The sequence below is a fragment of the Macaca nemestrina genome, chromosome 6, assembly GCF_043159975.1.
Source record: "Macaca nemestrina isolate mMacNem1 chromosome 6, mMacNem.hap1, whole genome shotgun sequence".
Taxonomy (NCBI): Eukaryota; Metazoa; Chordata; class Mammalia; order Primates; family Cercopithecidae; genus Macaca; species Macaca nemestrina.
In genome coordinates, this window is record NC_092130.1 from 62486362 (window position 1) to 62558450 (window position 72089).

Consider the following 72089-nt stretch of genomic DNA (forward strand, 5'->3'; position numbering starts at 1 on the left):
TTTCCAACTATGGCTCAAAACAGAGAGGGATGTTGGACAACGAAAGGAGGATCAGACAGATGTAATGTTGCTGGTTTTGAAGACGCAAGAGCTGCCACAAGCCAAGGAATGTGTGCAACACCTAGAAGCTTAAAACAGCAAGGAGCCGGATTCTCCCCTGGAGTCTCCAGAAATGATCACAGCCCTACTGACTCCTAAATTTAGCTCATGAAGACCTTTATTAGATGTCTGCTGTTCACAATTATATGAAAACAAATTTGGGTTTTGCTAAACCACCAAGAGTGTAGTAATTTGTTATATCACCAATGAAACCCAAGTATACACTGCACCCTATTTGTAGTTGTGTGTGTGTGTGTGTTTTTGTTTTGTTTTGTTGTTTTGTTTTTTCCTGAGATGGGGTCTCACTTCGTCACCCAGGCTTGAGTGCAATGGCACATCTCTGCTCACTGCAACCTCCACCTCCTGGGTTCAAGCAATTCTCCCACCTCAGCCTCCAGAGTAGCTGGGATTACAGGCACCCACCACCACACTTGTCTAATTTTTGTATTTTTAGTAGAGATGGGGTTTCACCATGTTGGCCAGGCTGGTTTTAAACTCCTGACCTCAAATGATCTGTCCACCTTGGCCTCCCAAAGTTCTGGGATTACAGGCGTGAGCCACCGCTTCCGGCCCTATTTGTAGTCTTTTATCCTCCACCTCCTTCCTACCTCTTCTGCCTGAGTCCCCAAAGTCCATTGTGTTATTCTAATGCCTTTGCATCCTCATAATTTAGCTCCCACTTACGAGTGAGAGCATATGATGTTTGCTCTTCAATTCCTGAGTTATTTCACTTAGGATAGTCTCCAATCTCATCCAGGTTGTGGCAAATTCCATTAATTCATTGCTTTTTTTGTGTGACTGAGTAGCATTCCATCAGTATATATACCACAGTGTATCCATTTATTGATTGATGGGCATTTGGGTTGGTTCCACATTATTGCAATTGTGAATTGTGCTGCTATAAACGTGCCTGTGCAAGTATCTTTTTTGTATAATGACTTATTTTCCTCTGGGTAGATACCCAGTAGTGGGATTGCTGAATCAAATGGTAGTTTTACTTTTAGTTAAGAATTTCCACACTGTTTTCCATAGTGCTTGTACTAGTTTGCATTCCCACCAGCAGTGTAGAAGTGTTCCCTGTTCACTGTGTCCATGCCAACATCTACTAATTTGTGATTTTTTGATTATGGCCATTCTTTCAGGAGTAAAGTGGTACACATTGTGGTTTTGATTTGCATTTCCCTGATCATTAGCGATACTGAGCATTTTTTTCATATGTTTGTTGGCCACTGGTATATATTCTTCTGAGAAATGTCTATTAATGTCCTTAGCCCACTTTTTGATGGAATTTTGTTTGTTCCTTGCTAGTTTGAGTTCATTGTAGATTCTAGATAATAATCCTTTGTCAGATGTATAGATTGTGAAGATTTTTTTCCCCACTCTGTAGTTGTCTGTTTACTCTGCTGACTGTTCCTTTTGCTGTGCAAAAGCTCTTTAGTTTAATTAAGTCCCAGCTATTTATCTTTGTTTTTATTGCATTTGCTTTTGGGTTCTTGGTCATGAAATTTTTGTCTAAGCCAATGTCCAGAAGGCTCTTTTCCAAAGCTATCTTCTAGAATTTTTATAGTTTCAGATTTTAGATTTAAGTCCTTAATCCAACTTGAGTTGATTTTTGTAAGGCGAGACGATGCAATTTCATTCTCCTACATGTAGTTAGCCAATTATCCCAGAACTATTTGTTGAAAAGGGTGTCCTTTTACCATCTTGTGTTTTCATTTGCTTTGTTGAAGATCAGTTGGGTGTAAGTATTTGGGTTTATTTCCTGGTTCTCTATTCTGTTCCATTGGTCTATGTGCCTATTTTTATACCAGTACCATGCTGTTTTGGTGACTATGACCTTATAATATAGTTTGAAATCAGGTAATGTGATTTTACTTAGTCTTGCTTTGGCTATGCGGGCTCATTTTTTGGTTCCATATGAATGTTAGAATTGCTTTTTTTCTAATTCTGTGAAGAATGATGGTGTATTTTAATGGGAATTGCATTGAATTTGTAGATTGCTTTTGGCAGTATGGTCATTTTCACAATATTAATTCTATCTATGAACACAGATGTGTTTCCATTTGTTTGTGTTGTCTATGATTTCTTTCAGCAGTATTTTGTAGTTTTCATTGTAGAGGTCTTTCACTTCCTTAGGTATATTCCTAAATATTTTATTTTCTTGTAGCTATTGTAAAAGGGGTTGAGTTCTTGATTTGATTCTCAGCTTTGTCTCTGTTGGTGTGTAGAAGAGCTACTGATTTATGTATATTAATCTTGTACCCAGACACTTTGCTGAATTCTTTTATCAGTTCTAGGAACTTTCTGGAGGAGTCTTTAGGGTTTTCTATGCAAACAATTATATCAACAAACAGTGACAGTTTGACTTCCTCTTTACTATTTGGATGCCCTTTATTTCTTTCTCTTTTCTGATTACTCTGGCTAGGACTTCTATGTTGAAGGAGAAGACATCCTTGTCTTGTTCCAGTCCTCAGAGTGAAAGATTCTAACTTTTCCCCATTCAGTATTATGTTGACTATGGGTCTGTCATAGATGACTTTTATTATATTGAGGTACATCTCTTATATGCTGATTGTGCTGAGAGTTTTAACCATAAAGGGATGCTGGATTTTGTAGAATGCTTTTTCTGCACCTATTGAGATAATCATGTGATACTTGTTTTTAATACTACTTATATGGTGTATCACATTTCTTGACTTGTATATATTACACCATCCCTGCATCCCGGGTATAAAACCCACTTGATCATTGTGGATTATCTTTTTGACATGTTGTTGGATTTGGTTTGCTAGTATTTTGTTAAGGATTTTATCAACTATATTCATCAGGGATATTGGTCTGCAGTTTTCATTTTTGGTTATCTCCTTTCCTGGTTTTGGTATTAGGGTGATCCTGGCTTCATATAATTAATTAGGGAGGGATCCCTCTTTTTCCTGGTACCAAGTCTTCTTTGAATATCTGATAGAATTGTCTGGTCCTGGACTTGTTTTTGTTGGTAATTTTTTAAATTACCTCTTCAATCTTACTGTTTGTTATTTGTCTGTTCAGGGTATCTACTTCTTCCTGATTTAAACTAGAAGGGTTGTATCTTTCCGGGAGTTTATCCATCTCTTCTAGGTTTTCTGGTTTATGCATGTAAAGGTATTCATAGTAGCCTTGAATGATCTTTTGCATTTCTGTGATATCAGTTACAACATCTCCCATTTCTTATTGAGCTTATTTGGATTTTCTCTCTTTTCTTGGTTAATCTTCCTGATGGTCTATCAATTTTATTTATCTTCTCAAAGAACCAGCTTTTTATTAATCTTTCATATTTTTTATTTGTTTCATTTAGTTCTACTCTGATCTTGGTTATTTCCTTTCTTCTGCTATGTTTGGGTTTGGTTTGTTCTTGTTTCTCCAGTTTCTTGAGGTGTAGCCTTAGATTGTCTGTCCACAGTCTTTCAGACTGTTTGATGCAGGTGTTTAGGGCTATGAACTTCCCTCTTATCATCACCTTTGCTTTCTCCCACAGGTTTTGATAGGTTGTGTCACTATTGTTCAGTTTGAAGAATTTGATTTTCATCTTGATTTCATTATTGACCCAATGATTATTCATGAGCAGGTTATTTAATTTCCATGTATTTGCAGGGTTTTGAAGGTTGCTTTTGGAGTTGATTCCCAGTTTTATTCCACTGTGGTCTGAGAGAGTGCTACATATAATTTCAATTTTCTTAAATTCACTGAGGTTCGTTTTGTGGCTTAATATATGGTCTATCTTGGAGAAAATTCCATGTGCTGTTTTTTGGTAATTTTTTGGTAATTTTGGTGTTTTTTTGGTAATTTTTGTAATTTTGGTGTTTTTTGTTGGAGAAAGTTCCATGTGCTGTTAAATAGAATGTATACTCTGCCGCTGTTGGATGTAATGTTTTGTATATAACTGTTAAGTCCATTTGTTCCACAGCATAGTGCAAATCCATCGTTTCTTTTTTGACTTTCTGTCTTGATGACCTGTCTAGTGCTGTCAGTGGAGTACTGAAGTCCCCCACTATTGTGTTGCTATCTCATTTCTTAGGTCTATTAGTAATTGTTTTATAAATTTGGGAGCTCCAGTGTTAGGTGCATATATGTTTAGGATTGTGATATTTTCCTAGTTGGACAAGGCCTTTTATCATTATATAATGTCCCTCTTTGTCTTATTTAACTGCTGTTGCTTTAAAATTTGTTTTGTCTGATATAAGAATAGCTACTTCTGCTCACTTTTGGTGTCCATTTGCATGAAATGTCTTTTTCTACCACTTTACCTTAAGTTTGTGTGAGTCCTTATATATTAGGTGCGTCTCTTGAAGACAGCAGAGAGTTGGTTGGTGAGTTCTTTTCCATTCTGCAGTTCGGCATCTTTTAAATGTAGCATTTAGGCCATTCACATGTAATGTTAGTATTGAGATGTGAGGTACCATTCCATTCATGCTATTTGTTGCCTGTATACCTTTGTTTTTGTTTTTGTTTTTTAAATTGTATTTTCGTTTTATAGGTCCTATGAGATTTATGCTTTAAAGCGGTTCTGTTTTGATGTGTTCCCAGGATTTGTTTCAAGATTTAGAGTTCCTTTTCACAGTTCTTGTTGTGGTGGCTTGGTAACGGCAAATTCTCTCAGTATTTGTCTGAAAAAGACTGTATCTTTCCTTCATACATGAGGTTTAGTTTTGCTGAATACAGAATTCTTGGCTGATATTTGTTTTGTTTGAGGAGGCTGAAGATAGGGCCCCAATCCCTTCTAGCTTGTAGGGTTTCTGCTGAGAAATCTGCTGTTAATCTGATAGGTTTTCCTTTAGAGTTTTCCTGGTGCTTTTGTCTCATAGTTCTTAAGATTCTTTCCTTTAACTTTAGATAACCTGATGACAATCTGCCTAGGTGATGATTTTACAATGAATTTCCCAGGTGTTCTTTATGCTTCTTGTATTTCAATGCCTAGGTCTCTAGCAAGGCCAGGGAAGTTTTCTTAGATTATTCCTCCAAATATGTTTTCCAAACTTTTAGATGTTTCTTCTTCCTCAGGATCACCGATTATTTTTAGGTTTGTCATTTAAGATAATACTTCTTTGAGGCTTGGTTCATATTTCTTGTTCTTTTTTTCTTTGTCTTTGTTGGATTGGGCTAATTCAAAGGCCTTGTGTTTGAGCATTGAATTTCTGTCTTCTACTTGTTCACTTCTATTGCTGAGACTTTCTAGAGTATTTTGCATTTTTGTAAGTGTGTCCATTGTTTCCTGAAGTTTTGATTTTTTTAATGCTATTTCCTTGAATATTTCTCCCTTCACTTCTATCATTTTTGTGATTTCCTTACTTCAGGCTTCACCTTTCTCTGGTGCCTCGCTAATTAGCTTAATAACTGACCTCCTGAATATTTTTTCAGGTAAATCAGGGATTTTTGGTTTGGCTCCATTGCTGGTGAGATAGTGTGATTTTTTTTTTTTTTTTTTTTTTTGGTAGGGTGGGCGCGTGTTAAAGAACCTTGTTTAGTTATATTACCAGAGTAGATTTTCCAGTTCCTTCTCATTTGGGTAGGCTCTGTCAGAGGGAAGGTCTAGGGATGAAGGCTGTTGTTCAGATTCTTTTGCCCCATAGGGTGTTCCCTTGATATAGTACTCTCACCCTTTTCCTTTGCATGTGGCTTTCTGAGAGCCGAGCTGAAGTGACTGTTATCTCTCTTCCGGATCTAGCCACCCAGCAAGTCTATCAGGCTCCAGGCTGGTACTGGGGGGTTTTCTGCCCAGAGTCTTGTGATATGAACCGTCTGTGGGTCTCTCCGCTGTGGATACCAGCACTTGTTCTGGTGGAGGTGGCAGGGAAGTGAAATGGACTCTGTTAGGGATCTTACCTTTGGCAGTTTAATGAACGATTTTTGTGCTGGATAGCCTCCTGATAGGAAGTGGTGCTTTCCAGAGAGCATCCTCTGTGGTCGTATGAGGAGGAACAGGTGGTGGGCAGGGTCCTACAACTTGCAAGAGTATATGCCCTTTGTCTTCAATTAACAGGGTGGGTAGGGAAGGACCATTGGGTAGAGGTAGGGCTAGGCGTGTCTGAGCTCAGAATCTCCTTGGACAGGTCTTGCTGTGGCTACTGTGGGGGATGGGGGTGAGGTTCCCTGGTCAACCGAGTTATATTCCTAGGAGGGTTGACTGCCTCCGTTGTGTCATGCAGGTTGTCAGGGAACTGGGGGAAGCTGGCCTCGCTCAGTTCCCTTGCAATCCGAAGGGCTGGTCTCACTTCCACCATGCTCCCCACAACAGCCCTGAGTCTGTTTCCAGGCAGTGGGTGAGCAGGACTGAGAACTTGCCCCAGGCTACCCACCTCCCAGCAGCAAAATCAAGTATGGCTTTCCTTCTTTCCCCAACTCTGGTGTCTGCACCCGAATTCACATCCTCCCCTGAGTTCTGGCCAAGAGGCTTCTGGATCAGTTCAAATTGTTACAAAGTTTAGTTGGAGGTTTCCTTGTCTGTGTGGCCTTTTCTCAGCACCTCTAGCTGACTTCCCGGAGGGCCCCTGTGAGGCCAGGCAAAAATGAGGTGCTAGGGGACCCAGTGAGCTCCCAAGGCTTTTCCTGCTGCTTCCTCTACCCCTGTATTTCACTCGGCTTTCTAAGTTGACTCAGCTCCAGGTAAGGTCAGAATCTTCTCAGTTTCCCCAGTGTGAGTGTGTGTTCATGGGAGGATGATCTCCCTTTCCCACTTCCACAGTTTGGGCACTCACAGTATTTGGGGTGTCTCCCAGGTCCTGCAGGAGCAATCCGCTTCCCTCAGGGGGTCTGTGGGTCCTCTCAGGCATCATGATACATTCCTGCAGTCATTCTGGAGCAAAAATTCATGATGCGAGCCTCCACATGTTGTTCTGTCCATCCGAGTCAGAGCTGCAATCTAATCCTGCCTCCCGTCTACTATGATCTTCTGCCTCTTCAATCTCCTCTAATATTTTTGATGTCCTATTCTGGTTTTCCTCCTTTGTTTAGAAAAGACCCTCCCCTCAGTACATGTATTAGTCTATTCTCACATCGTTATAACAGAATATCTGAAACTGGGTAATTTATAAGGAGAAAAGAGGTTTAATTGACTCATGGTTCCACAGGCTATACAGGAGTCATGGCTGTTGAGGTCTCAGGAAACTTACAATCATGTTGGAAGAGGAAGGGAAAGTAGACACATCCTACATAGCTGGAGGAGGAGGAAGAGAGAGAAGCGGGAGGTGCTTTTAAACAGCCAGATCTCCTGAGAACTCACTCAGTATCATGAGAACATCAAGGGGGAAATCGACCCCATGATCCAATCACCTCCCAGCAGACCCCCTCCTCCAACACTGGGAGTTACAATTTGACATGAGATTTTGGCAAGGCAATTACAATTTGACATGAGATTTGAGCAAATCTTATCAGTACCCTTTTGGGATGACCCCTTTTCTGACTATCAATAAATATGGGCATAACACGAGTGATTCCTCTTCACCCCCCAAATTTCAATCAAACTTTTTGCCTTGGTTCTGTCATCTATGCCAGTGGTTCTCAATCAGGGGCAATTTTACCATCCAGGAGGCGTTTGAAAATGTCTGAAGATATTTTCCTTACAACTGGAGGGTGCTATAGACTTCTGGAGGAAAAAGACCACTAAACGATGCACAGGACAGCTCACCACATAAAGAATTATCCTGTACAAAATGTCAATAGTGCCAAAGCGAAGAACCCTGATCTATGCTCCCCGCTTTAAATATCATACAGATGAATGACTCCAAATCTCCTTTTTCAAATTAGATATTTACCCACAACTGTAGACTCATATGTATATCGACAGCAATACTAAATGTAATTAAAATAAAAATCTCTTTCCAAGTTTACATTAAACCCTTTAAAGTTCTAATAAATAACGACTATTTGTCCATATTCCAAACTGATATCTTGAGTATAATTTGTGTCTCCTTTAAATCCCGTCATTCCCCAAATCACATTTTTTTTTTTTTTTTTTTTCAGACGGAGTCTCACTCTGTCGCCCAGGCTGGAGTGCAGTGGCCAGGTCTCAGCTCACCGCAAGCTCCGCCTCCCGGGTTCACGCCATTCTCCTGCCTCAGCCTCCGGTGTGAATAGCTGGGACTACAGGCGCCCGCCACCTCGCCCGGCTAGTTTTTTGTATTTTTTAGTAGAGACGGGGTTTCACCGTATTAGCTAGGATGGTCTCGATCCCCTGACCTGGTGATCCGCCCATCTCGGCCTCCCAAAGTGCGGGGATTACAGGCTTGAGGCACCCCACCTGACCAAATAACATTTTTTTTTTTTTTCTAAGATTCCATGTAAACATTGACTTTTTTCCATTCTCCTCAGGAGATATGTTGTTTTAAGAGATCAAGTTTGTAGTAATTTGTTACAGAAGAACTAGAAAACTAATATATTCATCTAATTTTATTTTTGCAGCTTTGGATATAATTTTCTACATTTTCCTTTAAATGCTCTCTTGAGATAATGATGGAGCCATATTATATAACTAACTTTAACACAACTAGCTTTACTCATTCTCTAAAACTAAAGAGGAAAAGTATATTTGAATAGCATAGGCAATTCCATCCACTATTTCACTTCAGAATCAGCAAGAGGTCTTGGTTCCTGCATGTCTTTCATGCCTGAGCTATTTGCTTCCCTAAGTGAGTCTGGACTTTGCATAGAAGTACAACGTAACACTAAGTGTGAACTCACCAACCACTTAAGCACACAGCAGACATATTCCAATTGGAAAGAAAATTGCCTGTGTTGTGACTATTTAGAGATGGTTTGTTGATCTCAAACTGGCATTTTCCCAGTTAATTTTTAAGGAGTTTCTGACCACCTTCAATGTTTTTGGCTTTACTTATTGAATTTAGAAACAAACTCATTTAGGTGTGAGTCTGCTGCTTCAAAACAGCCAACTTTTCCTCAAACATTCTACAGCAGCCAGGGTAAATTCAAATGAAAAATCTAGTTATTCTGACCCAGGGTTATTTTCAGAGGCTTCTCATTACTGAGAGGGAAAAATCCAAGCTCATTTTTATGGAATACAATGCTATATAGAATCTTATTTTGGTTTATGTCTTCAGCATTACGTCTTATCATTTCTCCTTTTCTAGGCATATATTATTAGCACTATTAAATTAGTAATGTTCTCAAGAAAGCTTAACTCTAACAAGAAATTTAGGATATGTTAAAAGAATTCTAGCACCAAAGACTTACTTAAGTTTCCAAAGATAACCAGCTGTTGGGGTATATTTAGTATATTTAGGAAGAATTTAGTGGAAGATAAAATTGAGTAGTAATCTTCCTGTTGTCTTGGAATTAGACCCAATACGAGCCTCTACATCATATCAGAGGCTGGCTGAGTGGCTCTACTCACAATCCAAGTCCCCTGTGTACATCAACATAAATGTGCAACAGTAAAAGAGGAATCAGAGTGAGAATTAGTCAGTAGAATCCAGTGATTTGCCTAACTGAGGCTTTCCATCCCATAGGGAAAGGGAATGGGTTAAAAAAGGGTGATGGGGTTAGAATTAGGTCTCATACACTAGGCAACTGGGCAGTGAGCACGCTTCCAAAGGGCCTTCCAAAGAAGTGACACATGTGTTAAAGGGGACTTCTGGAAACAGCCACCCCAAAGAAATGCTGTGCTTCTGTCATGCCCAACGCAGTGAAAAGATTTTCTCTTTCCTTGAATGCTTCCTTCCTGCCCCAACGTTGAAGTGGGATGAAAAGGATTAAAAGAGCTATTCCTACCGAGGTCCCTCCAGCCAAGGTCAAGGCTGAAGAAGAAATGAGATCAGAGGTTTAAAGTGGACTTGATTGTGATTTTAATTAACTGAAAGGGACTAGAAAACTGTGCAATGATTTAGGAACTGGGAAGGATGATTCGATACATATAAATATATGTTATTTGAAAGAGTGATAGGAGAAAATTCTACTTCAAGTTTAATATCACTTCAAGCTATGATTATTCAATACATGGCTTAACTCCAACTCTGGCATTAAAATATCTAGAAAAAAAAAAAACACCCAGGAGTACAGTTTGGAGGAAAATGCTTGTAAAAATATATATTCACAGGCTGAGCATGCCGTGGCCTACACCTGTAATACCAGAACTTTGGGAGGCTATTGCAGGAGGATCACTTGAGGCCAGAAATTTGAAACCAGCATGGGAAACATAGCAAGATCCCATCTCTACAAAAATAAAAATTTGCCAGGTGTGCGTGTAGTCCCAGGTATTTGGGAGGCTGAGGTGGGAGGATTGCTTGAGCCCACTGCACTTCAGCCTAGGTGACAGAGTGAGACCTTGTCTCAAAAAATAAAACAAATTAAAAATAATCTAATCATGAAAAATATTTGAGATAGCAGACTTTCACTTTAATCTTAATTATTTCGTTCTGCTTATTAAAAATTATAGAGAAGAATTTTTTTAAAAAAAAACTTAATTTTATTACTCATGGAACCCTGCTGACATGAAAATGTATATTGCATGTAAATGGTAAAAAAAAAAAAAAAAATATATATATATATATATATGAAAGTCTCTGATGTGAAATAGAAATGTCCTTCTCTCTCCTTCCTACATTTAATCACATCCATACATTTCCTCAAAATTAACTACATTTTTAAAAATTTATCTTCCTAGTAAAGCACTTATACTCACATATATACATTTCTTTATCTTCACCAATGTGATTCCATATTTATCATACCCAAACACATAGATTTACCTCATTCTGGGTTAATAGCTACAGTATATAGTTATACATTTTAACTATCTCCTGACTAATGGATATTTAACATGGCTTTATTACTATTATGAATAGTTATGGTAATAGTAATGGTAATATCCTGTACAGCTATCTTGACATCTTTTGTGAAGTATTAAAGATATCTTGTTTCCTCACATATTTGCCAACATTGAATTGCATCAAAACCTTTAAACAGTTGCCAATCTGATAGGTTACAATATTATCTATTTATTACTTTTATTCATATTTATTCAAGTGAGATTGAATTTTAATACACTCTTTAACATTTATATTTTTAGTCTGTGAAATAGTTATGTATATAACTTTCTCAATTTTTTTGATATACATTTTTTTGCTAACTTCCAGGAGATCTTTGCAAATCAAACTTGCCTTTTGCCTGAAATTAGCCATGTACTTATTTTTCACAATGTATCATCTGTCACTTAACTTTGTCTAGGTTATTTTTTATCATATAAAAGTAGTGCATTATTAAGCAGTAAAACTACCTAAAACTTTTCTTTGTAGATTCTTGGTTCCTATCTCATTCAGAATGGCCTATTCTACTCCAATAAACAAGTTTATCCTACTTTTGCATAATATCTTTACAAATAAATTCTTACAATTAAGGCTTTTTGGCATCTGGGATTTATTTTGTTATATGTACATACACATATAAACACACAGACACATATATACACTCATATTATGTCTTGTTAGCTTAATCATCTTTGTGGAATAATCCTTGTATTCCTCATATATATGAAATGAAGCTTTATCATATAAAAAAAGACCTGTATTTCTGAAGTCAGGGACAAGACATCGATTCCCAATGTTACAACTGTTGTTTTGTCCTTTTGTAGAAGTAGCTAATGTAATTTGATAAGCTTCAGAAGATATATAAAAATTGAAAAAATAAGAATTCAGTAACTGGACTGGTGATGAAATTAGCAGTTTTTTCAATGGGCTTATTCTCTATAGTATTATATTTATTAAGACTGAGTCATTTTTTAATTCATGGCATGAACCTCAACTGGCTATTGTATAATGCTGCATTATACTTGTGTATCGTTTAATTCAATTTGCTAATACAGGCATTCCTTGTTATCTGACTCTAGCCCAATCCTGAAAATGAGTTGAATACCAAGTTTTTGAATAACAGAAGCCTTTGTTCTATTATTTTAAGTGTAAAAAATAATTCATTCCCAAGCAATTTCAAAATCCCAGCCAATTTTTCCTCAGACACTAAGAAAACATCCTTAAAGACCTATATAATAATTGACTAAGAATTCCTTTATTGTATGATATATTCAAGACACTGATTATCTATTCAATAAACACATGAAAGGGCATATTTGTAAGTAATATACATAAAAGTCCTGTATATGAATGCGTGAAAGAACACTAACTATAAATTATATTTTGAGTTGACAAGGGAAAAATAAAGACTTGGAGACATCATGAAAATTCACCTGAGTTGGTTGCTAGTTAAGGCAGAGAAACCCTCACCCAACAAAAAGGGTTTAGTCCCTGTGAGATGGGGTTTTCAGGAAAAGGAGCTACTATGGGATTTTTTAAAAGCCAAAAACCTATACAACTATACGTCAAATTAGTAGTGGACTTCAATGAAGTTGTATGATTGATAAGTCATACACTTCAGTCACAATGTAACCATCAGACTGTTTCTCTGAACAACCTAGTTTTCTAAGAAGAACACCTGTATTCTTCCTGCTGACATCCTGACTGCTTTCCATCTTGCAGTACAATATAGTTCCAGGCTACGGGCTCTGAACAGTCCTAATTACAGACTTTCTCACCTTATGTACTCTAATGAATATATTCCATATTATAAGTGAAAGTTATAATATCATGTTAAGAATACTTAATACAAACAACACTTAGCAAAATAAACTCACAAGGCAAATAAAATGACTACTTGCCAATGAAAAATTATGTGAGTGAAATTTGCAGATGAAAAAATGAAGATAAAAACTTGTAGCTGTTGCTCTTAGTGGGGTTGGCGTGAGTAAGAATTATTTGGTGAAAGAATGAAACATTTCATGTCCAAGGCTTGGCCTGGTCTAAGTCCAAAGAACTAGAAGATGGCCTTCAGTTCTGGGCATTTAAAATTCCAAAAGTGGATGGAGATGTTATCTGAGGCTAAACATAAAGTAATGGGATCAAAAAAGCAAAGCAAAACAAAATCCAAATAAACATGTTTAAGTACCACTTGCTTGTGGTTATACAGTGTCTAGTAACATGAGATAATATTTGTAACTGTATGTGTATTTTGCTACCTTTTGTTGAAGTATAATACACAGAAAAGCATACATAATATCATTTTATTGCTTAATACATTTCACAAACTAAGCACCTTCAAAAACCAATGTCTACATCCAGGAAGCAAACCTTACTCATACTCCCATTAAGAAACAGAAACATACCTGCACATCTCCAAGCTGGAAGTACTTCTAGTTAGTGCCTAACCCATCACCAACTCTAAAGAGGGCAAGCCCTATCTGATTTTGTAGTTTAAATGAATGCTGCTATTGATTCCTATCATGAATGTTTGCCATAGCAATCACTTTTAGAGTGATCTAAACAAAAATAAAACAAGCTAATTATGTGAAGACTGGATAAGAATGTTTCAGTCACATGACCAAGCTTCAGAAGAGACTCTAGGGTTTGCATATGTTTGGAAAATTAAGGACAAAGAAAACAGACCTGGGTGAATTAAGGGATGAGATAGGAGAGAAAGAGAGACCTGTCTAGAGGTCAGGTCACCTAGCACTTTATGGGCCAAAGACTTCCTGAGATTCATGTTAAGAACTCGGCCTCTGCGCTCATTCTATTATTTCAAGGGGGGTGGCAATGGAGGAGACTTTTTTATGATATTGTCTCTTAAACTTATTTCTTAACATTATCAATATATTTGGCATAGAGGAAATTGAAAGCTGATGAAATCACTATGTTATTTTAAAGCTTCCTTTTTTGTCTTCCTTTACCTATGACTTTTTAAAAGATAGAACTTACTGCATTCCCTCTTGTTTTATCTATTCTCATTTTTTTTTATTTATTTGGGTTTCTTTTGTAGATTTAGAGACGCAGAGGTACTGTTCTCAAGCATCATGCCCTCCTCTTACTATGAAGGTCCCAGTTATTTTTTGAATAAGAAATATATGAATCAAAACCATTTAAATTATTGCCTCCGTGTGACTTTTTCAATGGTTAATTTCAAAATAAGTTATATAATTGAACATATTTTTTCTAAATACAGACACTTCCCTTACTGCTGAAAAAGCCACAAAAATAATTTTCCAGCTAACAAATGTCAAAGTATGCTGAAACAGAAGTTGAGGTTGACTAGGTTATTTCTTGGGCAAATTTCTACACAAAAACTAAATTAAGGAGAGGAAAAGTGTTGCCGTAAGAAAAATGGATGTTGAGAATTGGAATGAAAACACACAAAGCCACTGCAGGGGAGAAGCAGAAGCTGTGTCAAATTTCTTTTTATGTTTGTATTTGTTTACATAAATCCAAGGAAAGAGATAGCGCGTGTTTCACTAGAACTCTAACCTTTGTGGTCTGCACACTAATCAACTAGTGTGAAAAGTGGGAAAAATATGTGTGTGTGTAATCAATAAAAACTATATTACTGTGGCAGGTGTTTATAGGAGACAAAAAGATGTGAACCTCAATCGATCCATTACTTTCTAAAGTTAACAAATCTAGTAAGCAACAGGAGAAAGGTAGAGAGTTGGGCAGTTTGATTTGCTTATGTTGTAACAATAAAATATAACAGCATTGAGTTTTTACTCTATAAAATATTACAAATATATGCCTGACTACATTACTGCATCAGGTTTCCCTTAACCAATACCCGAGCTCTTCCCAGTCTCTGATCGTCTTTCTATACCTCACACTAGCCTAGGTTTAGAGAGAAAGTCAGGAGCTGAGTGAGATGTCAAGGAGGCCAAGGCAGCTAGCAATGTCAGGGCAGAGTACAGGACAGGAGAGGGTCTTACAGAGAGAACTCTGGAGAGCAACAGAATACTCCCTCACAGCTTCCATTGAGAACTGGTCAGGAGTATTGCTCAGCAGACTGGCTGGTTCTAAAGCACTCTCTTAACCAATATGAGGTTAATCCACAGAAACACAGAGCACAGCTAAGGTCTTTCATCTGCATTTACCCTAGTCCCTCTTTTTATTTCCCTATTAAGTAAGCATTATTATGAATTACTTTATTTTGTTACTAGTTCCGATTTTAAATTTGCTATATTTTAGAAGAAACCTCCAGCACCTGGTGTTCATCAGAGGGTCACTGGAACCAGGAAAATTAGACCTTCTCTTTTTCATCAGTGCTGCACAATGAATAAAATAAAAATAGAGTATATGGGCAGACCCATCCACACTAGGCTAGCCATTTTTGTCATCTAATAAAACTCTGTGTCCCACATGAAAAAATCCTCATCATCACTGGCCATCAGAGAAATGCAAATCAAAACCACAATGAGATACCATCTCACACCAGTTAGAATGGCGATCATTAAAAAGTCAGGAAACAACAGGTGCTGGAGAGGATGTGGAGAAATAGGAACACTTTTACACTGTTGGTGGGATTGTAAACTAGTTCAACCATTATGGAAAACAGTATGGCGATTCCTCAAGGATCTAGAACTAGATGTACCATATGACCCAGCCATCCCATTTCTGGGTATATACCCAAAGGATTATAAATCATGCTGCTCTAAAGACACATGCACACGTATGTTTATTGCGGCACTATTCACAATAGCAAAGACTTGGAATCAACCCAAATGTCCATCAGTGACAGACTGGATTAAGAAAATGTGGCACATATACACCATGGAATACTATGCAGCCATAAAAAAGGATGAGTTTGTGTCCTTTGTAGGGACATGGATGCAGCTGGAAACCATCATTCTTAGCAAACTATCACAAGAACAGAAAACCAAACACCGCATGTTCTCACTCATAGGTGGGAACTGAACAATGAGATCACTTGGACTCGGGAAGGGGAACATCACACACCGGGGCCTATCATGGGGAGGGGGGAGGGGGGAGGGATTGCATTGGGAGTTATACCTGATGTAAATGACGAGTTGATGGGTGCAGCACACCAACATGGCACAAGTATGCATATGTAACAAACCTGCACGTTATGCACATGTACCCTAGAACTTAAAGTATAATAATAATAATAAATAAAAATAAAAAAACTGTGTCCTCAAATAAATAAAAAACTAGCAAGAATTGCATAGCTACATCACTTTATTAATAAATTCAAAAACAAATCATTTAAATTTTCACTATTGATACCTCTTGTAAATGAAGAGTAAAACCAGAAGGTTTTTGTTGTTGTTGTTGGTTTTCTTTTTGTTTTGTTTTTTATCTTAAGGACAATTATATTGCATAATCATAGAGTCAAAAAAGATTCTGTACAAAGAACAATAAACAGATTTGAAAAGATTAGTTTATAGTAACAGTTTTGCCAAATTATATTATCAGAGTCATAATTTCCCTTGTTTGAAATTCCTCATCTGTAAAAATACGTGTGCAAGAATAATCTAAAAGATTCAGCATTATAATCTCCTGAATTTTAAGCTATCCTGGACAATTTTCTAGAGACAAATCTGACATGTAGTCTCAGAGTTTTCAGCGTTTACTTTCACCAAATGCCTTATTTAAAAATGTTCTTATTTTTTGACCTTTTCCTTCAGATACATTGTATTAGATTAACACAAATCATTTTATTGAAAAATGTCTACAACGACTCCAAACTTAGACATTGATCTAAAGGAAAAATGAAGTTGGAATCATTTAAGACATTTTACAAACGTACCATTTAGTTTTGTCTTTTTCTCGACTTCTAAATTATCTGACTTTCTGGAAACCACATCAGTCTATTTTATAAACATAGGAAGGAAGACTTTTATTATGATTAGGCAGTGATGCCTTCCCCAGGAGGTAATCTCAGAAAACATCTACTCTTGTGAAAGCAAAAGTTCAAAGAGATCTGGATAATTTTCTGATAAACATCCTCTGTATTTCATCTTTTAATCATGATGCAGCTTTTATGCTTGGTAATTATTCAGACAATTCTAATGACAGAATCATGGGTTTGTATAATACAGAGATAAATAAAAGTTTCCGCAGATTAGCCCATGAACCCCCCGCCACCAGGAAAATATTCAGATTTGTTCCACCATATTAAAATGCTTGCAGGCATCATAAATTCTTCCAGCCTATGCAAGCCATGAGTATTCCAGCACAGAGGTTTAAAGACCTCCTGTCCCTCAGTAGCCCATTTACTACACTATCACATATGTGTGAATAATATAATCTCTTAAGCTCTATCCCATCATATCTTTAAACACTTTGAATCTAAGATTAGAAAAGTCCTGAGATTTTCACTTACAGTGAAAATGTCTTCTTACTAAATAACACAAACCCATCTACTTTTAGAGGATTAAAAAAAAAGTTTGCTGTTTTTTAAGAGATTTCTACTACATTCTTTTAAAATTTCTTTTTTCTTCTTTCATTATTTAGCTGTTTCTTCCCTACAATTCCTTGCCATTGACAATTTCTTTCTTAAAATATCAACGTAATAATGTACACATAGAGTATGAGGGTGAACCAATCCATGTCTGGGGGCCCAAACTCTGTTCATTCATTTATATCTGGAGGGCAAACTTCCCTCAGGCCAAAGGCATTAACCTTGGGTGGGACCTTAACACCTTTCTACTCCCTTCACCTGGCATGCCTACTCTTGCCACCACTACCAGTAGTGAAGCCAACAGGGCTCAATTTTGGACCTGAAGTTGGAAGGAGCCCCTGCTTTTTGAAATGTGAGGCAGATATATTATCAACAATCTGTGGGACACTACTGAAGAATGCAATATTGTAAATGGCAGTTAAAGGCTCAACTTAGCCTGCAAACATCCATCTAGCTAATAGTGGTACTTAAAGGTGAGAACATGTGACATTGAAATAGACTTTACCTCTACTAAGTAATAACATGAACTTTGAGTTCTGGCAGGCCTGGTTTCAAATAAGGATTCTTTCTGGTTTTCTGGTTTCAGGCAAGACACTAAATATCTCTAAGTCTTGGCTCCTAATTTATGAAATGGGTGTAACAACTGTATCCTCTTCATTGGGAGAGATAAATGAGATAATGTATATTGAACATACAATACTTAGCCTAAGTTCTCAGAAAATGCTAGTTATTAGTATCACTATTTATAGGTACATGAAGTTCATGAAGTCTGATACTGTGTCTCCAGTAGTAAATAGGACACAGAGCATTACACATAGTGTGCTTCATAGGTAGATGCTGAATTTAATTGCCTGTATTCTAATCACTATTTCTTAAATTATTGTCATGAAAATTCTATTTCATGTTCAAAATAAGCTTACAAATGAAACTCTGATTTCCAATTTATGAATACACTGTAGACTATGGTATTTTCATGTTTCCTTACTATTCTGATAGGACATCAACATTACAAAATAATATCTATATATGCATAAGTCCCTTCAACCACACACTTGTTTTGTTACAGGATCAATCAGTGGTATGGAGAATATAAGTTTGGTGTTTCACATGAAGAAGATATAATAACATTAAAAAGCAAGAAATAAAGAATGGGTAGAAAGAACTACTTCTCTGGGTAAAGCTGAATTAGTGCCTATGACTAGTTACCAAAAGAAATTATTGAAGCAAATAGTTCAGTGTGATTCCAAAAAAACATTAGGCTTAATGAGGCAAAAGTTTGAAAGCGGCTTGCAAATTTACACCTATGGATTTTCAAAGGAAAGTAAGATTTGCCTATGAAAGTTTGTATTTTGTCAGGCAGAGAAAACAGTGGTGAAAAATTACTGGTTTGTCTCAAAAGCTAAGTTGATTTTGCCTTTTTCAGTTGGCTTCAATTAGTTCCATATTTTAAATTTGGTACTGGAAACAAACTGAGACATTGGGGGACAGAAATAGAAATGGCCACTGCTCTGTAAGCAAAGAACCAGAAATTTCAAACAACCAGAATAAATTCTCATCTATTTTGAAAAGAATTTAAAAACTTCAGGAAAATAAACCAATAGTTGTATATTCTATGTACATGTTGAAAGGAACATTCAAATGAGGTCAGATTCAGCCCAGTGCCTTCTGGAGGACAAAGACCTCCACAGTGACAGCTGGCAACTTGCCACTGGCAAGAATCATTACATTTTGGGGTGCTTAACACAAAGTATTGGGCATCATATTATGTATTTTATATACATGATTATATTAATTTTCACAACCTTAAGAGTCAACTGTTTGCCCTTTTTTATTTCTTACCAGATGAAGAAGCTAGAATTTACAGTCAAATTATCTAATGCCATACAGCTAGCAGAGAAAAGCAAAAATTAAGTAGTCTGGACCTCAAAGACTATTCATTTTATGACTCTAAGACCCTACAGAGCAATCATCAAAGAAAGATATATTTTGGTATACTTTTATTGTTAACGATTTCCTTTTACATTATTTTTAGCGGGTGAATCCTATTGTGGATGACAAATCAACTAATACAAAAACTTTCTAAATATATATGAGTTTAATATATAATGATCACAAAAAATCTTATCTGTGTACCTAAATATAAGTTGTTTTGTAATATGGACCTTAATCACAGGAGCCCACTGCCAATTTCCTTGCCAGTATATAATTTCATGTTCCTCAGCCCTGATATAATATTAAAGGCCAAATAAATGACCTGAGAGTGTCAACCTTCTGATATTTAGCCCTGGTGACCAATTTGTTTGTTGTTATTATTAAACTTTCAGAAGAAAAATGAAATGAAGTTTCTTTTTTGCCAATGTTGTCTTCTTCATCATGATACTGTGAAGTTTTTATCTACACAAGGGAATTAATGGAAAATTAGCTTTAATAGCTACAATAGACTCTGCCTTTCAACTAGGCACTCACTGTGTATCAGGGAATTTATGTATATTATCTCAGATACTCATAATAACTTTACAGATTTTAATCTCTCATTTGGTAAATATGGAAATATTTCAAGTTAAGTAATTTGCCTAAATACAAACATCTAGGGTGTCTGATTTAAAAAATAAAACCAGATCTGTGGGACTTCAAAATCGAATGTCCACCATTATCCCAAATTACTTCTTACATACCAATTAGAGTCGATTTTCTGCTTCTAAACTGACATTATGTGTATTTAGACAAATGGAAATAACAAGGTTTATTTAAACACAAGAACCAACAGAACATATTAAAATCAAATGTATGAGCTTCACGAAGCCCAAATATTATTACCATCATTTTAGCGCTAAATAAAATGTTAAACTTTGGTATTAATAAAATATTCATCATGATTTATATCAAGCCCGTGAGTTCACATTGAGCTTTTCTATTACTCCAGAAAACAACCATAAAGCAGGTAACAACCACCATTTTACAATAAAGTCTAAAAATAACTAACAATTCTTGTATGATTATGCCAAGTTGGTTAAGGAGCAGAGCCCAAACATAAACTTAGGTATTATCACTTCAGACTCACTGGTTGAAATAGTCATGCTTTGTGATTCTTCCGTAAAATACATTAGTAGACTTAAAGCAACGCTAGTGAACAATTTCAGCACGAGCTTTAGCTCCAATAGATCTTGGTTCTAACTTTGGTTGTGGTATTTTACAGAAAAAATAAAGTGGGAAAATCATTTAATCTTTCCGGAACTGTTTCCTCATCTGTAAATGGAAAGTTAATAACAACTATGAAATAGGGCTGTTTTGAGGGGTAATCACAAAAGAACCTTAGAATGCTTTTTGACAATACATAAATTTTTCATCACTAATTTATTCCAAAATTTATAACAGACATTTTCTGATAGAAAACAAAAGTGTTTTCTATAATTTAGATTACTATTAGATACAAGATACAAAGTAAAAGTAACATTGTAATGCACTAGTTGTTCCTTAACTCTTATAATCTTTTCACTTTTCATTTATTTTCAATTTTCCTTCTGACTGTCATCAATTTGGATTAATTGTAATAATTTCTGTTCTCATTATTACCATTAGAAACACAATATGTTGTGTCAAAGTCAGTAATTTGTATTCTTTAGATTTGGCCAAGAGTCACGATCCTGGATTTAGAAAGCAGCATAACTGTTTTCAGATGGTACTCATGCCACAGTTTCCATGGCTTCCATATTTACTCCTTTGTCTTGATAAGAGTGGAAAATTGATTTTTATTATAGAGCTTAATAGATATAACATTGAGGTTACATGGAAAGTCAATTTATATAGAAACTAAGAGTTATTTAATCTCAGCCCTTTGACACATCATCGAGTAGGAAGAGGCCACAGATTATCCTGACTTGACTTCTTGGTATTTTCACTAGTCTTTGTTCCGTATCCTCCAGCTGATTATGGCATGCTCAGAAAGCACAATTTAAACATGACACTTTTCTATGTAAAAACCTTCAAGTCTCCCCATTTCCATTAGAAGAAAAATGGTCCATATTCTTTAGCACAAGTAAAGTCTCTTATGATCTGACCCTAAAGTACTCTTATTCCATTACTGTCAAATACACAACTTATTTGGAGGCCAGATTTTAATGTTGCTGTTACAAGAGCTTGCCTAGGATTTATTTATAAATCTATCTGACAAGCCCCTTCCTCCTTTCATGTTAAAATTCTCTTTAATTTTCCTAGCAAAGAACTGTTACTTCCTTCAAGGAAAGTCCAGTGATAATTTTTCCCTTCTCCTAATATCAGCAATATTTCATTTATAATGTTTATGTCATGCATTTATCTCACACATTGGATGGTATCTGTGAGAAACATTATACTCTGTTCTAAGTTATAAGTTCCTTGGAAACTTAACTTTGCTTTATCTGTTTCTATGGCTACTTCAATGCCAAATATAGTAATTATTTAATAACTGTTAAAGCATTATCCAGTTATCTAGGCTATAAAAAAGAAAAAACCCTGGGAGAGAAAGATAGCTACAATTACATCCCCAGAAAAGCAAATACCAATATCCATTATACAGGGGTAAGAAAAAAAAAAACAAGATTTTGTTCATTATGGTCTGTAGATTCATTCGGGCATGTGAACACAAATGCTTTTTCCAGCAGTGCATGATTAACCCAGAAGCCGGAGTGGCATCCTGGCAGCAAAGGCGTTTTGTTTTTTATGACCCACTTTTCAATCTTCTCATGCATGTTTCATTTTGTTCAACATTCTTATTAGCAAAGATCATCAATGCACGGGCTGCAGTTGGTTGAAGTTGAAGCCCATTCTATATTTTTTCCACCACTCTATCTTATTCAAAAATAATTAAGTGGAAGGGGCATCACTTATACCTTTGAGGTTACAGATGTTTCACTACTGTAACAAATGCTAAGGACAAAGATACAGAGGCTAGCACAGCAAGTCAATACTATTGCATCATATTGAAGGAAAATCTGGGGTTTCTTGGTAACAATGTGTATTATTTGCCTTTCACAATTTTTTTTTCATTTTTTTACCTCCACATGGTAAATTATTGATTTCTCAAAAGCATTTGAGACATTTGTAGTTAAAAAAATCATTTACAGTGGACCTTGGTGAGGGTGGCAAAAGGAAGCAGAACGTGTACCAGGAGATGAACAAACCCCATTTCTCTGTATTTAGCTAATCTGAACCCTTAGACTGTAAAATATAGGATTTTCCTTAGATTATTTCTAAAGTCTAGATTTAAACAAATTAAATTCTCTAATGATAATTTCTATATCTTTATCACAACACATTATTGCTCAACTGGGAAGAAATAAAAAAAATGATAGCTTCAGAAATGTCTACTAATTATAAGGGACTATTAAAAGAACTTTTTGTATATTAACTCGTGTAAACCTCACAACAACCCTATTAGGTAAGTTCATTATTAGTACATTTCACAGATTCAAAAACTGAAGTACAGTGTAATTTATCCAGGTTCACATTTGGGCAACGGCTAGGATACATCATGTGACTCCACAGTAAAAAGTGTCCTAAAGCTTTGCCACTGAAAGCGTGGCTGACAGTCTGGAAGCATCAGCATCAAAGGGGAGCTTGTTAGAAATGAAGCTTCTCTGGTTTACATATACCACAGTTTCTTTATCCACTCATTGGCTGATAGGCACCTACGTTGGTTCTATATCTTTGCAATTATGAATCGCACTGCTATAAACATGCATGTGCATGTCTTTTTCATATAAGGACTTCCTTTCCTTTGGGTAGATACTAGTAATTAGATTGCTGGATTCAATGGTAGTTCTACTTTTAGTTCTTTAAGGATTCTACATACTGTTTTCCATAGTGGTTGTACTAGTTTACATTCCCACTAGCAGTGTAGAAGTGTTCCCTTTTCACCACATCCCTGCCAACATCTATTGGTTTTTGACTATTTAATTATACTACTCAGCCATAAAAAGGAAAGAAATAGTGTCTTTTGCAGCAACTTGGATGGAGCCAGAGTCCATTGTTCCAAGTGAACTGAGAACTAAGTGGATTAAATTCCTAACTCAGGAATGGAAAACTAGACAGTGTATGTTCTCACTTATAAGTGGGAGTTAAGCTATGAGGACACAAAACCTTAAGAATGATATAGTGGACTTTGGGATTTTGAGGGGTGAGAATGATAGGGAGTGAGGGATAAAATAGTACATATTAGGTACAATGTACACTGCTTGGGTGATGGGTGCACCAAAATCTCAAAAATCACCACTAAAAAGTTTATACATTTAACGAAAAACCACTTGTACCTCAAAACTCATTGACATAGAAGTTAAAAAAATAATAATAAAGAAATAAAGATTCTAAGTCCCTGTCCCTTCAGACCTACTTTCCAAGTAATTCACAGATATATTAAAGTTTGAGAAGCCCTGGTCTAAAGCACCAAACTTCATTGCCTTGACCTTCCATATTTTACTGCCTTCTAACAAACGTTCAAAGAACATGCACCAGAAAAAAAGGCTTCGTGTTTTATAGTCACCTTGAAATTATGTGTTCCTGCAAATTCAAGATAACTCTCAATATTGCATTAAATAATGAAGACAAATAATGATGGAAGTAATTTCCTGACCCTACTCAGTGATAGTTGGAGAAAGTGATATTTTTCAGATTTGTTTTGATTAGAGCTATCTTCAGTAATTCAAATTAAAAATCAATATTGGAACAAATTCCCTCCATTTATTGATATGAGCTGGGATCAATGTTTTCTGCATGAATCAGCAAATAACATTTTTTTTATAAGATAGAATGCATTTTACACATAAGGTTTAATAAGGAAAAAAATCGGTTTTCTTCCTCATTCTTCTGAATTTGAATTAAAATATCACTTAAGTCTCTACTCAATGAAATATTGGGAATAAAATGCACATACCTAATCTACTACTATTAAACATCTACCAAAAACTTCATTTAGTATATTATCTAACTTCTTCAAAAACAGTGGTAAGTCTTGCAAAAATATAATAGTGTATTAAAGGGAATCATATTTTGATTATATGAGTTCATTTCTTGAAACATATTATTTTCAGTTACCAGTTAAGATAAACTTACCAATAGACCAGAAATATCTCCATATATATAAGGAGAACCATAAAATAGGTTTTTATTAAATTTCTTCTGAGAACTTAAAATCTGTATTCAGCATCTTTAAAAAGAGGATCATGGCCGGGCGCGGTGGCTCAAGCCTGTAATCCCAGCACTTTGGGAGGCCGAGACGGGCGGATCACGAGGTCAGGAGATCGAAACCATCCTGGCTAACACGGTGAAACCCCGTCTCTATTAAGAAATACAAAAAACTAGCCGGGCGAGGTGGCGGGCGCCTGTAGTCCCAGCTACTCGGGAGGCTGAGCCAGGAGAATGGCGTGAACCCGGGAGGCGGAGCTTGCAGTGAGCTGAGATCCGGCCACTGCACTCCAGCCTGGGCGACACAGCGAGACTCCGTCTCAAAAAAAAAAAAAAAAAAAAAAAAAAAAAAAAAAAAAAAAAAAAAAAAAAAAAAAAAAAAAAAAGAGGATCATATCAAGCAATAGAGACTCATCTCTAAAATAGCTGCTGTACAAAGCATTTAAATCAGGCTAATTCCCTCATAAGACAACATTTTAACATCTAAATATGTTTTGTAAAGATTGCTTTCTTTTTCTTTTTCTTTTTTTTTTTTTTTGAGACGGAATCTCGCTCTGCCACCCAGGCTGGAGTGCAGTGGCCGGATCTCAGCTCACTGCAAGCTCCGCCTCCCGGGTTCACGCCATTCTCCGGCCTCAGCCTCCCGAGTAGCTGGGACTACAGGCGCCCGCCACCTCGCCCGGCTAGTTTTTTGTATTTCTTAATAGAGACGGGGTTTCACCGTGTTAGCCAGGATGGTCTCGATCTCCTGACCTCGTGATCCGCCCGTCTCGGCCTCCCAAAGTGCTGGGATTACAGGCTTGAGCCACCGCGCCCGGCCAAGATTGCTTTCTAATTAAGGTAAATTTTATTGAAATTTTCCATTTAGTCTTTGCCATATATCCTAAAATAAACTTATTCATACTTTTAATGAATATATTTGTATCTGCTTGTATGTGATTGTCACTATGGATAATATTTATACTTACTGAGGCTGAAGCAGTAGGATCACTTGAGCCCAGGGGCTTGATGCTGCAGCGAGCTATGATCATGCCACTACACTCTAGGCTGGGTGAAAGAGTGAGACGTCATCTCTAAAAAACAAACAAACATGGCCAGGCACGGTGGCTCACACCTGTAATCCCAGCACTTTGGGAGGGCAAGGAAGGTGGATCGCCCTGAGGTCAGGAGTTCGAGACCAGCCTGACCAACATGGTGAAACCCCATCTCTACTAAATACAAAAAAATTAGCTGGGCGTAGTGGCGTATGCCTGTAATTCCAGCTACTTGGGAGGCTGAGGCAGGAGAATCACTTGAACCCAGGAGGCAGAGGTTACAGTAAGCCATGATTGTGCCACCGCACTCCAGCCTGGGCAACAAGAGTGAAACTCTGTCTCAAAATAATAATAATAATAATAAAATAAATATATAAAAACAAAATATATATATATTTATTATTAATCATGAAAAGTTTATACTGTTAATATTTTCCAAGGAAAATATGTCTAATGAACAACTTAGAGCTAGTATATTACTAAAAGTTGCTAATAGCCTTGTGTTAACTACTTTAACAAACCTGAATGATGTGGAAACTTATTTTGGAAGAAAGTTATTCAGAACACATAAAAGCAATATATTCAAGTATACAGAGGTCACAAGCCCAAGCATTATCTTTAAATATGTTTGATGTGTTTTACTCTTCTTGAATATTTCAGCATGGAAGCTGCACAAATGTATTGGGGGGAAAAAAGTCTAAGAACCTAAAACTAAAGTGCTCATAAGGTGAAAAAGAGAATTATATTATGCTTTAAAAGAAGAATGAACTTCAACTTCATGTTATTTTTCAAAGATATTCTTGACTGAACGAGCAGGGTGCTAATTGCCTGGTGCAGGTGAAAGAATATTGAGTGGTAAATCTTTAACCATTAACTTCTGTGGCTTTCCCCAGTATTTCTTACCAAAGTTCTCTCTTGAAAACTCCTTATCTGAAAACAATATTGGCAAAACTAAACCCCATCCTCTAAAGCATCTATGGATTTTTGAATAACTCCAGGTTTTAACATGGATAATTAATATAAATACATTTGAGATTAAGGAAAAACAGCTCAATTTCTAAAATCAGTTAAGGACATGAACAGGCAATTCACACACTCACACACACACACACACACACACACACACACACACACACACACACACATCCCCTTAGATATACCTTAAAATAACCAATACGATTTTGTAAGCATACCCTAAATTACTTATAACTAAGAAACTGCACCTTAAAAAATTGTAGTAACTTTTATTCAGTTTAGAAAATATTAGAAAGCCTACTATAGCTAGTGTTGGCAAGTATTGGTATAAATAAAAATATCAATTTTTTTGATGAGAGTGTAAATTGGTACTGTCTTTGTGAAAAAATATTTTAGTGTTATCAACTAAAATTAAATGCACATGTCCATTAATTCAGCAATTTTATTTCCATTAACGCACTCTACAAAAGATTGAAAACATATTTAACATTATATGTATAAATCAACAATGGCTGTTACTAATATTAAAAAGCTAGAATGAATGAGATAAATCTAAGGAAAATGATATATAAAAAAGTATTCAAGACATCACATTAAACAGAAAAGTCAATGTATATCAAATAGAATGATTTCACTGCTATTAAAATTATTATTAAGCTTTATATATGTATATCTATATATAGGTAGATAAAGATAGAAATAGATGCTCTTGACCCTGAACAACACAAGTTTGAACTGTGTGTGCCCATTTATCCTGGAATTTACTTCTGCCTCTGCCACCCTGAGACAGCAAGACCAATCCCTTGTCAGCGTACTCAATGTGAAGACGGTGAGGATGAAGACCTTCATGGTGATCCACCTCCACTTAATAAATAGTAAATATATTCTTTCTTATAATTTTCTCAGTAACATTTTCTTTCCTCTAGCTTAGTTTATTGTAAGAATACAACTTCTGATAAATATAACACATGAAATGTGTGTTAACAGACTGTTGATATAGGCTTGTGGGCAACAGTAGGGTATTCACAGTTATGTTTCTGGGGAGTCAAAAGTTATACACAGATTTTCAACTGCACGGGGAGGGGTATGTGTGTTTAGGTAACTCTAAATCCCATGTTTTTCAAAGGTGTCAACTGTACATACTTGATTGTTTATAAAGTTTATTGAAACAAACACAAAATGAATTTAAAAGTGCTTACATTAGAGAGTAGGACTGCTGGAGTCAGACAACAGAGGACTTTGTTTCTTGCTCTATACCACTCTATTGCTTGATTTTTTGAAATATCCATATGGGGTATAAGAAAAACATGATAGAATAGTGATAAATTTTACAAAATTTATGTGCACTCATAAACCCTTTCCCTACTTCCCTTATTAAAATCCTTTAATGATGCTGCAGTGCCATCAAGATAAAGACCTTGGAAATTAGTTTAAAAGAAGATGAATAATTCAATAGAAACTAAAGGGAATAAAGCACATGAACAGGCAGTTACTGAAATAAATACACAAATAGATAATAAATGCAAAAATAGTTTAAGTCACTCTATTACCCCCAAAACAAAGTTAAATTGAAGAACACAAGCATGCCTTGGCATGATCTTCAAGGCACGTTTTCACAGCCAGATGTGTCACCTCCATCATCATCACATCAAGGTTCATGCAGCCGGTTATTTGTCTTCCTTCACTACACATGGTGCATCTTTGAAGTCACAGACCACAGACCCTGGCACCTCTTTTAGATTCCTTGCACATAGCAGGACAGTTAATAAATTATTTTTGAATTAATGATTTTTTAAATAGATTGCATAAAATGAATGGCAAAAGGAAAGATGCTCTTTATTTTGGAGAATGTTATTGAGAGGAAAACAATTCATGATTATGTCAAATTCTGATGTATTTCATGTTTTAGGAAGCCAAAACTTATTGCTCCTTGTTCAGTATCCACAAATTCTCATGTTATATCTCTAATTAAATAATGGCATATAAAGAGTACCTTTCTTCCTCCATTATATTGTGAGGTACTTAATAGCTAGGTCTTACTTGTTTCTATATCCCCAATGTCTGGTAAGACAACCATCAAATAAGAGATATTTATTTATATTTGCTGATAATACAGAAGTTATTAGGAAATAGTTTTTAGGCAGCTAGAAAGGGTAAAAGTTCTTCATGGAATTTTCCTTTAGCAAAAAGCAGCCTCTAAACCATTTCTTCTCTAATAGAAAGCAGCCTGATAAGTTAGGCATAGATATGCAAACTAGAAGCTCTTATATGCAAATGCTGGCAGCTGTATATGGAAGCCAGGTACATTCAATACGTAACTGGTGTCTCCTGCCCTCTTTTTCTAGTCGCTACTTGTGCCAGGTGTCATGGCAGCCTCCAGATAAACCCACGTGTACAGGCCTCATGGCGACCAGCCAGGTGGAGGCTACATTCTTATAATAAAAGACCAGGGTGGGAGGGCCAGTCTTTTCGCTGGCTATGTAAATGACACACCTGGTGGATCCAATCCCCGAGCCCTATGTAAATCAATCACCTCCTCAAGCCCCTGTACAAAATTGATTGCCTTCCACCACAAAGAGGAGACCCTCCTTTGGGTGACCCACTTTCTCAATATGAGGAAGCCTTTTTTATCTCTCTTCTTTTTCTATTAAACTTTCTGCTTCTAAAACCCACTCCCGTGTGCATCAATGTCCAGAATTCTTTCTCGACTGAGACCAAGAACCAGGATATATACCCCAGACAACAGAGTCATTTCACTAAGTTGAACAGAATTATACAAAAGCCTCTCCTAAATTCAAAAAGGCCAACAAAAGTATTAATTGAACATTCATTCACCTCAGTGTTTCAATAGCATAGTAATTACTTTGGTTACTTTAAGGTATTATTCTTAAGATATGGCACTTAAGGTGTATTAATCATATATACAATCTGTGATATTTCATATAATAAAATTATTTTATGTAACTTAGAGAATAATTTTACTTTTTAATAACTAGAAGTTTATAGCTACTGAGTCCTTAATAACATGATATAGGTGAGAATCATTTGATTAAATTTTTAAGGTCATAAACTTCATATTTCATGTTGCTCTATGGAAGAGCAAGTATTTTTGACAATTCATTTCATAATTTGATTTTAACTAATGCATCAATCCAAAAAGTCTGTTAGTGAACCCAGCAATAATAGCAAGGATTCATGTAGCTATCATCAGTGGATTGGTATTTCTAAGCACTTGACACCTATTGATTTTTTGGGGTGTGGGGAGTCTCACTCTTGTCACCCAGGTTGGAATACAGTGGCACAATCTCAGCTCACTGCAACCCCTGCCTCCCCGTTCAAACGACTGTCCTCCGTCAGCCTCTTGTGTAGCTGGGACTACAGGCACATGCCAGCATACTGGCTGATTTTTTTTTTTTTTTTGTAGAGATGAGGTTTCACCACCTTGGCCAGGATGGTCTCGAACTCCTGACCTGAAGTGATAAAACTGCCTCAGCTTCTCAAAGTGCTGGGATTACAGGTGTGAGTCCTCATATCTAGCCCCTATTGACTTTTATCATCTCAATTTTATAAATGGGGAACTGAATCAAAAAGAGGTTCAATAAGTAGCTAAAGTTTACAGAGCTAGTAAATGGCAAAATCCAAATGTGAATCTAGGAACTTGGACTCTGGAGTCCATACTCTTAATCACTGCACAAGATTTTCTCCTTAAAAGCCTAGGTAGCAAAGAGTTCTTATAATGCCAGGAATATGTAGTATGTGGCATTATGCAGTGTTCCAAGTTGGCCACATTTAGACAGGTTGTCAGTGCATGCCACACACACACACACACACACACACACACACACACAGACAAACAGTATGTCAGGAGATGCATCAGTTTTGTTCCCCTTCCCCCACCATAGCATTGTCATCATATACCCACATAGGATTCTGCCGAATATTAAAATCAAGACAGAATGCTAGGTTAGAGAGTGTAATAAACATGCCCACTACTGCTTGCTGTTTGGTCATTGGCATCAATCACCCAGAAACTTGTTAGCAATGAAGAATATCAGGTCCAACCCCAAACCACCTGAATCAGAATTTATATGTAGACAAAATTCTCAGTGTTGGGACACAGTTCTCCATGGGTATCTCATACTTCTTCATGTCCTCTGAAAGAAGGCATTGACAGCTTTTGTTTTCAAGGATGTTTGTATAGCAAATGGTCTCAAAAGAAAGACGTGGAATCTCACTGAAAAGCAGACGACAGATTCGTTTGCTGACCAAGGTAATAAAAATAATGTTTCCCATTGGAGGAAAGGTAGAGAAGAGCTGTATGCAACTTTTTTTAAAGATTGGACTTTCCCATATTTGAAGTTCCTCAACAGTGATACAAACCCACTGCATATTCAGCATGTACTTGAGGAGTAAGGGGAAACAATGGTAACGTAAGCCTTATTCTGTCTTCTGTGTCATGAGTAATAGGTTCTCTCTGGACCACAAACTTCATGTGTTCTGCCAAAATACATGAAACTGTGGGAGGCTAACTTAGTTTGCAGGTAAGGGAAAATCTCAATCTCCATTCTTGTTGACAACTGGTGATTTGTATTCACATTAAAGTTTGAGAAGCCCTCAGGCTGCTTCATTTCAAATGAGCAAATAAATAAGCATGAGAGAGACGTATTTAAATGCAAACCTGTATAGGCACTGTTTTCAAAAAGAGCTCCACATGTTCGGACTTGCTGACACAAGGAGGAGGTAGTGATACAGTTGGATAGTCAGTTCTTCCAAAAGAAAAGTGTTTTTATGGGGAAAAAAAAAAAAAAAAAAGAAACCTACTACTTCAAGTTGTCCACCACAAGCATAAATCCACAACTTAAAAAAATATATATAAGTTCTTGGATTTGGGGTACTAGGTACATGGTCTGAAGTAAGAATTGTGCGTTAAGAACCATTCATGTCCAATATCCACTCCCTATTCACTGGAAGAAACATGATAGCCACATACACTTACCTGTGTACAACTTTTCATTAAGGAAAGATTTTGGATTGAAGAAAAGATGCGAAAGAAAAACATTTATTTTCAAAGCAAATTATTTAATTTTGCTTCAAAACACTACTGCCATGTTGTGGCTTGTCTGAAAGAATTCAGGTGTCAAAATGCAATGTGATAATGTACCCCAAGAATAATCATTTGATTAAGATGTTTTTATAAGTCTTATTCTCTTCTTCTACCATCATGTTTCAGCTTTATAATTACAAGTCCATTTGGAGTTTCATATCTGGTCTCTTAATTACAATAACTCTCATAAAAAATAGTTCTTAACTTGTTTCATTTTCTAGAGTTTATATGCTATATATATAGCACTGATATTGAGTATGACACAGAATTCAATATAAAATATTTGCTTTAAATTAAAAATATTACCTATTTTACACTTGTACTGTGGTTCGCAATTTTGGCTACATGTTCAAAATGCTTGGGAAGATTTAAAAAGCCTGATGATGCCCAGACCACACCCCAGATTAATTACCTCAGAATTTCCTGTGGTCCAAGCATCAGAACATTTTTTACTTTTCTCATTGATTCCAACATGCAGCTCAATGAAAACCACCACAGTAGAATGAAAACTACCACAGTTACAGAAACATAGTAGGATAGAAGGAACAAGTTCTAGTATCCAATAGTACAGTAGAAAATTTTAACAAAAACTTATTCTATCTCCAAAATAGCTAGAACAGAAGAATTGTGATATCTCCAACATAAAGAAAAGGTAAATGTCTGAAGCGATGGATACTGCAATTACCCTGATGTGATCATTACACATTGCATACATGCATCAAAATATCACAAATATGCCAACAATATGTACAACTAGGATTCATCTATAAGAATACTACATAAAACGTGATTGGGAATGAAAAATGCTTTTTCAAGAAGAGGCTGAAACTTAACACTACTAAAACTCATATGGACAGTCTGAAACACTGTATTTTAATGTTCAAGGCCGGCAGTGAGAGTTGTTTTAACAGAAATACAAACCAGGTGCATTTCAGTTATAAGAAACGAAGCCACCTGCTGCTACGCTCGCCAGTTCCCTTATCTGGGCCAAATAGTCCCTACCTGCTGAGTTAATTCTAAATTAGACCTCAAGATAGATTTTGTTGTTGTTGTTGTTCTGAGCAAGAAGAACCCAGACCAGGAGGTCGGGATGCTGTGTAACAACAGTGGTTGTGACCTCATGTTAGCTTTGAGCCTAAGTTCTGTGTCTAAGTTCTTCCCTCAAAAATAAGACTATGTAACTCCTCCTAGCAGTCTGTCTTATTCCTGTGGTTCTCCTAAACCTAAAATACTATCCATGGGCAGAAGCCTTCCTTCCCAAGGTCAACCCCATTGGCCTCGTGCTTGCCAGTTTCACCTCATAATGTTTACAAATGTATCACTTGTAACATTGCAATATAAGAATTTGTAACAAATTCACAAATTTTAAATCCAAGCACTCAAATATATTTAAATTGCAACTTCCTTTATTTATCTTTTCCTGTTCTGCTCCATTAGAAAATATTGAGATCTTAGTAAGTTTCAGGTGAATTCAGTTATTATTGATCGATTCAGTTTTTTTCTTCCTTACTTTTCACTAGGATGATATTTAGATTCCAGAGGCTTATACAATGACTGAATTGGGAAGAATATGGGGAGAGAGGTGAATTGTTCTGTCATACCATTTTAAAGGGTTATTGATAGGATCGAGATAAAGTATGTAAAACAATAGCATCTTTTCTAATGCATGATGGATGCTCTGTAAAGAGAAACATCGTTTTCTAAACTTAGTTAATTCTTATTTAGACAGAAATAAGAAAATTCTTTAAAGTTTTTCTTCCCATATTCCTGATTCCACACATAAATGGGTGGCTTCACCATCACTTTCCACCTTTCTAGATGTATTCAAAATAAATCTTTCCACACTCCTCCTTTCTCCTGAAAGGAGGGACTTCCCTGATAAAGAAGACTGGATGGAGCCTCACTTCCATTAGTGCACAATTTTGGACTAGACAGGGTGATTGAGTTGGAGGAGATTGCTGGGAGGAGGCTGGTCCCTTGAGTTTCTGTCTCATAACCTACTGCTTACCTTAGGAATCTCCATCAGGACTTTTATCTGTTCCCAACTCCTGCCTATGATGAAGTAGGTTCCCCAACTTGGAGGGAATTGCATCTTTCTGAGAAGATAAAATCAATTCCAGGTGGAATATGGTTCAATCTACTTTACTCAGTCCATCATTTATTTTCACCCTAAATACTCTACATCATTATGAGTTTTTATTATTGTTATTATAAATTTCACATGCTCATGATAATCCAAGTGGATTACCTACTGAAAAATTGGAAGGAAAAGCAGAAAGAGAAAAGAATATGATTGAGAAGCACTAAAAGCACTTAGCAGGAAAAAAAACATTTTTTTTCCTGCTAAAAATGCTGAGGGATGCCTCCTGCAAGAAGATGAAGTAAATTTTCTAATTCTCTGAAGTGTCAAAGTTCTAAGATAAGTCAGGCTGTTCCTGTCCAAAATTCCTGTAAGGGGAATTTATAGCCTGACTTGTTTACCCTGAGAACAGATTTCAGATAAACCCTTAGGAACAGAGACAAAAGAGAAGAAAGAAAATGGTGGTTAGAGAAATGGATATCAGAGGTTCACAGAAAGGGATGGAGCTGTTTGTGGGTGGTAGTCACAAAGTTTCCAGAGGGCCAGGGATGGGTCTGGGGCATTCAGCAAAGAGTCACATGCTCCAGAGACCAGAAAGGGAGTAATGTAGGCAACTCCACTTGGGATTAATGCAAATAAGTTAGAGAGACTAAATGCTACTCAGGAAAGACAGCATCGAGGGTACGGGGTATTGGCAAAGAGCGCTCTACTGGCAATCCAGAGACCTGAAACTTAGATTCAGCTTTGATTCACAAAATCTCTCTGTATGTAAATCTCTCTTCATCTTTAAAATATAAGGAGATAGACTCTATTTTTTAGAGATTTAAAAAAAAATTTCAATCTTTTCTTATAGAGTCAAGGTTTCCTTCTGTTGCCCAGGCTGGAGTGCACTGGCACAGTCATAACTCACTGCAGCCTTGGACTCCTGGGCTCAAGCGATCCTTCCACCTCAGCCTCCCAAAGAGCTGGGACTACAGGCATACACCACCACCACTCCTGGCTAACTTTCAAAACAACTTTTTAGAGACAATGTCTTGCTATGTTTCTCAGGCATTTTTTTCAGGTTTTTCTCCAGCTCTGGCATTCTACAATGCTCTGAATAGTTGGTAGTTCTAAGTCTAAATTTCTTCCTTTGATACCTGAAAGTATACCAGTGTGGCTTCCTAAGGTCTCTCCTCTTTTGACAAAAAAGAGGTGTGAACTCAGATCATCTCTGTGAGTTGGAATGTAGTAAAAATAGGAGAAAGATCCAATAGATTCCCCCAAGCCAAAAAAGAAAAAGAAAAGAAAAAGAGGAATGAGATGGAACCCGAATATATTGTTTTATAAAATAATGCACACAACTTTCTTTAAAATGAAATATTTTCTATAGAAAGATAATCTAAACCTCCATCAAGAGGACAGCAAAATAAAGGGGCAGGGCCTGGAGGATGGAGGTGCCATAATCATTAATTATCACAACAGTACTAGTGAAAGTTAATATGAGCTCCTGAAGCAACTATGAATAATGGAAAACATTTCAGTGGTCAGAGTCAGCCAGGTTGGTTCTAAAGGTGAACTTTTAACTCCCTCAGAAGTTTCAGCATCTACAAAACTTTCAGAAAATCATACTAAAAACATAGCAGAAATCTGTCACTGTAACTCAAGTTTCTCCCTGAATAGCTAAGGGACGCAGCATATTTTCCCTTTTTCTAAGGTGACAAGACCCTTCAATGAAAATATCAAGAGATGCCTATTCAGAATTTTATTCCAGGAATATTCACAGACTTGGCAGTTTGCTCCTAAAAATAAAAGAAAATAAATAATTAATTAATTAGAAAAGGAAAACCTTCTTCAGAGTTTCTCTGAAACAGGAAAGGAAACTTTTTTATTTAATTTGGTATGTCCTTGCTTTCTGCAAATGCATAGGTTTATCATTAGAAACAAAGGAGATTCTAAATTGAAAGCTCTCAGTCTTAGTAGGCTGAAACTTTTTCTCTTGACAGTGAGAACCAAGAGAGGACACCTGCACATTATCTCCATGCTATTCATTGTATAGCCTCAAATGAAACTGTTTTGAAATGCAAATTCTTGTTTGGTATCTTTCTCTGGCACATATTATTTAAATTTTCAAAAAAGCAAAAAGGAAGACTTATTAAAATTAAAAAGTGTTGCATATCTGCTTCCTTTCTGGGCATAGGATTCCAAGCTTCTATAGCTGAAAATCTTCAACCGTTATTAAGATTCTTGCTTATGCATGAATTGATCAGTAACTAAGTTACAGGGATAGAAAAATATCTTCAGCCTGGATGAGCCACTCCACCAGGTTGCACAGATGCATGTGCTATCCCTACTGATGGTCAGGCAAGACCCACAGGGCTATTTACACTTTCCTTTGAAAGTATTCCATGCTCAGAAATCCCTTTCCTAAAATTTATATTAAAACAGACAGTTATGCTTACTTGATTGAGGATAGAATTTCTTATGATTATTATTTCTGAGCCCACTGCCAACTTTGACAAACACGTTCATTTACCAGAGATAATAATGTGTGATTTTCTCTTTTAATGAAAGATAAATAATTTGGCAGTCTTGGCTTCATGTACTTTTCTATTTCAATACACTTCATTGTATGGTGTGGTGTCCTTCATTCTTGAATGAGTTGGTGTGCAGAATGAAAGTGCTTTCTTTAGATCAATTGTGCTATTTTCTGTAAGGCACTGCTATTCATATGACAGGTTTACAAAAGACCATTAAAGGCTGATATTATGTTAGGTTCTGCTCATAATGATGTAGTTCTTTGTTTATAACTTACATAATTCGCTGTAGTGACAAAGCTTCATCAAATTGGAACAAAAGAAATAGGAAGTACATTTCTGGGACTCTAAATAGAACAAACAAGCTTTGACCAACTCTACTTTTTATTGTGTTTCTTTGAATTAATGCAGAAGCTGTGTTCCCACATCTCAACGTAAGAATAGCAGTTATTTTTGGTTTTATTATCTAAGATGGTATGTATGTATATGTATGTGTATACACACACACACACACGCTTAATATTTTAAAGGTAAAGCCCATATAGGAGAATTGCAGGAGTATACGGCTCCAACCTATTGGATATTTCCTATCACAAACTCCTGATTAAATTTGAATTCATACTGGATTCTCTACAATATAAAATATTTGCATTTAGTCTCAAGAGATAGAAATTGAACTAGAAGGCAGATATACAGCAGATCATCCAATCCACTTCTTTCTACATATCATACTGTCTAAAAGAACTTGCTTTAATGATAGAAATGTTCTATATCTGCCCCATTCAGTTTGGTAGTCACTAGCCTCATGTGACAATTAAGCACTTGACACGTAGCTAGTGCTACTGAACAACTGCATTTTAAATATTATTTAGTTTTGATTTTATTAAATTTAAGTAGCTATCTATGGCTAATGGCTGTTGTATCAGACAGCATAGCTTTGTAATAATGAAAGTGGTAGAAGGAGGTCTGCCAATCTGCTCCACTCCGAGGACCACCAGTCACCTCTCCTGTCTCACTCTAGGTCCATTGCTCCTGAAGTTGTACGTGCACAGTCTATAGCCTTGCATGATGATCTGCAGAGGGTTCTATAACTGGAGGGAAAGGGGAGGGTATCTCACTTTCCTCCTCCATCAGGAAATTAGGACTAAACTCATTAGGCTCACAGCCAACACCCTGGAAATCTTTAAATCTCCTCCATCCCACTCCACTGTGAAGCTCAAGTTACATTTGGAACTCTTCAATGTTACTATATCACTTCCTTCTACCACCTCCTCCTTTAAGTATGTACATTTAAATCACACTTTGACTACAGTTTGGTTACTAAGAGAATAGGGTGGGAGGCAAGAGTGCTTTCACAACAATCTGCTCTACATCAAAGGTAGACACATTTTAAAAATGCAAACCATACTCATGTTCAACTTCATAATCTGATCTTGGCTTGTATACTTAATAGGAATGTCAGAATGCCTATTCTGACATGATAAAAAATCCCAAATACATGATAGAATAATTTCTCCTTAATTCCATTCTCCCCCTGATCTTCTCCATCTCAGTATGTGCTATCACCATTTACCCAGTTGCACAGGCCCAAAACAAAATTAGCTTTTCTGTCCATTATCTCTCCACCTACTGTCTATATCTAATCCATAAGTAAGTCTTGTTGACTCTGCCTTCAGAATGTATCCAGAATCTGATCTTCCTCCACAAACAACTACTCTATCTTACCAAATCTATTGCAACAGACTTCTTACTCTCTGCATCTATCATTATATCCTCCCTTGCTCTCTATAATCTTTTAACCATACTTCATAGTGGGAAGGCACTAATAAATATGCCATGTGAGGCCTTTAAATCTAAACCCTAACTACCTTTCTGAACTCATCTTAACTCATGTCCTAGCCTGGTGCCTCTTTCATAGTCTTCTTGTTGCTCCTCAAACACGCTAAGCTCATACCCCTCTTAAGACTTTCACTTACTCATAACAGTCTGGAATGCTCTTCCCTACATCTTCTCATAATACACTCCCTCACTTTGGTTTCCCCTAATCACTGTCACATCACATCCTCTACATTCTTACTTTACTTAATCTTCTTCATGGCACATATCAGTACACAAAATTATATTATCTCATTATTTGACTTTGGGTATTTTTGTGTTTTCCCACAAGAATGTTCCCATGAAATCAAAAATCATGTATATCTTATCTACAGGTCTCATTTCAAGAATTAGAAGAGTACCCAGAACAGGTGCTCAAAATACTAGTTGAATAGGTTAATAAAATTTGATTATGCGGCTCATCCAAACACATGCACCTAGAGAAACACAGCTACATGCCACAGACTTAAAGATACCGAATAGACACACTCAGAAAGATATTTATACCACAAACGATACACAGTCGTGCTTCTTAAAACTTTCAGAGGTTTCTCATAGTTTTAATGATAAAGACAAAAACTTCTAACATGGGTAACAATATTTAGCTCGATATGGTTTCCACGTACTTCTCCAACATCATCTCAAACCATACTCTATCCTTCTTAGTCTAGTCACACAAATGTTCTTGCTATTCTTTGTACTCAACAGATTTTTCATATTAAAATAATTTTATATAGTCACTACTTGGAATGCTCCTTTCTTCTTGTGTAACTTAATTTCCACTGATCATTAATATACTAGAACAAGTGTCCCTTCCCCATGGGAAGATTGGTTGATCTCCCTAAACAGCTCAAATCTTCCTAGTTATATAAGCATGAGACTCCCATAAATGAATAAATAGATGAATGAATTTTGACAATGTTGCTAATGATATTGGGCCTCTAAATACATTTGAGTATTGAAACTTTATCTCTACTTGCTGCTGTGGTATTTCACGTTAATTAAAACTCTTGTGTAGCTGCACATCAGTCACATTCCCCCAACTGCAAGAGATGCAGTCAGGGAGATGAAATAGACCAGCAGGCTTCACATGCTTTCCATCATCATAATGGTGACAGAGATAAAGTTGACATTGCAGAAGTTACCAGAGCTTCTATTTACCTACTGATATTTACTGTGTTCCCCCAGGACAGCCAGTAACATCATTTACTTCAGATAAGGTATGTTTGACAATGCAGTGAACATTAAAAGGAAAGGTGCCTGGGTAAAATGAAAACAACACTGTGTCCTGGAAAGGGGAAGAGATGGATGGGCTATGTATACATGTGGGTTTATTAAACATCAGGAATGACAGTCACAATAATAAGACCTGGCATAGAGTGCACTGTCATTTTCATAAGTGTATCTTCTAAACATCATTTATGAAAAGAATTCAAGTGAGAAGGTTATTAGAAAAAATAAAAGGCATATACTGAAACCTGAGAGCTTCATTGATTCAAAAAGAAGAGCGGTATGCCTCCATAATTTCAGACACAAACCATCAGATCACTGAGCAACTGGCAGGTCATTAAGCAAAATTCTCCAGGTACCTATACTGGTTCTTCCATGTCTAAGTGGGAATCAGAGCTCTTGGGGCATAGGGGACAATAATCACAATATCCAAGGTTATCATGGGATTAGTCTGCACTCAGACTCTGTTATTGTGCACAAGACCATGTGTGTCTAAAAGACAAAATACAAATGTCCTCACAGTAAAAGAGAGCCAATAGCCAGAATGTCTGTCACACAGCAAATAAGGCCAAGTGCTTCATTAGACTGTAATTCAGTTTATGTCTTTTCTGTCATCCTTAATTAACTATGATTGAATCTACCTACCTCACGCCCATAAAGGATTCATTTCTACTTCTGTCATCACCTTGTGAATTCTTCTGTAGTGACAGCCCTACTGTTATCCAGCCAAATGACCACCTGTCCACTCAGCTGAGACTCTCACTCAAACATGGTTGTGCCCTCACTCAGGAGCACACCGGCGCTTGGTAGCTCATAAGAAAACTGACACTGACATTACCTGAGCACTTTCTAAGTCAGCTACTTTTAAAAGGGCAACTCAAAAGCTCTCAAACAGAGCCAAACAATAACACTTTTAAAGCTTCCTAGCATAAAAACAGCACATGCTACTTTTCATTTGTTGTAAGTCATGTAAGAAGATAACATAGATTAAATTTTCTTAATTATAAGAAAGCCTATATTGAATCATAAAATGGCAATTCCAACCTTTGTTTTGCAGGTTCTGGCTTGGATCTTTCTATATGGTCATTTCAAAGAATGTACTTTTCATTTTCAAAACGTTTACAACCAACCCTTGAACAATGAAGGGGTTGGGGTTTCCAGCCTGTGCCATAAAAAATCCTCATGTAACTTTTAACTCCCTCCAAAAGTAATTACTATTAGTCAACTGTGGACTGGAAACCTTACCAATAACATAAACAGTTGATGAACACATTTTCTCTATGTATTATATACTGTATTCCTACAATAAAGATAAAGAACATGATGGAAAATCATAAGGAAGAAAAATAAATGTACAGTATTCATTGATGCTGTAAGTTTATGTCATCTGTTTACAAGATAAATCATCTGTCTGAAATGGTGGCCACTGCAGCTGCAAACTTTAATCTATGATACATATCAAGTAATTCTACTTTTTAGTGTAATGTCATGACTTTTCTCTGCTTCTTGGGAGCACTCCCAGAAACACTAGTGACATGTTATGTGGGTCCCATGGTGTTATTTAATGTTTAAGGTATTACACGAAACACAATGAAAAATATGCAAGAACTTGGAGAGATCAATTTTACTGAGATACACAATTAACTGGAGAGAACGGCACAAAAGGAGATACTTAGTGTTACATGGCAGGTTAGCAGATCCTTGCAACACTTGAGATCCCCACAATAGCAACAGGAGATAGCTATGAAATTATTACTGTAGTATGGTATGTACTGCAGTTAATTACATGCAGTCATTATTTAATACTGCATCTTTATATGTCTTTACATTTCTCTCAACTACAAATAGCACCATGTCTGTAGGTGTTTGCATGTGTAAGTTTTGATAAATTTTAAATTTTTGTAATAGACTTCTGTATTTTTATGATAGCAAATGCTAAAATAAAGTAGTATCTACATGTATTTTATGAATTGACAGCACAACTAAGTTCTCCTTATTGTTTTTATTTCTTGGCTACAGGATTCATCTGTTAGTTTTTTCAAGTTTTCACAAATTTCCAAATAATTTTTCAATATATTTATTGCAAAATATCAAGGTGAAAGTGTACACCATTCGAACTCATGTTGTTCAAGGATCAACGGTAATGTCAGTTCTAACACAAAAATGTTTTTATTTATGTAATAAATATTTATTACACAGACACTTCTTTAAGTACATGGGTTTAACAGTGAAGGAGATAATCTGTTTTCAATTTTATGGTTTAACATTTAAATACAGAGATGTGAATATGTTGTCATATTGCAAAGTAATAAATGCTCTCATAGGAGTGAAAGCAGGGCTCAGGGAGGTAAGTGACAATCATTGGGCTTTGCCTTAGACAATCATGAAAACCTTTCTTGAAGTTTCAGCTGAGATCTGAACTAAACCCATGAGTTAGGCAACACAGAATAGCTTTGTAGGGAACAGGCAGGGAAAGATCTAGACAGAACAATGTGTCATCTTGTAGTAGGAATATAAAAATTAAACAATGTTCTGATATTCTGGGAATTACTTGGATAAAAACTAGGTTAAAGAGACTCAAAACTGTCATTTTCATATGGGAACAGAGATAAACATATACGTGATGTTCTCCCATGGGTATAACTGTCATGTAGGTGAGGTTTGTAGTGAGTTGAGGTCAAGTTTCATTTCTTAGATTATATGTAAACTGCCACCTGAAGCAACGACAACAGAGGTCAACAGAGGATATTAGCCAGGTGTGGTAGCTCACACCTGTAGTCTTAGGTATTTGAGAGGCTGAGGTGGGAGGATTGCTTGAGCCCAGAAATTTGAGGTTAAAGTGAACTATGATCACACCACTGCACTCCAGACTGGATGATGGAGTGAGACCCTGTCTCTCTCTCTTTCTTTTTTTTTTTCTTTGAGACGCAGTCTTACTCTGTCACCAGTCTGGAGTGCAAAGGCACGATCTTGGCTCACTGAATCCTCCTCCTCCTGGGTTCAAGCAATTCCCCTGCCTCAGTCTTCCGAGTAGCTGGGACTACAGGCATGTGCCACCAAGCTCAGCTAATTTTTTTCTATTTTAATAGAGACAGGGTTTCACCATGTTGGCCAGGATGGTCTCCATCTCCTGACCTCATGATCTGCCCACCTTGGCCTCCCAAAGTGCTGGGATTACAGGTGTGAGCCACTGCACCTGGCCATCTCAGTCTCTTAAAAATTATTTGGAGCTCAGCTCTTCAACAAAGACATAAAAACATAAAGTCTTTATAACAGGCAGGGAAATAACTTTCCTGTAGACTCAAAAAATTGGCAAGTGAAATAGGGCTTACATAAAAAATAATGGAGGCCAATGAATACAAATGTTAATTTGCTATATTCTTTCTCCTTTATCACATGTAAATACTTATTTCTTAAATCAACATCTATTTCCTGCAAGATACTTGGCTAGGCAAAAGATTTTTAATAAGCAAAATGACCTCAATTTTCCAAAGAAACAGATGAAGAAATCAATATTTTCCATGACGTGTCACAACTTCTGCAACAAAAAAGGACACAGGAGATAGATGAGAACAAGGACTCAAGTGGCCCACTTGACACAGAGAGGAGTTTTGAAGCTACTGAGAAGAGTTTTACACTAACTTTCTTAAATAATGCTTAGGAATTGCCAGTGTGAACTTCAAGCCAGGGAAGGCCACAGGCAAACACATACAGTAGGGGTCCCAATCCCTGGGCCACAGACAGATATCAGTCTGAGGCCTCTTGGGAATGGGGCTGCACATCAGGAGGTGAGTGGCTAGCAAGCGGACAAAGCTTCATCTATATTTACAGCCACTCGCCATTGCTGGCATTACCTCCTGAGCTCTACCTCCCATCAGATCAGCAGCAGCATTGGACTCTAACAAGAGCAAATACAAACCCTATTTGAACTGCGCATCTGAGGGAGCTCGGTTGCACGTGAGGGAGCTAGGTTGCTAGCTCCTTATGAGAATCTAGTGCCTGATTATCTGTCACTGTCTCCCATCACCCCTGGACATGACCATCTGATTGCAGGAAATCAATCTCAGGGCTCCCACTGATTCTACATCATGGTGAATTGTATAATTATTTCACTATCTATTACAATGTAATAGAAATAAAGTGCTCAATAAATGTAATGCACTTGAATCATCCTGAAACAATTTTCCCCCCACCCCAGTCTGTGGAAAAATTGTCTTCTACAAATCCAGTCACTGGTGCCAGAAAGGTTGGGGACCACTGATATAGAGGGATGAAAAAGCAGATTGTCCAGGATCACTCAAGTGTAGTGAAAGAATTTAAACAGAGTAATCCAGAGAGCAAACAGAAGTGCAGGTTCAGGCCCCTAATGGTCCACCGCAGAATACAGTGACAGCTTACTAAGGCAGTGACAGTTGAGATGGAAAGGAGAGAATGAACACACAAGATGTTTAGAAGGTAGAATTAACACAAATTGTTGAAATTGAGCAATGGTGAAAATAAACCCTCACCCATAATTCAGGACTCACTCATGTTAACTATGAATACATTCATGAAGAAAATAGAATAATGTATCTGAAATAACTGTGCTGTCAGGACATACGGCTACTGTAAAACCAAAAATTACCTCTGACTTAAATGGCCGCTAATTATATGGCACAACTTCTTTTTCAAGAACTGAGAAGGGATGAACACACACACACACAAGCAAATTACAATGAAGAGAGGTACATATTGGGGTGGGAGGAACAGTAAAATCCTTTGAACTGTTCAAAAACCTACATGATTTTATAAACCACCTTTCCATATACTATTTGGTGAATTACCATTAAAAATCTCAAGCAAATCAGACAGGAAAATCATGAAAAAGTCAAATGATTACAGGTAAAGAAAATTGTTTTAGATAAATGAAGCTTCACTAAACAAAATCTGCTTAATAATTTTGGCTGAAAGCTGCAGATAATATGTAGCAATAGGACCAGGGAACTTAACATCTCTGCCTGGCAAAAAGAAACAATTCAGCAAGCAACAGTGAACTGATATGCACTAAATAAACAACCAGGCAGACACACCACTGTGAAAGGGCTTTTTATATAGCTAAACCAAGCTGGATGGCTTAGAGTTGGAGAAAGAAGTGCTAAATATGTAACAGCCTGGGGCCTCGCTGGACCCAAATAATAGTTATTTCTGAGTAGGTCAAGCAAAAGTCAATAAAAAGGAAAGCAGGAATGGCTGTTGGGTTCATAGTAGGATAATAATGCCCTTCTGGGAAAAATCTGGGTTTTGAATAGCCAAAATCGAATACTTAAGTTTCAAACACTTTATCATAGACCACCAGTTCTGGAAATATCAGTAGAATAGCTAGAAAATAGGTAAATTCTGCCAACCAGAATCATCCTTAATATAGATTCCCTAAACCAGTGTTTTCAACATGGGTAGAAGAATCACCTGCAATGGAATTACAAGGAAGCTTACTAAGTGGAAATTCCTGGATACCACCTCAGACTTACCAAATCAGAATTTCTAAGGAAGAAGCCTGGTAACTTAATTTTTAATTGAATTTTCAAAAGATTCTTCTGTCTTCTAACACCAGAGAACTTTTATTTTTGCTTATTTTGCATTTTGCTTTGCTTTCAAATGCCATCATTCACAGATAATAGATTCGCCAGAGAGGGAAAGGCAGAAAAGGAGGGAAGAGAGATCAGATAGATACACAGCCAATTTCTGGCCAAATTTTTCTTTTGCAGCAAGCTAAGGCTAAAGTAACACTCTATAAAGCACTAACTAATTAGAAAACAGGTTCTTTTGAGATAAAAGAACAAACGTAGAGCCAACAATTAGACAATATGAATGGTCGTTTATAATCAAGTGTCAGATTGTATGGAGCAGAACATGCCCACTGTATTAGTCTGTTTTCACACTGCTACAAAGATACTACCTGAGACTGGGTAATTTATAAAGAAAAGAGGTGTATTAGTCTGTTTTCACACTGCTGATGAAGACATAGCCCAGACTAGGCAATTTACAAAGGAAAGAGGTTTAATGGAGAACTCACAGTTCCACGTGGCTTAGGAAGCTTCACAATCATGGCAGAAGGCAAAGAGGGGAAAGTCACATCTTACGTGGATAGCGGCCGGAAAAAAAAAAAAAAAAGAGAGAGAGAGAGAGAGCTTTTGCAGGCAATCTCCTGTTTATAAAGCCATCAGACTTACTCACTATCACGAGAACAGCACAGGAAAGACCCGCCCCCAAGATTCAATTACCTCCCACTGGGACCCTCGCACAACACGTGGGAATTCAAGATGAGATTTCAGTGGGGACACAGTCAAACCATATCAAGAGGTTTAATTGACTCACAGTTCCACGTGGCTGGGGAGGCCTCAGCAAACTTCCAATCATGGTAGAAGGCTAAGGGGGAAGCAAGGCGCGTCTTAAATAGTGGCAGGAAAGAGAGAGTGAAGAATGAAGAGCCACTTTTAACACCATGAGCTCTCCTGAGAACTCACTATCAAGAAAACAGCATAGGGGAACCACCCCCAGGATCCAAGCACCTCCCATCAGGCTCCTTCCTTGATACACGGGGATTACAATTCAAGATGAGAGCCTAACCATATCACCCGCAAAGGTGATTCAGAAGCTGAACTTCTCTGTGATTTCTTCAATTCTTCAGTTTTCCTGAATCCCTTCCAGTAAAGTTTCTATACAATAATCTATCAGTAAGTAATTATCAATAAACCTTTAAAAAATTATACAGGAAAACATTTGTTGAAAGTTTGAAGATAGTATCATCTATAAAAATGTATTTAAGATGATTTTTTTTCCTTTTTTGGTAGGCGAGAAAGCAAGATAATAAATGCACTTAGTAGAATATTATAGTAAACAAATTCTTTAAAAAGGTATATACTTTACTCTCTCATAAGACTATGCATCTCTTGTACAGACATCCTGGTGAGAAAGTGGAACCCTAAATGGACACTGAGCATCAGGCATTTTTATCGGACCTCCGATGAAAGGTATAGGCAAGTGGGGTCAGGTGTGTGGGATGATTGCACTTGTCAATTAAGCTCTTGATATGGTTTGGCTCTGTCCCCCTCGAAATCTCATCTTGAATTCCCATATGTCATGGGAGGGACCCAGTGGGAGGTAACTGAATCATGGGGGCAGGTCTTTCTTGTGCTGTTCTCATGATAGTAAGTCTCACAACATCTGATGGCTTTAAAAACAGAATTTATAAACTTGTGAATATATATGTATGTTGCAAACCCTAAAAACATAAATTCACCTAATAATTGTGATATGTATCTCTATAAGGCAAGTATCGAGGGTGAAATTGAACCTGAAGATTTGTTAAATGAAACTATGCAGTAAGTTTGTAAAGACATATGCATACTTCACCAACCTGCTCAAATTTAGATTGGCAAACCCTTTCCTCCTGATGGGCACTGCTGAGAGTAAAATGAATGAAGTCTGAATTATGGTCTGCTATTTCTTCTACCAAAAGCCATAATCTTGAGCCAATAGGTGTGTAATACTTTTCAATGTTATTATTAGCAATGTTTATTTAGTTAATGCTCCTGATGAAATAACAATTTTTGATCTAGATTTTTTAGAGAGTGTTATTTAGAAATTAATATTAGAAATTAATAATTTCAATATTCAAAAGTTATTTTAAAAAAGAGTAAACTATCAGACTCATCTCTTAAACATTAGAGTTGCTTCTACATCCCAAACTCTAACCACTCAGTCAAATTTATTACTAATGGGTAGGTACAGAGGGTGGTTAAGAAAAAGATACAGCTTTATGCTTTACTTCATTCTATTTGAACATTACTCAGCTTTGTGCCCAACTGAACTCACTAAATTTCAGCTGTGCCCAACACAGAATGTGAGGTGGACTCAGTTCTGTCCCACAGGTGACCAGCAACTACAGAAGAATTGAAGCCATTGACCTCAGGGTTTGATTATAACCTCAGGGACAATAAGTAACCGGGTAGTCTCCAGGTTGGGGCCAGAGTTAAATGCTCCCATCAGAACTTCCTTGAAGAGCATAAAAGCCCTATTAGTATATTGTTATTTCTTTGAGATTTGTTATGGTGAAACTTTAGTAGCAAAAACATTCAAAAATATTTATGACTTAGAAAATACTTTGACTCATATTTTCCTTACCAATTTGGTTGTAAATTTGGATAAAACATGAAACAGTCCCTTTTTACTTCTAAAGAAAAAAGAATGGAGAATTTTCCACAAAGATTTACCAGTGATAACCACCTCTGTGAATTAACTATAAGAAAGAAATACCAACATTTTGAGTCCTGGGCAGACTATTCATCCTTCTTTTCCATCACTTTATCTATCTAACAAAAAAAAAAAAATACAGTTACAGGTTAACTGGGAAAACCTGTAATTAAAAAAAAAAAAAAAACAAAACTTGTTGTGGAGCTTTGTATCAAAGAGCAATTGCATTCCACCTATATACCACAGTAATACTGGTCAACATCTATTTTTCCACATATCTCCTAAAATGCTTTGTGTAGTCTTACTAAAAATTGTCTAACAAGCAGTGTTGAAATAGTTGTTAAAGTATTATAACAAATAATGCTCCTTTTCTTTCCCACATACTCAACAATTGTGATCCATGAGAAAAATCCACATCCAAATGCAGGGTTTGCTCAAGTTCATTTTCATTATAATGTAGGCACTTTACATCACTTCAGGGCTTTTACCAGGAGAAATATTAGAAATATTGAAATATTTATTTTTGTTTTTCTTCCTTTTTTGGTAGCAGACCTCAGTACATTTGCAGAATGTCTTGTAGACCCAGAACATGCTGGGTGAAAACAACCTTTGCATATTTTTGCATGGCTAATAAAAAGTCATTCTTCAAAAGCATATCACCTGTCAGCATTACTTTCCAGAAAATATTTTCAGTTCTGTGCAGCTGCATTTTACTTCCTCCATCCTTGGCATAAGTGTTCAACCAAGTGCATGCTTTGCACCTTCAAATGTATTTTTCCAGTTGCATCCTTGTTTTTATTTTTACATTCCAGGATGTAGCATTGTCAGCTTCGAAGGATTTGGCTAATTCAGTAGTTGTAGTGTTTTTAGCTATTCCTATCCACATTTCACGCAGTCTCTAGTGGAATTCTCTAGCATTCCAATTCACCTCTTGAAAAGACCATCCTAATTTGATGCAGATGTTAAGTTCACACCTGTGCCACAATGGTAGCTGAAACAGAGATTACATTTGATACATATTTATGGAAGCCATTTGGTCATTTGGCTTTGTAACTAAGAAGATGTGTACGATTTGTAAAAGTCGATTATTTTCATACATGGATATGAAAAGTATTATTGCCCAAGAAATTTAAGACCATCAAATATAGGCTTATATATACATGGCTATTAGCCACATAAGTTAGCTTATCCATTTAATCATCAAATAAGCATCATCAAGCACTCTTTAGGCACTGCAGGTACAAACTCTTCCATAAATGTTCTTATAGTTTTTCTTTAGTAGTTTTACAACTTTTATAGAAGCAACTTGATTTTTTGCTAATAAACACATGAAACCACAGAACTGACACTTTATTAGTATGAATTTTTTATAAATATAAACTTATAAAACTTTATAAATAATAAAAATGATACAATCACTATTTTTCGATTTTATATTATAAAGTCCCAATTCAGTCTCTATTGTATTTATTATAATTCAGTCTCAATCATATCTTTTAGTTGCATAATATTTTTTAAATCCAATTCATTCTGTAATTACTTGCAAAGGGTTGTAGTAATTTAACTACTCCTCATGCCAATTCAGTATACCCCTCATGTACATACAGATGGAAAGAAAAGTTTTATTTATATATGCACAGAAATGAGTTAATCTGGTAGAATTGCTAAAGAGTCTGTGGTGTGCAATTCATTACAAATATAGTATAACACATTTGATCATGTACAGTCCTGTGTCACTTAAGTACAGGGATACATTCTGAGGAATGCTTCATTAGGCCATTTCAGTGTTATTTGAACATTATAGAGTGTACTTATACAAATCTAGATGATATAGCATACCAGACATCTAGGGTATATGATATTGTCATTTACTGCTCTTAGGGTTATGAGCGTGTATATTATGTTACTGTACTAAATACTATAGGATATTATAACACAATAATAAATATTTCTGTATCTAAACATAGAAAAGTAAAAATATATTAAAACAGGTTAAAAGTGGTACATCTGTATAAATCACTTACTACGAATAGAGCTTGCAGGACTAGGAGCTGCTCTGAGTGAGTCAGTGAGTGAGTGGTGAGTGAATGTGAAAACCTGGGACATTATGTACACTCCTGTGGACTTTAGCAGCACTGTACACTTAGGCTACACTAGATTCATTTTGAAAACTCTTTTTTCAATAACATATTAACGTTAGCTCCTTATTACTTTTTTACTTTATAAACTTATTTTTCTTAACTCTGACTCTTTTGGAAGAACACTTAAAGTAAGACACAAATACATTGTACAGCTGTATAAAATACTTTTTCTTCATATTCTTATTCTATAAACTTTTTTCCTATTTAGCTGTTTTAGTATATGATTTTTGTTTAATTTCCTACATATCACTTCATGCATATATAACTTTTTTCTTCAGGATCTTGTCCTCATTAAGTGCTATCTTCCTTGGTAGCTTCAAGAATGTTGGTTTTTATTTTTGTTTTCTTTTCTCCTAGCCCAGTGACTTTGCAAATGTTCAAGCTGCTACTTTTCCTTCAGCATCTCTTTCTTTTCTTTTTTTTTTTTTTTTTTTTTTTTTCTTTTTTTTTTTTTTTTTCTTAATTTATTTATTATTATTATACTTTAAGTTGTAGGGTACATGTGCATAACGTGCAGGATTGTTACATATGTATATTTGTGCCATATTGGTGTGCTGCACCCATCAACTCGTCATTTACATCAGGTATAACTCCCAGTGCAATCCCTCCCCCTCCCCCCTCCCCATGATAGGCCCCGGTGTGTGGTGTTCCCCTTCCCGAGTCCAAGTGATCTCATTGTTCAGTTCCCACCTATGAGTGAGAACATGCGGTGTTTGGTTTTCTGTTCTTGTGATAGTTTGCTAAGAATGATGGTTTCCAGCTGCATCCATGTCCCTACAAAGGACACAAACTCATCCTTTTTTATGGCTGCATAGTATTCCATGGTGTATATGTGCCACATTTTCTTAATCCAATCTGTCACTGATGGACATTTGGGTTGATTCCAAGTCTTTGCTATTGTGAATAGTGCTGCAATAAACATACATGTGCATGTGTCTTTATAGCAGCATAATTTATAATCCTTTGGGTATATACCCAGTAATGGGATGGCTGGGTCATATGGTACATCTAGTTCTAGATCCTTGAGGAATCGCCATACTGTTTTCCATAATGGTTGAACTAGTTTACAATCCCACCAACAGTGTAAAAGTGTTCCTATTTCTCCACATCCTCTCCAGCACCTGTTGTTTCCTGACTTTTTAATGATCGCCATTCTAACTGGTGTGAGATGGTATCTCATTGTGGTTTTGATTTGCATTTCTTTGATGGCCAGTGATGATGAGCATTTTTTCATGTGTCTGTTGGCTGTATGAATGTCTTCTTTTGAGAAATGTCTGTTCATATCCTTTGCCCACTTTTTGATGGGGTTGTTTGTTTTTTTCTTGTAAATTTGTTTGAGTTCTTTGTAGGTTCTGGATATTAGCCCTTTGTCAGATGAGTAGATTGCAAAAATTTTCTCCCATTCTGTAGGTTGCCTGTTCGCTCTGATGGTAGTTTCTTTTGCTGTGCAGAAGCTCTTTAGTTTAATGAGATCCCATTTGTCAATTTTGGCTTTTGCTGCCGTTGCTTTTGGTGTTTTAGACATGAAGTCTTTGCCCATGCCTATGTCCTGAATGGTACTACCTAGGTTTTCCTCTAGGATTTTTATGGTATTAGGTCTAACATTTAAGTCTCTAATCCATCTTGAATTAATTTTCGTATATTTGCAAGTTTCCTGTGCTGGAAAACTGTGGTAAAAATGTACCTAAGTGCATTTTCTTTCTCTCCAAGATCTTAGTGTTTCTAACCAGACATTTTTATTAATATATAATATTTTTGTTCATGCCAACTTTTCTGATTTATAGTTTATTTTGTCTGATTTTGTATAGTCACCTCTGCTCTCTTTTGGTCATTATTTTTATGACCCAGCAATGCCATTACTGGATATATACCCAAAGGATTATAAATAATTCTAGTATAAAGACACATGCACACTTATGTTTATTGCAGCACTGTTCACAATAGCGAAGACTTGGAACCAACCCAAATGCCCATCAATGTTAGGCTAGATAAAGAAAAGGTGGCACATATACACCATAGTATACTATGCAATCATGAAAAAGGATGAGTTCATGTTCTTTGCAGGGACATGGATGAAGCTGGAAACCATCATTCTCAGCAAACTAACACAAGAACAGAAAACCAAACACCACATTTTCTCACCCATAAGTGGGAGTTGAAAAATGAGAACACATGGACACAGAGAGGGGAACATCACAAACTGTGGCCTGTCAGGGGATGGGGAGCTAGGGGAGGGATAGCATTAAGAGAAACACCTAATGTAGATGACTGGTTGATGGGTGCATCAAACCACCATGGCACATGTATACTATATAACAAACCTGCACGTTCTGTGCCTGTATCCCAGAACTTAAAATATAACTATTTTTTTAAGTTTCAATATAGCAAAAAGATATAAAAGCTATAAATATTTTCATACCTAATAACAGACTATAAATATATATAAAGCAAAACCTGACAAAGTTGAAGAAATAAAAAGTTATACAGTATTAGTCTGAGCCTTCAATATCTCATCCTCAATTATCCATAGACAACCAGACAGAAGATATGTTAAAAAAAAGAGGACTTAACACAATAAATCAACTAGATCTAACAGACATGTACAGAACACTTCACTCAGCAACAACTACATGCATATGCTTCTTAACTGCAGATGAGACATTTTCCAGGCAGACCGTGTTAGGCCACAAACTAAGTCTTAATAGATATAAAATATAGATATTGTACAAAGTATCTTCTCTGTACACAATGAGATGAAGTTAGAAGTCAATAACACAAAGAAAATGGGAAAATGAACACATTTGTGGAACTTAAAAAACAAACTCCAAATCAGCCAGTGGATCAAAGAAAAAATAACAAGCAACAGTTAGAAAATAATTTGAAATAAATTAAAACAAAAACACAATATTCCAATACTTATAGGACACAGTGAAAGTAGTGCTAATGGGAAAAATGTATAGCTATAAACATGTTTAAATCAACAAAGATATGAAATCAACTACCTAACTTGGCAACTTAAGGAACCAGAAAAAGAGAACAATTTAAAGCCAAATATAGCAGAAGAAAGGAAATAATAGACTATAGCAGAGAAAAATGAAGCCCTGAATAGAAAAACAATAGAGAAAATTAGGGAAACCAAAAGTTGATTATTTGAAATGATCAAAATAATTGACAGAACTTCGAATAGAACAGCTATAAAAAAAGAAGACTCAAATCACTAAATTCAGAAATTAGAATGGGAACATTACTAGTGATTCCAGAGAAATTAAAATTAAACATTCATAATTGTACACTAACAAATTGGCTAATCTAGGTGAAATGGAGAAATCATAAAAAACATTAAGCCTGCCAAGGCAAAATTTTGAAGAAATAGAAAACCTAAATAGATTTGTAACTATTGGTACGAAGATTAAATCAGTACTCAAAAATGTCCCAACAAAGAAAATTCCTGGACCTGATGGCTTCACTGGTGGATTCTACCAACGTTTAAAGGAGACTCAAAGGATTAACACAAATCTTTCTCAAATTATTCAAAAAATGGAAGAGAAGAGAACATTTTCTAATTTTTCTATAAGGCCAGTATCACCTTGATACTAAAGTCAGACAAAAACATCACAAGAAAAACAAATCTACAGAACAAAATTTCTGATAAACATTGATATAGCAATCTGAAACAAAACACTAGCAAATTAAATTTAGTTACATATTAAAAGCATTATGCATTATGACTAAATGGGATTTATTTCTGGAATGGAAAGATGATTCAACATGCAAAAACCAATCCATGCAAGGCACCACATTAACAGAAAGAAAGTACTAAAAAAAGCACACATTATCATCCCAATTGATGCAAAGAGAATCATTTGACAAAATTTAACACCCTTTCATGATAAAACACTCAACAAACTAAGAATAGAGGGAAACCACTCAACATAATAAAAGCCATATATGAAAACCTGCAGTGAATATCATACTCAATTATGAAAAACTAAAAGTTTTAATATCAAGAACAAGGCGAGGGTTGCTAATTTTGGCACTTCTCTTCAGTATAGTATTAGAATTTCTAGCCAGATGAATGAGTCAAACGAAAGAAATACAACACATATGAATGGAAAAGGAAGAGGGGAAGAGGTAATATTATCCCTGCAGATGACACAATCATATATATTGAAAACCTTAAAAATTCTACCAAAAAATGTAGATATAACAAATTCAACAAAGCAGGAGGATATAAAGTTAGCACACAAAATCAGTTACATTTTCATAGACGAACTGAACAATCTGAAAAGGAAACTTTAAAAATTGCATTTACAATAGCATCAAAAAGAATAAAATGCTTAGGAATTAGTCAAGAAGGTTAAAAACTTGTACAACAAAAACTACAAAATATTGCTTAAAGAAATTAAAGAGGACATAAATAATTGGAAAGACATTCTATGTTCATGAATTGGAAGGATTAATATTATTAAGATGATTAAGATGTTAATACTACCCAAAGTGAGCTACAAATTCAATGCAATACCTATCAAAATCCCAGTGATGTACTTATCAGAAATAGAAAAAACCTCCCTAACATTTATATCGAATTTCAAGGGACATTGGTCAAAGTAATCTTGAAAAAGGACAAACCCAAAAGACACACACTCCCTGACTTGAAAACTTGCTACATAGCTATAATAATCAAACCATAAAGTACTAGCATCAAGGACTTATGACCAGTGGGATAGCATAAAGTGCCCAGAAATAGATCCTCACATACATGGTCTAATGATTTTTGACAAAGGTACCAAAACCATTCAATGGGGAAAGGACTATCTATTCTATAAATGGTGCAGGGAAAACTGGATATCCACATGCAAAATAATTAAGTTGGACCCTTTATACAAAAATTAATTCAAAATGTACCAAAAACCTAAAGGTAAACTAAAACTCTAACACTGTTATAAGAAGCATAAGAAAAAGCTTCATGACATTTATTTGGTAATGCTTTCTTGGATATGACACCAAAGGCATAGAAAAAGACAAAAATAGAGAAATAGGAATTCAAAAAGTTTTTAAAATTAGAATGTGATGGTATGCATCTGTAGTCCCAATTTCCCAGAAGACTAAGACAGGAGGATAGCTTGAGTGCAGTTCAAGTCCAGCCTGGGCAAAATAGGGAGACTTCCATCTCTAAAAATAATAATAATAATAATAATACATTTGTGAATCAAAAGACACTGTCAACCAAGTGTGATGAACGCAAACCATAGGATGAGAGAAGATATTTTCAAATCATATAACTTATAAAGGATTACTATCATGAATATATACAGAACTAAAAACAACCAAAAAATCCCAACAACAATTTGATTTAAAAATTGACAAAGGCTGTGTTGCTCCCTTTCTCACCATGTGACATACTTACTCCCCCTTTAGCTTCCACCATGCAGAATCTGCAAGAGTTGGCTGGACTGGTTGTTTCATTGTCATAGATGCCATGTTAGAAAGAATCAAGCATGAAAAAACTATAGATAATTATGCCCATGCAACTTTAATGAGACCCCAGAGGAATTACATGGTTCAAGCAGGAGACCAATCTATCTTTGTCCATGATGCACGGTTAGAAGCAGTTACTTGTGTAAATACCAAAGTGCCAGCTAGAAACTTGTATGCATATATTAGAAGCTGACACAAATAGAGACGGGACAAAATGTCATAGGAATGGTGCTCAAATTTAAGCATCTAACCAGCTCAAAAGCTCAAATCTCAGGATTCATCAGTGCCGATCTTCCATGCACTAATTTCAAAAATCGCCTTTTTAATATTACACCACATGAATCCACAAGGTTGTACTTGTACTTGCAGCTTATCCATGGAGTAGAAGAATCTGGTTACATCAATGCCAGTTTTATTGATGAGTAAAGAACAACAGAAAGCTTACATTAGGGACCCTTGAAAGAGATCACTGAGGACTTCTAGTGGATGCTCTGGAAACACAGTTTCATCCAGCTGTGTGAAATGGGCAGAGAAAATTGTCACCAATACTGGCCAAAAGAATAATCCACAAGATACCAGTACTTTGTGGTAGATCCTATGGCTGACTACAAGATGCCATAGTTTATCTCAAGGGAATAGATGCCAAGGACAGGTGGTCCTGAACAGTGAGACAGTTCCAGTTTACTGACTGGCCAGAGTAAAAAGTGCCAAAGTCTGGAAAAAGATTTATTGACTTCATTGACCAAGTGCATAAAAACAAAAGAGTACTGTGGTCAAGATGGACCTATTTCAGTTCATTGTAATGTGAGCTAGGAAGAAGTAAAATCTTCACAACATTGAGCATTGTTTTGGAAATAATCAGTATGAAGGAGTTGTAGATATCTTCCAGACCACCAAAACATTAAGAACACAATGGCCAGCCATGGTACAAACATAGAATGAGCATTCGTTTTGCTACTGAGTTGTCCTAGAGTAGCTGGGCAGCTTTGATCAATATACAATGTAGAAATCTCTGACCCATTCTGGATTTTTACTATAGTCCTTCAATATTCATGGAGTCTGAGAAGTCCTTCTTAACTTTTAACTAACAACTACTTAGTGGGACTATAACACACATGCACACAATTAAACCAAATTGTTCCAGTGGAGTAAGATTTCACACTTTAATAACCTAACTTGAATCCTTACTGACAAGGCATCTGCAGGTTTTTATTTACTGATACCTCAAGGATTCAAAATCAAGGACAGAAGAAATCACAGTAATGAACAACCACCTCGTTCAGGATTGCTTGATAGGAGTGAAGAGAAATTGAGCGCTGCAAGATGTGTGCTGGTGTGGCTCCTTACAATGAAATGGACTCTGCTTTGACATCACTCCTTCCCGCCATACTGCTCATAAGATTTTAGGCGAAAGGCTGTGGGAATGTTTAAAAAGAAAGTTCTTGAACTAATTTTTTTAGTATTGTAAAGATCTGCTGTACTTCATTTCGAACTTTGTAAACTTTTTTCAACAAAATTTATGATTCAATGAAGTGAATTTTTAAAGTTACATAATTCTTTATTTTTTATTTCCAGATTCTAGTTTTAAGCTGTAGAACTGTTATCTGTAATGTATTGCTCTAGAAATATCAAATAATTTGAAAATTTGCATATTTTGTACAATAATTTAATCTACAGTATAATATCTGTAGATATATCTACAGATATATATGCAGATAATAATATCTGATTAGATTTGTACAGTTTTGATTGGTACAAACTTCTGTACAGTTTTGATTGGTAAGAAAGTATCCATTCTCTTAAAATAGTCAAAGAAAATTTTATTTTGGTTTGATTTTGGAATCAATACGGAGGTGCAAATTATAAAGTTGCTGCTAACATATGTACATATATATCCACAGTGTATAGAGTGTCCACAAAAAAAATATAGGCACAACTATCAGTCAGTTCTTCTATGATTTCACTTTTTTAAATGTAAAAAAGCTATTGTAAATTTTTTTTCAATTCTTAATTTTATGACACATTGGTATTTCCTAATATTATGAAACTTTATTTTTTTAAGGGAAATAAGAAGCGCGCATTGGTGATTGTTAAACCTCACCCCCTAATTTCCTAATCCTTCTCCCTCCACCCACCCAGTCATATTCACAAATAGCATTTTGTTGGCCAGGCTTCCAACAAAGTTCAATATTTCTAACATTCTAGTACAACAAAAATGTTCTTAGGCAGGGCACGGTGGCTCATGCCTGTAATCCCAGCCCTTTGGGAGGCATAGGTGGATGGATCACCTGAGGTCACGAGTTCAAGACCAGCCTGATGAACAAGGTGAAACTCCGTCTCTACTAAAAATACAAAAATTAGCCAGGTGTGGTGGCAGGTGCCTGTAGTCCCAGCTACTCCAGAGGGAAGGCTGAGACAGAAGAATTGCTTGAACACAGGAGGCAGAGGTTGCAGTGAGCTGAGATTGTGCCACCTCACTCCAGGTTGGGTGACAGAATCAGGCCCCGGTCAAAAAAGAAAACAAAAAAAGTTATTAAATATCTGATAAGTGTGGGAAGATCAGTGAATATCTCTTTAGAAGGCAAGAATGTTGTAATACGTCAGCTATTGTTTTAAAAAGTGTATTCAGTGAAACATTGTCTCTAGTGTCTGCTATGAAATTTGCATTTATGATAGGTACCACAGGCAAAGTAAAACTATGTTACTCTGCTCAGTAAGAAACATTTTGTGGCAAACAGCATTCCTGGGAAGAACTGTAATTTTTTTGGGGGGGTTTTATTTGTTTGTTTTAATTATGCATTTAGAGTGTCTTATAATTGATGCCTATTTTAATAGCATTTCTTGTTAGATTTTTGTTCATATTTTCATTAGTTTTTCATATCTTTTATTCTTTTCTATTAAATCATTTTCTGTTTACCACAGAAAATAAAAAATAGTAAAAATTAAAATGGGCAAAAAAATTTAATATACATTTTATCCAAAGAAGATATACAAATGGCCAGTAAGCAGATGAAAAGATGCTCAACACCAGTAAACATTTGGGAAATGCAAATCAAAACTACAATGAAATACTATCATATACCCATTATCATGACTACTACCAAAAGTTATAAAATAACAAGTGTTGACAAGATAGTGTAAAGGACTAAAGGAATAACACCCTTGTGCTTTGTTGTTGGGAATGTGAAATGGTACAGCTGCTGTGGAGAACGGTTTGGTGGTTTCTCAAAAAATTAAAAATAGAATTATATTATCCAGTATTCTATTCTTGGTATATAGTCTATATTCAAAAAATTGAAAACAAAGTGTCAAGGAGATATTTGCACACTCATGTTCATAGCAGTGTTATTCAGAACAGCTAAAATGTGGAGGCAACCCAAGCACTCATCTGTGGATGCAGGGTTAAGCACAATGCAGTGTATACATGCAATAGAATACTAATCAGCCTGAAAAAGGAAGGAAATCCTGACCTGTGTTAAAACATGGATGAGCCTCAAGGACATTATGCTAAGTGAAATAGGCCAGTTACAAAAAGATAAATATTATATGATTCTACTTATGTGAGGTCCTTAGAGTAGTCAAATACCACAGAGAGAAAAATAAAATGGTTGTTTCCAGGCGCTAGGGAAGAGAGGAATGGAAAATTATTGTTTATTGGGTATAATGTTTCATTTTTACAAGATGAAGAAAGTTCTGAAGATGAATAGTGGTAAAGGCAACACAAGATTTTGGTTATATTTAATACCACTATACACTTAAAAGTGGTTATGATAGTAAACTTTATGTTATATATATTTTACCATAATTAAAAGCAATCAAGGCAGTTGTCTAACAATCAGTTAAAGTCTTCAGAAATTTTCCTAAGGGATACATCAAATGGAGAAATCTTCATCAAGAAAATGTACTAAATCTCACTAAGAATGGCAAAAGTCTGTGGCATTGGAGCCATGACCCAATCCTTTACCACCCCCACTGTTCCCCCAAATTCTCTATAACAGAAGCTTTGCGCTGGGAATTCTACAACCTGCAAGTGAGACCTAGAAGATGGGGGCTCTCTCCCTTCACCACTGTCTACTCTTGGGCTATGGCTTCACTCTGGGTAGGGCAGGCTGCTGGGATTTCTGATGCCTTGTCACCCCATGTTGCAGGTGTTCTATTCCATGTAAGCAGAGCTAAAAGAACCAGGTGTCTCCCTGCCTCTGCTTTCCCCCCATCCCACTCATAGAGTAGAAGCTCTACTCCACATAGAGCAATCTGAGAAAAATCAGATTCCAGTGACCCTTGTCTCAGAATGTTCATAGATTGGTGGTTCCATGCTGGAAAGAGTCAAACTGAAAAGACAAGAAGGTGTGGTCTGGTCTTCTCAGTTTGACCACCCCACTGTGATCATTCATAATGTGAGGGAATCACTTCAGGAAAATCCAGGCCCCCCACCCCTCCCTGCCCCACCCCTAGTTGCAGTGCAGTAGCTCTGAGATCTGCCAAGGGTAAAGGCAGGCCATAACAATTGACAGGAGTGAATTTATTTGAAAAGAGCATAGAGAACTGCATGCCTATGGGCATTGGATATTTTTGTGGAGAGCAATTAAGAGGAAACTGGTGGTTCTATGATACAGGTAATATAGAGGAAACTATAGAAAGATTGCCAAAAAGAGCCCTGCTGGAATCACACTTCATGCTGGGGTTTGGAAGGCTGTGAGTGTGTGCTAAGCTATACTCATTCAGAAGCAATCAGATCAAGAAATCAAGAAGACTCAGAAACGTTTCTTAAGCATACACAGACACATCAACACAGTTAAGTACACTGGTACAAACAGATTAAACACAACTGACTACACAATGAGCTACTTTGTCCTAGGGATATTTCTCAGAATGCCAGGATTAAAAAGGTATGTATTATTCCCTGGCAATCTCAAGGAAGGAATGGATATCTATGGTGACTGTGCTGTGTGCCCTCTTAAAATCAACTAGAGAGGAAATTTGTTAGCAAATTATCCCTGGACGAAAATGAGGCAAAAAATGTAAACTTCAATTGGATAGCACCTCCAAGATATCCAATAATAAAGGATTAAATCATATTTTCAAAAGGGGGCTTAATCTTGAGAAATGAAAACTCCTGGGGTCCCAATCAGGAAATCTCACAAGTTTAACCTCCTGTAGCCCCACCAGGTACTCACAATGAAAGTATGAGAAAAATGTATCTTGTTTCAGGCAGGAGTAATGAACAGTCACTGTTTTGAAATAAACCTGGGAAGGAAGCAACCATTTTGAAATATTTCGAGAGACTTCTTCATAACAAACGCCTACATCGTAGGACCTTTCTGACTTAGGAAAATGTCAGTTAAACAACTCCAAACTCCTTAGTCTTCCTTTCTCACATAAGAAGAGATTTTTAAAAAGCTAAGAAATGCTCACAAAGGTCATAACCCAATGACTCGTAACCACTAAAACAATGGGATTTAATCATAAGATTACAGAATGCTTCCCTCCCCAAAGCCTTACAACCAGATCAACCAGACTTCAGTATACAAACAGTGAATTAGCTAGAAGAGCTAAAATACATAGTCTCTAATTAAGTCTCTGATACACAGTCTCTAATTAAGAGAAAGTATCTAGGGAAACCCAAAGAAAAGAGGGGAGAAAAAATAACTAGTACATAAAAACTTTGAAGTCTCTGGCATGTACAGCTACTATGGTTGTTATGTTAAAGTTTCTAATTAATTAATTCATCCAGTTTACAGAAAACCACCATTAATTATCTAGATCTATTTGATATTTATAGAATGTTTCATTCAATAAATGTGGTATACACATTCATACATTCATCTCAAGTTACATGGGACATACAGCTAGACAAAGTATATGTTGAGTCATAAACCATATTAACAAGTAAAAAATCAGCAACATAAAGATAGCTAAAAAAAATCCCCAAATATCTGGAGAATAAAAAAGTACTGCTAATTAACACATGAGTCAATAAGAAGTCTCTTGACAGTTTCTATACCCAGAATAGTATTTCCTAGATTATCTTCCAGAGCTTTTATAGTTTGAGGTTTTACATTTAAGTCTTTAATTCATCTTCAGTTGATTTTTTGTATATGGTGTTAGGAAAGGATCCAGTTTCAATCTTTTGCATATGGCTAACCAGTTATTCTAGTACCATTTACTAAATAATAAATCCATTCCTGAATGCTTGTTTTTATCAGGTTTATCAAAGATCAGAGAGTTGTTGATGTGTGGTCTCATTTATGGGTTCTCTATCCTGTTCCACTGGTTTATGTGTCTATTTTTGTACAAGTACCATGTTGTTCTGGTTACAGTAGCCCTGTAGTATAAAGTTAGGTAATGTGATGACTCCAGCTTTGTTCTTTTTGCTTAGGAATGCCTTGGCTATTTGGGCTACTTTTTTGACTGGGTAAAGAAAATGTCGGTGGTACATGTATTTTGTGGGATTGGGGAGACTGGAGAGACCAGTAGGTAGAGTAGGAGGACTTTATTGAGTGCACTCACACCCAGTGGATTAACATCCAGAGACTGGGCCCAGAACAAAGACAGGACTTGACTTTTATACATACTTCAAAAAGGGGGTTGGCTAGTTTGAAACAAGCTTACAGTGGCGTGAAGCATAGTGGCATGAAAGCAAATGTACAGGGGCAGAACAAAGGCAGTTAATCAATCTGTGACAAGTTCATAACTCAGGCTTACATCTGATTCTTGCTATGCGGCCAAATGGCTATTATCTGGGCTTGCTCAAGTGCCTTGCATGGGCTTATTTCAGTACCTTCATCATGGCGCCTAGATGGCTGCAATCCAAGCCTGCTCAGACATCTCAGGACCTTCACTGTGCTGCTTAGATGACAAACAGAATACTTGAAGTTACTAGTTACAGAAAACAGGAATCCATCAGCTCATCAGTTTACTTATGCCAAAGGAGAAAGGAAATTTGTTTTTCTTTTTAGCATTTTTCTGCTTCATATAACACCATGAAATACTATATAGCCATAAAAAAGAATGAGATTATGTTCTTTGAAGCAACATAGATGAAGCTGGTGGCCATTATCCTTAGTAAACTAACACAGGAACAGAAAACCAAATACTGCATTTTCTTAATTTTAAGTGGAAGCTAAATAATAAAAAGTAATGGTACAAAGACAAGAACAACAGACACTGGGACCTACTTGAGGGAGGAAAGTAGAAAGAGGGAGATTAAAAAAAAAAAAAAAAAAAAAAACTACCAGGTACTACATTTAGTAGCTGGGTGATGAAATAACCTGTACATTGAACCCCCATGACATGAGTTTACCTATGTAACAAACCGCACATGTACCCCGAACCTAAAATAAAGTGATTTAAAGAGTCTTGAAACATTGTTAAATATTTTGAGCAAATAAAATGAAAATGTAACTTATCAAAATTTGTGAGATGTAGCAAAAACAGTGCTTAGAGGAAAATTTATAGCATGAAATCCATATGATAGGAAAGAAGAAAGATCTAAAATTGATCATCTAAACTTAGTAAACTGGAGAAGAGCAATGGAAAACCAAAACAACAAGATAGAAATAATGAAAGTTAGAGAGAAAATTATTAACGTTTCAAACATGAAGTCAATAGGGAAAATCAACAAGACCAAAGCTGCTTCTTTAAAAATCAAGACAAAAAGAGAGAAGACATAAATTACTAATATCAAAAATGAGAGATAATCCTGTGGATATTTTAAGATTAATATGGGAATATTATGAACAACTATACTCACGCAAATTTGATAACCTTCATAAAATTGACCCATTCCATGAAAAAGAGAAACTGAAAACTGGCACAAGGAGAACTAGTTTATCTGAACAGCCTATATTAAATAAATTGAATAAGAAATTGATAAATGTCCTAAAAAGTAAGTGCTAAGCTCAGATGATTTTACTGGTGAATTCTACCTAATATTTAGGAAACAATACCAGTTCCCTACAATCTTTTTTAAAAGTGTGTACTCTTCAGTTGTTTCAATATCTACAAAATAAAAGTACAAAACACTGTCAAATTTATTCTATGAAAACAGCATTACTTTAATACCAAAACCAGATAAAAATATTGAAAGATATCAAAACCACAGACAAATATGTCTCATTAACAATGATGCAAAAAATTCTCACAATGTATTTCTAAATTGAACCCAACAATATATTTTAAAAATCTAAGTATGCAATACTGGTTCAACATTTGAAAATCGATTAATATAATTCATCCAATCAACAAACTAATTAAGATGATCATATTATATCAATAGAGAAATACACTTCAATGAATTATAACACCCTCAAAAAAACTAGTAATGGAGAGGGAGTTCTGCATTCTGATAAATAATACCTATTAAAAGCCTGCAGCTAACATCATAGTAAATGTTGTGCTTTCTGCCTAACAACCTTCCTGCCAAAGATGCATCCCCTCTTAGCCAATCCTACTCACAATTTTATGGAAAGTCAAAACTAATACAATAAGATGATAATAGGTAATAAAAGGTAGAAAGGTTGGGAGAGAAAAGTATTTGTGTTCACACATGACATAATTTTCTGTGTAGAAAGTCTTCAATAACTAACCAAGAAAACCTCTCCGAAGTAATAAGCAAGTACAGCAAGGTTGCTACATACAAGGTTAATATATAAAGGTCAGTTGCTTGCCTATATACCAGAAATTGATAATTGAAATAAGAAATTAAAAACAATACTATTGGCATTACCAATAAACCAAATTATGTATAAATCTAACAAAATATGTACAGCACCTATATGAGGAAAATTGCAAAACTAAAGAAAAATTTAAAAGACCCAAGTAAATGAAGAGCTATTTCATGCTCATGTATATGTAAGAAAACTCAATATTGTTAAGATGTAAATTCTCTGCTACTTGATCTCTAGATTCAACACAATTTCACTCTCAGTAACTTAACATGTAGATATCAACAAATTGATCATAATGTTTACAGAGAAAGGTAAGAGAACCTAAAATTGTCAACACACTACTGAAAAGGAAGAACAAAATTGGAATATTGACACTAGTTGATTTTGAGACTTACTATAAAGTTACAGTAATAAAATGCTATCTTACCAATACCAATACAGCATGATATTGGCAAAATAATACCATTGGTAAAAAGATAAATCAATCAGTGGGAAAGAATAGAACACCCAGAAATAGATCCAGTCATACAAACATAGTCAACCGATCTTTGATGAAGAATCCAAGATATTTCGATAAATAAAGGATAGTTGATGGAACAATATGACATCCTTATACAAAGAAAAGAACTTAGACACTTACCTTGTAACTTTCACACACACACATACAAAAAAACTCAAAAGAGACCATAGACTAAATGTTAAAGGTGAAACTATAAAATTTATGAAAGATAACATAAAAGAAAACCTAGGTGTATTAGAAAACTTCTGCTCTGTGAAAGACACTGTTTAGAGAATGAGAAAACAAACCACTGACTGGGATAAAATATTTGCAAAAATGTGATAAAGTACTGGTATCCAGCTGGGCGCAGTGGCTCATGCCTATAATCCCAGCACTTTGGAAGGCTGAGGCGGGTGGATCATGAAGTCAGGAGATGGAGACCATCCTGGCTAACATGGTAAAACCCCGTCTCTACTAAAAATACAAAAAATTAGTAGGGCATGGTGGCAGGCGCCTGTAGTCCCAGCTACTCGGGAGGCTGAGGCAGGAGAATGGCGTGAACCCAGGAGGCGGAGCTTGCAGTGAACTGAGATTGCGCCACTGCACTGCAGCCTGGGTGACAGAGGGAGGCTCCATCTCAAAAAAATAAATAAATAAAATAAAATAATAATTAAAAAGTCTGGTATTCAATATATGCAAAACTCTTAAACATAAAAAAAAAATTCAATCCAATTTTAAAAAGGAAAAAAAAATATGAGCAGATATCTTACCAAAGAAGATACACAGATGGTGAATGGCATATAAAAAGATACTCAATATCATATGTCGTTAGGAAACTGAAAATTAAAACAACAGCAACAAAAAATATTAACTATTGGAATGACTAAAACTCAAAACACTGACAACACCAAATGCTGGTGAGGATGCAAGGCAACAGGACCTACCATTCATTGCTGATGGGAATGCAAAACGGTAGTCACTTTGGAAAAATTTGGCAGTATTTTACAAAATTAAACAAGCTCTTACAATATGACCCAGCCATTGTGCTTCTTCAGCTATACCTAAATAAATTGCAAATTTTGGCCACACAAAACCGGCACATATCTATAGCAGCCTTATTCATAATTACCGGAACTTGGAATCAACCAAACTGTCCATCAGTAGGTGAATTTAGAAGCAAACTATGCTGTTCAGCAATAAAAAGAAATAAGACATGAAGGATTTTTTTACTAGAGAAATCATAAAAGCAAATTTCTAGGTGAAAGAAGCCAATCTGAAAAAGCTACTTACAGTATGTTTTCAACATTCTTGAAAAGGCAAAACAGAAATAAGGTGGGTAGTTCCTAGGTTTTTGGAGATAGGAAGGGAAGGACATAGATAAAGCATAGGGGACTTTTAAGGTAGTGAAACTAATTCTTTACAATACATCAGAAAGGTGACTTGAACATCATCAACATTAAAAATATTTGGGTTTCAAAGAACACCATCAAAAAAGTAAAGACAACCCACAGAATGAGAGTAAATATTTGCAATCATTTATCTAATCAAGTTGTATCAAGAATCTACAACTCTCTAATAATTGAACAGTAATGAGACAACTCAATTGTTAAAATGGGTAAAAGATTTGGAAATGTAAAGTTGTGCAGCTGCTTTGGCAAACAGTTGGCAGTTTTTCAAAATGTTAAAGGTATAGTTACCCCAGCCTGGCCAACATGGTGTAACCCTGTCTCTCTTAAAAACAAAAAAATTAGCTGGGCATGGTGGCAGGCACCTGTAATCCCGGCTACCTGGGAAGCTGAGGCAGGATAATCATTTGTACCCAGGAGGTGGAGGTTGCAGTGAGCCGAGATTGTACCATTGCACTCCAACCTGGGTTTCAGGGTGAGACTCCATCTCAAAAAAAAAAAAAAAAGTAAAGTTACCATAAAACCTAGCAATTTTACTATGTATACAGCCAAGATACACAAAAACATAACAAAAACATATATTCATACAAAAACTTATACATACTTATGAAAAATTCTCATAGCATCATTTTTTATAATAACCAAAATGCAGACTAAAATATTCACCAACAAAAAAATAAACAAATGCAATGTGGCACATTCATACAATATAATATTTAGCCACAGCAATGAATGAGGTTCTGATACATGCTACAACATGGACAAACCTTGAAAACATTACGCTAACTGAAAGAAGCCAGATACAAAGAACACATACATATAATTGTATTTATATGAAATCTTCAGAATAGGGAAATCAGCAGAGACAGAAAGATTAGTGTTTATTTAGACCTGAGAAACAGATTGGGTGGAAATAAGGATTGAATTCTAATATGTATGAGGTTTCTTTTTGAGTAAAAAACAAAATTCTAGATTAAGTTGAGGTGATGGTTACAAAACCCTATGAATTTACTAAAATTCATTGACTTACACACTTTAAATGGGTGAATTTTATGGTATATGAACTACAACTCAATAAAGCTATTAAAAAGCAATTCAAACATTTGTAGCTACTTTTTATAAAAAGTTTTCACAAATCCATCACTTTTCCAAGAATTTTAAAATAATTAATCTGTACAATAATTATGTGAGGTAGTTACTAATATCATCCTTAATTTACAGGCCAGCACACTGAAGCTTATAATACTTATGTAACTTGCTGAAAGTAGTAAAGCATTTATGTGTTCAGGCTGGAATCTATACCCAGGCAGTCTGGCTCAAAATTACTTGCCTTAAACCACATACTTCTGATATATTATATTGCTCAGAATTTACATTCCTATTATGTTCCTATTACTCTTACAAAAATCATATAATTATAGCAAGATTTCTAGGGAAGGTGTTCTCTTCCAGCCAAAGTTAAATAGGACAAGGACTAATGTTCTACAGGGTCCTGTGGGCCTCCAGGCCTTTGCCATTGCCTAAAATGGTATTCCTCTTCTTATTGTGGTTTAAATTCCACTCACTTTTCAAGGCCAAGTCCCCAGTAATCTCTGGGAAGTTTTCTCTAACTCCCCAGGCCAATGTGGTGGTTCCCTTTCTTGTCCCATAACATTCTTTACATGCCTATAGTATACCTCTTTTCCCAATGCATTATAATTATTTGTTTTTGTAACTGTCTTTTCCATTACATTGAAGTTCCCAAGAGCAGGGAACACTGATATTAATATTTGCAACCTTCAGTATTGCTGCTTGGAAAACAGAAGGCACTCAAGAAACAACGAATAAAAAGGAGATGGAGGCTACAGAAGAAATAATATAATGGATGGACCTTCCCTTACCCTTACAGAACTTAGGATGCAATTAGGAAACCCAAACTCTCACCACATTGAATAGTGAATAACTCATGCAAGAGAATGTCTAGGCGAGATTAATAAGCAGTAGAATTTTGAGTAGGAGCATTTAAGTGACATTTCTAAGCTCTCCAATATACATTTAATTCACAGACTTTGTTTCTGGACAATTGTGTGACTTTTCTAATAATTAAATATCACCTTCTTCCATTCCATCTTCACTGCAGCCAGGTGTCGATGTTTTGTGTATTAAATAGCAAAGGCCATCTCAAGCTTGTCATTATATCTCTGAGCAAAGGTCAGGAATCTAAGGGAGTTTTGATTTGCCAGTTCTATATTAAAAGAGTGTTAATCAAATGTAGATTGAGCATGCCAGGGTTTGATCCCATTGGCATAGAGTTTGAAAATGAATATTCCAGACAGTGCATGGCTTAACATTTTGAACTGAAGTCTGCTGGCCTGGGAATGTCATTATTTCTTTTTTTAAAAAAAGTCTTACCTGTGTGACTTTTCAATCAGCAAATTATTTTTAAAATAAATGTAAAAGGGAAAATATTGTTTCTGCCAGGATGAACAAAACATTTTCTTCTTTTATAGTGTGTAACTGAAAGATCTGCCAAATGTAAATCCTTCTTTCCAACAGTAATGAGAATGTATGACTCAGATATAGTCAAACATTCCTTTTTAGTATTGCAGCCATGTATCTCTACGTTAACTCTCAAGCTGCTTGGCTGTCAGTTGGTGAAAGCTATCAGTCAATTGCTAAATGATCTGAATCTGCCCCATGGCATCAGAATTGCCTGAAACTCATTGCATTCTCCAGGTGTACAATGTACTCTAGAGATATAATTTGTATGGTGAGACTTAATTTCTCCAAAAGCAAGTATGATTCAGCGAAGAAAAAAAAAGCATGAGTGGATTTGAACCATGGAGCTCCCTGGACTAATATCTCTGTGGACATACAAAGCAGGCATTTCACTTTGCACTCAAAGTCTACTCTGTATTTTGAGGGCTCGTGGTAAATTTGACTTTGAGAGAAATTACAAAATTAAAGCGGGAGTCCCGCAGTAAAGGACTTTCCTCCTCAGCCAAAGCTAACTCTAGGTAATGGTTATGTAGGCCAGGGACATGCTAAAGATTTGAGGTTTGTTTAGACCCCTATAATTATATACATCAGGAATCAGACTATCCCAGAGCAATGCTATAATAATACAGGATGTGTTGTTGAAAGTCTGCCCATTCAGTTTGAAGCCTTTGGGATGCATGTGTGGATGCCCTGTGAGTGTTGTAATGTTCTTCATCACAGAATCTTTTCTGGTGAGTCTTTTAAAAAATGTTAAAATTGCAATGAAAGAGATGAAAATTTACTTAAATGTTCAAAAATATATGCAAATGGACCCTGCCAGGAAATCCCAGGCAGTTTAGTGTGGTCCAGTCTGGGTTACATTTTAAATGTTTGGTTCTCAAATTGAGAGCTTTCCATTTTATTGTGAAGTAGATACTCTGGAGATTCCCAAAAAGAAATGCACTAAACTTCTGTTCTTGTGTGGGCTCCACACCCGTGTTCACATCGTTCTTCATATGCATATTATTTAAGAACTGGATATGAAATGAAAATGTGAGGTTCTTAAAAACACATTGCTTATACTACCAATATCAGCCATTTCCTACCAACAAATTTTATATGTTTACTTAAGCACATACCTACTGATTGTCTGCTACATATCAGACACTCTGGTAAGTATTAAGGAAATAAACAACATTAATATTATGTTTGCCTTAAAGGACAGTCTGCGTTGTACTGTTTTTGTTTCTTTCAACTTTGAAGTGTGATAAATCCATACTTCTTATGATAGCCCATAAGTGCTTCATAATTTGCCCTGCCAACTTTTCCATTTCGTTACACACCAAAATTATCCTCATTCCTTGTGCTCTATTTACATGAATTCTATTTCCCTCCCAGCCCTGATTTTTCCCTCATTGCGTACTTGCTTAACCCTCTGTTTGGAAACATTCTTTCCCGAAATTGCTCATGGTTAGAGTCTTCTTATCTTTTAGATTGTCTTTCAATCCTCCTCCTTAAAATGTTCTTCCTTGATCATTTTGTGAAATATGATTCCTCCCAAACACTATCATATTCTTCTATATTCTTCACTGGAAATATTACTTTTGAAATTAACTTATTTTTTTTCTTGTTTTCTATGAGTGTCCTACTACTGGTTTCTAAGCTCCATGAGGGGAGGAATATTACCAATCTTATTTATGAATTGATTTCCTAGAAGAGCACCCAGAACAGGAAAAAGAAATATATATATGCTTTATATATATATATATGCTTTATATATATGCTTTATATATATATATATGCTTGATAAAAACTTGACAAATTGATGGATAAAGAAAGAAGTGGAATGAGGTCTAGGCAGATTATTTTTTTTAAATTGTGGTTTCTTAAATGGTATGTGCCTAGATTACTTTGAATCATAAATAATCTTCAAGAGCTTCTTTAACATGCTCATGTATCATTTATCCAATACCAAAGATCCTTATAGGATCAGGAATATCACACAACACTAAATTTTAAGGGAGCAGTGTTTTAGAGGTCTATCCTTTCTATAATATATAAGAATGCAACTCTCACTCAAAAGAAAAAAAGAAAATGAGCAAAAATCTAGGTCTTCTGCCATTCTGCTCACACTTTTAGAGAACTGATGTTCAGATTCTATGCCTACCATGGTATGATATTGAAAACCCAGCTAGATATGGAACACCAGATATTACCTTGCATCTCTGATTTTCATCTCCGTCAATGTATAATCTCACTTTATTTTACTTTAGTCATCAATAAAAGGAGGGACTTTTTAAAAGATAGTCCATAAGATAATTTTCAATTCTATAATCTTTTTAGCATTAATTTCTGAAAAAGCATCATTTGGCAGTGAGACATCTTACCAGCCTTTGTATTCATATAGCTTGGAATGCTAAATTAGCATCAAAGCAAGTTTTCTTCCTTATCCTCAAAGAAAATTAGATAAGTGAATATGTTGTCTTGTAACCTCTGACTACAAATATATTTCCTGATGGTTTTTAAGTTCTTAGCAAATGTATATTGTTTTTTGTTTCTTTTTTAAGTGTAGGAAATATGTCTAAACAATATATCCAGACCTGTTCTCCTTTGTAATTGTATCTATTTTTTCCTGAAGTTGAGGGATTACAGACACACTGATATTGTGCAGAACAGTAGTGTTGAAATTGAGAGTTACTTTGGTTTCTTGGTTCATGGTTATTTCTCCACTGGAGAGTAAAAGGAGGGGCTTCCAAAGAGTCCACTTCTGGGTAGATATGAAGTAATTATGTAGTACACGTGAATCTCCTTAGTAATGGATAGACTATCATTAACGAAGGCAAATTTAAATGTTTTAAATCCTAAGGAATTGGCCTTGGATTAATTTTCCCAACATCCGAACTTGGATGTTTATTCTTCTACATTTTCCATGAGAAGTTTTCTTTTTGCAAACTAGACTGATGGAAAGTTTTCAGTTTTCACAGTCACTTTCTAAGTTACACATATGCAAAAATAATCAGAGAGTAGGAACAGCACTTTCCTTTCATCCCTGTGTAACTGAAAAACAGTAATGCAAGTATGGCTCACTTACCATGAAGCTTTCATTGTTTCCTGGAGCCCGATACATCAAAAGGATAATGTTACAGAAAGATGTGAAAGAATAGAAACAGGCTGTCAAATGGTAGGTTTACCCTCTTTTTCTTCTCTTTTTTGTGAAGTTGCATTTTTAAAAAGAAAATAATATGGATATGTTTTAAACCACCATCAGTAAAACACAAGACATTTCATAAATACATAAAACTGGGACAATATTACTGGTAAAATTAAAACAATTCCCATTTATAAACTAAGGGGATAATACCTATTTTAATATTTAATCTTAATTATAAGTTGAAAAGCTATATCCTTCTATTATTAATTTATTTTAATGTCATAAAGAATATTTTTAGACAGAAATATTTGTTCACCTCCCCCTGTGGTTCCCATATTACATTAAGAAATGTAAGATAACCAAAAAGAATAAGCTCATTCAATATCAGAAAGAGTAACAGACTTATTTTAATAAATTGGATAGTCCTACTCCCATGTTTGGCTTCTTTTGAGCCTATAAAATGGCATACCCACTGTAAGATAGTAAATTGATGCCATGTACAATTGAGCAAAATATGGTGGTACCTGAATTTTAAAAAACAAATACCTATGAAAATAAGACAGGAAGATAAAAATAAGCTATTAATTTATTTTTTAAAACTAAAGATGAATTCTTCATTTATTATGAAGGTAATTGATCCATGGGCAGTTTTGGAAAGTCTAGTGGTATGTTTTATAACAGAACAGTATACATTTTTACATGCATGTAAATCAC

General features: G+C 35.9%; 1 pseudogene; it reads left to right on the forward strand.

The window, feature by feature from the left end:
- Nucleotides 1-6354: 6354 nt before the first annotated feature.
- Nucleotides 6355-56199, forward strand: LOC105463194 (receptor-type tyrosine-protein phosphatase S-like; annotated as a pseudogene).
- The last annotated feature ends 15890 nt before the right edge of the window (nucleotides 56200-72089 follow it).